The sequence below is a fragment of the Cannabis sativa genome, chromosome 1 (genome assembly GCF_029168945.1).
Source record: "Cannabis sativa cultivar Pink pepper isolate KNU-18-1 chromosome 1, ASM2916894v1, whole genome shotgun sequence".
Lineage (NCBI taxonomy): Eukaryota > Viridiplantae > Streptophyta > Magnoliopsida > Rosales > Cannabaceae > Cannabis > Cannabis sativa.
Window position 1 is genome coordinate 12,858,870 of NC_083601.1, and position 72,089 is coordinate 12,930,958.

At 31.8% G+C, this 72,089-nt stretch overlaps 2 protein-coding genes across 3 annotated transcripts; both read right to left on the bottom strand.

The window, feature by feature from the left end:
• Positions 1-27,092: 27,092 nt before the first annotated feature.
• LOC115705891 (WAT1-related protein At2g39510) lies at positions 27,093-29,438 on the bottom strand. 2 transcript variants are annotated; one of them, XR_009684556.1, is made up of 8 exons: positions 28,935-29,438; positions 28,724-28,786; positions 28,521-28,637; positions 28,188-28,428; positions 27,935-28,096; positions 27,694-27,845; positions 27,330-27,612; positions 27,093-27,252 (listed from the first exon to the last, which is right to left on the bottom strand). XR_009684556.1 is itself a non-coding variant. In XM_030633347.2 (7 exons), exons 1-7 carry the CDS (start codon positions 29,162-29,164, stop codon positions 27,387-27,389), a joined length of 1,191 nt encoding a protein of 396 aa, XP_030489207.2. In that variant the 5' UTR covers positions 29,165-29,415; the 3' UTR covers positions 27,093-27,386. The 2 variants fall into 2 exon arrangements, 1 of the variants encoding a protein (XP_030489207.2); XM_030633347.2 differs by having other exon boundaries at positions 27,093-27,612; positions 28,935-29,415.
• A 13,189-nt stretch (positions 29,439-42,627) lies between these two features.
• On the bottom strand, positions 42,628-44,690 carry LOC115705892 (WAT1-related protein At2g39510). Its single transcript, XM_030633348.2, has 7 exons — positions 44,354-44,690; positions 44,200-44,262; positions 43,997-44,113; positions 43,661-43,898; positions 43,409-43,570; positions 43,158-43,309; positions 42,628-43,044 (listed from the first exon to the last, which is right to left on the bottom strand). The coding sequence occupies exons 1-7, from the start codon at positions 44,551-44,553 to the stop codon at positions 42,837-42,839; spliced, it is 1,140 nt and encodes a 379-aa protein (XP_030489208.2). The 5' UTR covers positions 44,554-44,690; the 3' UTR covers positions 42,628-42,836.
• Positions 44,691-72,089: the final 27,399 nt, after the last annotated feature.

A 72,089-nucleotide genomic window follows, 5' to 3' on the forward strand; every position in this document is an offset into this window, starting at 1 on the left:
TTTGCAAAAAGTCTCGGGATCCCGATTTATAAAAATATTTACAAACGTTTTTACTGTTCAACTTTTACATCAAAATAAAGTCGTCTAACGACAGTTACAAAATCTCAGCCCTGCTGTCCCGAGGATCGTACGCTCCAGGCCTAACCGCCCCGACATGTACAATCTCATAAGCTCGCTCACGGTCCATCAGCAACTGCCTTGCCTTTACCTACACATGAACGTAAACTGTGAGTCGACAGACTCAGTAAGAAAAGCATAATAATATCATACATAAAACTGACTGCCGTGTCCAACACGATACTGAGTCCCGCTACTGCCATGTCCAACATGGTGCGAGCACTCTTGCCATGTCCAACATGGTGCGAGTTTTGAACGTTCAGGGGACGGTACTATTGACAAGTATCCTCCTGATCGGTCGAACCGGTCATACTCCGCTTGGTCATACTCCAGCCTGTACCGACGGGATAGGTCAATAGCACTGAACCACCAACCAAGTGTCAGCCTGATCGGTCGAACCGGTCATACTCCGGCTGCTGGTCATACTCCAGCCTGTACCGACGTGACAGGGTTGGGTGGTTCGAAGCCTAAATACATATCTAATGTAATCTAGCAGGCTTCCTACATGCACGCTAAACATGTAATCTACATATGCATACTGTTATACTAATCTTACCTGTATTCCGATTTCAGGTGTGCCGGTCAACCTGACTGGAACTGAAGCTGAGCGGCGGATTACTGGCTCCTAAACCATAAAAATCACAACGCTATAAGTGACACGCTAAATCACTTCCCGGGGACTAAAACTCGAAACTAAAAGTTTCCCTATCGATAAAAAGCATGGCAATACCCCTAAAAACCCAAAAACGAGGAAAACTAGGGTTCTGAAAAATCCCCAACCGGCAGACCGGTTGCCCAACCGGAATTCCGGTTCTGGGAAAATTCAGGACCCCATCCGGAATTCCGGATGCTCAACCGGAATTCCGGTTCCTCGCAGGCAGCCAACTAAAAATCACATAACTTGACCAATTCAAACCCAATTGATCCCAAACTTTCCAGACCTGTTCTATATGCCCCAAATAACAATTCCAAGGCATCAAACCTACCCAGAAACCACATACACAAAATTTGCCATTGGAGCTCAAGCTTTGAGTTCCAAACTCAAGCTTGAGCAAAACCAACTAAACAAGCAATCCACTAGCTTAATTCACCTTAAACTAGCATAATATTACCTCAGAAAACATTTAGAAACAACAGCAACATCACAGAACAGAATCATAACAATTTCCTTCCAAAATTCATACTTTTTCACATAAAACTAAAAGCTTGAACAATCCTAACTAATCATGCTTCAAACAACCCAAATTAACTTCAATTAGCATGTTTTAAACCACATAAATCAACAACAAAATTACAGCAGCAACATAATCAAAACCATGCATGCATTTCATCCAATTTCATAAAAATCTCAAGAAAACTAAATAGAAAAAGCAAGACAAGATTTACCTTGATTAGAGACACACAACAAGCTGAAAACTACTAGAATTTGAAGAGGAAAAATCACCCTAGGAGCTGCCTCAAGTGGCCGAAAAGAGAGAAAGAGAGTTGAGAGAGTTTCTTTGAGAAAAATGTGATTTTTTTCTAAGTTTGGAAAAGTGAATAAAAGCTTTAACATTTCCTTATATTCAGCCAACAAAACACATAATTAAATAAACATTTAACATTTAATTTATCAAATAAAAAGCTCACATAAGACAAAATATCATTGGGGCAAAAAGACCATTTTGCCCCTCCATACAAAAACCACATAAATCATACATAAGGGGTATTTTTGGGACATTCTAAATTCCCGGCCATTCCCGACATTCCCAATGTCTAAAACCCGTCCCCAAAATGCTAACATACTAAGTTGTGATTTCTACTGAGCCAAACGCCGAGTTCCAAAATACCGGACACCGGAAATGCGAAATATAAAAACTGCTGATGACATAATTATGCATATCTGAATTCCATAAATATCCATAATAAATTATTTAAATAGCTATAAATAATTTCCTGATTAAACATAAACAACTGCTAATTTCCAAATTAACTAAGCGGGCTTTACAACTATCCCCCCCTTAAAAGGATTTCGTCCCCGAAATCTAACCTGAATAACTCTGGATATTGAGCTCGCATATCTGACTCTAGCTCCCAGGTGGCTTCTTCCACCTTACTGTTTCTCCAGAGAACCTTGACCAACGCTATAGTCTTATTCTGAAGGACTTTATCCTTTCTATCCAGGATCTGCACTGGCTGTTCCTCATAAGACATATCTGACTGAAGCTGAAGGCCCTCATAACTGAGTATATGAGAGGGGTCTGAAACGTATTTTCTCAACATTGAGACATGAAATACGTTGTGCACTGCTGATAAAGCTGGAGGCAATGCTAACCGATATGCCACTTGACCTATCTTCTCGAGAATCTCGAAAGGTCCTGTAAATCTAGGGCATAACTTGCCTCTTTTCCCGAAACGTTTAATCCCCTTCATCGGAGATACTCGCAAAAACACATGGTCCCCTACTCGGAACTCAACATCCCTACGTTTCGGATCTGCGTAACTCTTCTGTCTGCTCTGGGAGGCAAGCATTCTAGCTTTAATCTTCTCTATTGCCTCATTGGTCCGTTGAACTGACTCTGGACCTAGGTATTTCCTCTCCCCTGTCTCATCCCAGTGGATAGGGGATCTGCATTTTCTACCGTACAACAGTTCGTAGGGTGCCATCCCTATCGTACTCTGGTAGCTGTTGTTGTATGAAAACTCTATTAACGGTAGATATTTGCTCCATGAACCCTCAAAGTCCATAACACAGGCTCTCAACATATCCTCCAATATCTGAATTGTCCTTTCGGACTGACCATCTGTCTGAGGATGGAATGCTGTACTGAATTTCAGCTTCGTACCCATTGCCCGTTGCAAACTTTGCCAAAATTTGGAGGTGAATTTCGGATCCCTGTCCGAAACTATAGACTTCGGTACCCCGTGAAGTCTTACTATCTCCCTGACGTACAGTTCTGCCAACTGATCCACTGAAAATGTTGTTCTGACCGGCAGAAAATGAGCAGATTTCGTAAATCGGTCCACCACTACCCAGATGGAATCATACATACCCGTGGTCCTAGGTAACCCGACCACAAAATCCATCGTAATATCCTCCCATTTCCATTCTGGTAGGGTTAGAGGCTGCAACAACCCCCGCTCGGGTCTCGATGTTCAGCACTTGATCCGCGACAAGTGAGGCATCTCGATACGAATTCTACCAAATTCTTCTTCATACCGCTCCACCAGAAGTACGGTTTCAAATCTTGGTACATCTTGGTGGTGCCGGGATGCAGAGAATATGGAGTAGAATGAGCCTCCTCAAAGATCTCGTTTCTCAAGTCCACACTGTTCGGGACACAAACCCTGGCTTTATACAAAAGCATTCCACTATCTGACACTGAAAAGTCTTTGGCTTGACCAGCCAATACCTCGTCTCGGATCTTCACTAACTCCGGATCTGTCATCTGAGCAACCTTTATTCTTTCCAACAGATCAGATTGCAGCGTCAAGTTGTGAAGCTGACCTACCACAAACTCGATGCCGGATCTAACCATATCCTCAGCTAGCTGGGGTGAGATCTGAACCATGCTAGCTACTTGCCCGGGACCCTTTCTGCTCAGGGCATCGGCCACAACATTGGCTTTCCCGGGATGGTAGAGGATCTCACAATCATAATCCTTCACTAACTCCAACCAACGCCTTTGTCTCATGTTCAAATCTTTCTGAGTAAAGAAATACTTGAGACTTTTATGGTCGGTATAGATCTCGCACTTCTCCCCATAAAGATAATGCCGCCAAATCTTCAGCGCAAAAACCACTGCGGCCAATTCTAAATCATGAGTCGGGTATCGCTGTTCATAATCCTTTAACTGACGGGAGGCGTAAGCGATAACCCGATCGGCCTGCATCAATACGCACCCCAAACCCTGTTTGGATGCGTCTGATGAACTACAAACTTCTCCTTGTCCGAAGGCAAAGCTAGTACGGAGCGGTAATCAATCTCTGCTTCGGCTCACGAAAACTAGCTTCGCATTTATCCGACTCGGATAAATCGGCGATTCTTCTTTGTAAGCTCGGTTAGGGGCATTGAAATTTTGGAGAACCCCTCCACGAACCTACGGTAGTACCCGGCTAATCCCAAGAAGCTTCGATCTCATCCTTGTCTTCGGTCTCGGCCAATCCCTGACGGATTCAATCTTCCCGGGATCCACCTTGATCCCATCTTGACTTACTATGTGCCCTAGGAAGGACACCTGAGACAACCAGAACTCACATTTCTTGAACTTGGCGTAGAGTCTATGTTCTCGAAGTCGTTGCAGTACCAATTGAAGATGTAACTCATGCTCCTCTTCTGACTGAGAGTACACGAGGATGTCGTCGATAAACACAATCACACAGATATCGAGGAAATCCTTGAATACTCTATTCATCAGGTCCATGAATGCTGCAGGAGCATTGGTTAGTCCAAATGACATAACCAGGAACTCGTAGTGTCCATACCTAGTGCGGAAAGCCGTCTTTGGAATGTCCTCCTCTCGGATCCTCAACTGATGATAACCCGAACGGAGATCAATCTTAGAAAAGACCGTCTTCCCCTGAAGCTGATCGAACAAGTCATCGATCCTAGGTAATGGATATTTATTCTTCACCGTCAGCTTGTTCAACTCTCTGTAGTCGATGCACATCCTCATAGATCCATCCTTCTTCTTGACGAACAAAACCGGGGCTCCCCAGGGTGACACACTGGGCCGAATGAACCCTATGTCAAGCAACCCCTGGAGCTGAATCTTCAATTCCTTAAGTTCAGCTGGAGCCATCCTATACGGGGCTTTAGAAACCGGATCCACCCACAGTGCCAAGTCAATCACGAAGTCAATCTCCCGTGAGGTGGTAACCACGGAAGTTCTTCGGGAAAAACGTCCAAAAATTCCCGAACCACTCGATGTCCTCTGGCCGAGATGGTGTACGGCCGAGTGGTGTCCACCACCACGGCCGAAACCCTAAGCACCCACCGTGCAATAATTCTCTCGGCCCGACATAGCCGAGATCACCGGGATCCGAGATCCCTGAACCGAACCCACAAACACGAACGGTTCTTCACTTTCCCGTTGGAAGACCACCATCTTCCTCTTACAGTCAATGCTCGCCGAATATTTAGATAGGAAGTCCATTCCTAAAATAATATCGAATTCGACTAAGCTCATCTCTATCAGATCAGCGCTTAACTCTCTACCATCTATCCTGATCGGCATAGACCTAATCCACCTATTGGAGATAACCAATTCTCCGCCAGGTAACAGGGTTCCAAACCCTGATTCATATCTATCAAAGGGTCTACCCAACTTACTAAAGACTCTGGCCGCCACATAAGAACGTGTAGCCCCAGAATCAAACAGCACTGAATAAAGCGAGTCGTTAATAAAAATCTGACCTGTAACAACTGATGGGCTGGCATCTGCATCAGCCTGCGTGATAGCGAACACCACGGGCCGGAGTGGGTATCGCCGGAGCTCTCGGTGCCTGCGGCGGAGCCGGGGACATTCCCTCTTGAAGTGCCGGGCATGCCACAATGAAAGCATCCCCGCCCCTTGCACTCTCCCCGATGATGCCTCTTGCGGCTAGGGCACTCGGGGTAGGAGAATCGGGTCTCATTACCACCGGGACGACTCCTCCGTTCGGTTCCCCTGGAACCTCTTGTTCTGACTCGAGCCGCCGGAAGCAGTGGGTGCCCTCTTCCTCTGATCAATGGTCGAACCACTACTCCCCCTGCTAAAGCCTGATGCAGGAGGGGTAGGAGCCCCGCCACCAACCGGAGTACTAACTGAATCTGACATGCACCCCACTGCGCCCTCAGCTCGCAGTGCCTTCTCCACCATCTGAGCATAGGTGGTGCTGTCGTCTGTGGTAATCATCAGGTCATGCCTGATCTTGGGATTCAACCCGTCCAGATACTTCTCCTTTCTGCTGAAGTCGGTCGGCACAATTCCCGAGGCTAACCTCGCCAACCGGTCAAACTGAGTAGTATACTCAGTGACACTCATGTTCTCCCGCTGGGTCAGGTGAACGAACTCTTTCCTCTTGGCGCTTCTGACCGCCTCATTATAGTACTTCGCGTTGAAGAGTTCCCGAAACCTTTCCCAGGTCATGGTGGTGACATCGTGAATCTGAGACACCATGTCCCACCATACCAGGGCATCCTCCTGGAACTGGAATGTGGCGCACACCACTCTGTCATTACCGGTGACACCCATAAAGTTCAAGATTCTGGTGATCACCGTAAGCCACTGCTCGGCTTTCGACACATCTGGACCTCCCAGGAATACCGGAGGTGCTTGCTTCCGGAACCGCTCATACAATGGTTCCAGTCTATGGGCCGCCACCACTATCTCGGCACAGGCGGCGGGGGCGGTGCCCTTTGGAACTACGGGCACGGGAGCTGCGGGAGCACCTGCTGTCTCAACCTACGAATCTCGAGGTCTTGTTCTTCGATCCTGGCTTGCATCTCCGCAAACCGCGGCTCCCACGGGGCTCCACGATCGGGCTGGGAGCACAGGCGGCTGTGGCGGGTTCTCATCACCCCGAGCCACGAGCCCCTGCCTCGGGGACCTCTACCTCGGCCCCTAGCGGGTGGGGGAAACCGAGCTCCCTCTCCCCGATTCGACCCCACCGAGTTGCCACGACTCACGGTAGTCCGCCTGGCGTCCATCTAGTTAGAACCGCCTGCGAAACCAAGAGTTGGCATATCAGGTCGTATTCAAGGCGAGCTTACTAATGCCGCTTAATTTGGAAATTAGAAATGAAACATGCGCCTATTCTACTATCAGGCTACTAACATGCTTCCTAACAGGCTTTTCTTTTTCATAACTGAATAAAATAAACTACTAAAGCAATAAAGGCTTACTGAACCGTGAACCGAGCTAACTGCTGATGATGATTGTACATGTCGTGACGATCTTCGGAAGACAACCTGGCGGCTCTGATACCAAGTTGTAACACCCTAACTATTTTAGGCGTATTACGTGATTTTTAAACGTACTGTGCAGCTCGTTGCTAGTCAACGAGGTTTATGGAAAAACGTGATTAATTAAAATTTTGCTTTTTCATTAAACTTATAAGCCATTTTGCAAAAAGTCTCGGGATCCCGATTTATAAAAATATTTACAAACGTTTTTACTGTTCAACTTTTACATCAAAATAAAGTCGTCTAACGACAGTTACAAAATCTCGCCCTGGCATCCCGAGGATCGTACGCTCCAGGCCTAACCGCCCCGACATGTACAATCTCATAAGCTCGCTCACGGTCCATCAGCAACTGCCTTGCCTTTACCTACACATGAACGTAAACTGTGAGTCGACAGACTCAGTAAGAAAAGCATAATAATATCATACATAAAACTGACTGCCGTGTCCAACACGATACTGAGTCCCGCTACGCCATGTCCAACATGGTGCGAGCACTACCGCCATGTCCAACATGGTGCGAGTTTTGAACGTTCAGGGGACGGTACTATTGACAAGTATCCTCCTGATCGGTCGAACCGGTCATACTCCGGCTGCTGGTCATACTCCAGCCTGTCTACCGAGCGGGATAGGTCAATAGCATCAACCACCAACCAAGTGTCAGCCTGATCGGTCGAACCGGTCATACTCCGGCTGCTGGTCATACTCCAGCCTGTACCGACGTGACAGGGTTGGGTGGTTCGAAGCCTAAATACATATCTAATGTAATCTAGCAGGCTTCCTACATGCACGCTAAACATGTAATCTACATATGCATACTGTTATACTAATCTTACCTGTATTCCAATTTCAGGTGTGCCGGTCAACCTGACTGGAACTGAAGCTGAGCGGCGGATTACTGGCTCCTAAACCATAAAAATCACAACGCTATAAGTGACACGCTAAATCACTTCCCGGGGACTAAAACTCGAAACTAAAAGTTTCCCTATCGATAAAAAGCATGGCAATACCCCTAAAAACCCAAAAACGAGGAAAACTAGGGTTCTGAAAAATCCCCAACCGGCAGACCGGTTGCCCAACCGGAATTCCGGTTCTGGGAAAATTCAGGACCCCATCCGGACTTCCGGATGCTCAACCGGAATTCCGGTTCCTCGCAGGCAGCCAACTAAAAATCACATAACTTGACCAATTCAAACCCAATTGATCCCAAACTTTCCGGACACATGCTCCTATATGCCCCAAATAACAATTCCAAGGCATCAAACCTACCCAGAAACCACATACACAAAATTTGCCATTGGAGCTCAAGCTTTGAGTTCCAAACTCAAGCTTGAGCAAAACCAACTAAACAAGCAATCCACTAGCTTAATTCACCTTAAACTAGCATAATATTACCTCAGAAAACATTTAGAAACAACAGCAACATCACAGAACAGAATCATAACAATTTCCTTCCAAAATTCATACTTTTTCACATAAAACTAAAAGCTTGAACAATCCTAACTAATCATGCTTCAAACAACCCAAATTAACTTCAATTAGCATGTTTTAAACCACATAAATCAACAACAAAATTACAGCAGCAACATAATCAAAACCATGCATGCATTTCATCCAATTTCATAAAAATCTCAAGAAAACTAAATAGAAAAAGCAAGACAAGATTTACCTTGATTAGAGACACACAACAAGCTGAAAACTACTAGAATTTGAAGAGGAAAAATCACCACAGGAGAGCCCTCAAGTGGCCGAAAAGAGAGAAAGAGAGTTGAGAGAGTTTCTTTGAGAAAAATGTGATTTTTTTCTAAGTTTGGAAAAGTGAATAAAAGCTTTAACATTTCCTTATATTCAGCCAACAAAACACATAATTAAATAAACATTTAACATTTAATTTATCAAATAAAAAGCTCACATAAGACAAAATATCATTGGGGCAAAAAGACCATTTTGCCCCTCCATACAAAAACCACATAAATCATACATAAGGGGTATTTTTGGGACATTCTAAATTCCCGGCCATTCCCGACATTCCCAATGTCTAAAACCCGTCCCCAAAATGCTAACATACTAAGTTGTGATTTCTACTGAGCCAAACGCCGAGTTCCAAAATACCGGACACCGGAAATGCGAAATATAAAAACTGCTGATGACATAATTATGCATATCTGAATTCCATAAATATCCATAATAAATTATTTAAATAGCTATAAATAATTTCGTGATTAAACATAAACAACTGCTAATTTCCAAATTAACTAAGCGGGCTTTACACTCAAGCTCTCAATGGAACTCCTCCCTATTAAGAGCGTTAATAACTACCCTCGAATCACTCTCTACTATAATAAACTTAAAGCCTCGATCCATCGCAATACCCAGAGCATTGCAGCAAGCCACTGCTTCTCCACATAACACATCAGAAAACTCTAATCTAGAAGTATGAACCTAGATCACCTTGCCGAGATGATCCCTTGCAACAATAGCAGCACACATGCCCCACTTTAACATTACAATTCAGCTTTAGCTAGTCCTAAGGGAGAGGGCGCCATATATCTGCCAAACTCGGAGACGAGAAAGGGAACAGAGAAGCATGATGATTTGGAAAAGAAGAACGAATATTGTCAACACACTTAATTACATTAATTGGACAATTATTGTGTACCTTATCATTGCAGATCCGCCAGATGGTGTCAACAATAAATGAAGCATAAAGGAAGACCTGTATCGATGCCTTTGTTTCTAAGGTCCCAAATAAATTTGACACAATCCCACATCCGGATGCCCGTACCACAAATAGGCCAAGGAGTGAACCGCCACAAGTAAAAAGTCACATTACAGGATAGAAACAGATGTTCAAGAGATTCATCCTCTGTCCCACAAAGGGGGCATTTAACATCCACAATAGGAAATCTTTTATAGATCTTAGAACGAACTAGGATTGTCTTGGGCAAGATACACCACCACAGAATCTTCTGCCTCTTTGAGATTTTACTATTCCACAACTTTTTCCAGAGCGAAGGAGCGACCTCACAGTGAGGCACCCTATCTAAAGCTTGGGCAAGATAAGTTGGTTTGCTCGTGAAGCTATCATTACTTTCCAAAGTCCAAACACATATTATTACCCTGGCCAGACGGATTACTCCCTTTCAAGATTGCAGAAACAGTCTCCTGGTCGAAAAAACTATTTAACTGGAGGATATTCCAGCTGCCATTATTAGACAGAAGCTCGACAACTTTGTTCATCCCAATAGTGGAGGAATCATTAGAACGTTCTATGAGCGATTCAAGGATCCTCCCACGTGGTAGCTAGTTACCAATATATTAATACAAAATTAATTTGCTGCTGTTAAGATGTTATTGAAAAGCAATAACAATATTGCAAAAAGTTCGAAATAAAAAAGGTCTTTTAAAAATGTAAAAAGCTAGAAAACTAATGCTATATAAAATGAACAAATTTAAAAATGCTATTTTTATATCACCTTTGAAATTTTACTACATGTTGTGTAATTTTCTCAATTTACATAAGCACTCCGAAATATTGGTTATGTGTAATAAAGACAACTCAAACGATGTGCACTCATATTTTTCAATATCAAAAAATGCATTCAATCCACACAAATTATAAGAACTCTAAATTTCAGTCTTATCCAATTGACACAAGTAGTGCATATTACACTCTTAATTATTATTATTGATAATCAATTAATTTTTGTTTTTTCAAACGAGGGAGGAAGGTTCGCATATTAGTGTAGGAAGCTTCGTATTTTATTTTCAATGATCATAATCACATAAATGATTGAGAAGAAATTTTCGAATTGTAGTAGTGGGCCTAGTTGAAGTTTTGTAGTTTGTACTGAGAAGTGTTTGTGATATGGATTCTTTAATGGGTTGTTATCTTAAATATTTGGAATATTTGGGTATTGTTATTGTGCGTTTATAATATACTCTTATATTATATTTCATTCAAATTTATTAATTTTTGTGATGAGTTGTCTAAATATTTTTACTTTTTATTTAAGAATAGTACATGATTTACAGTAACATAAAAAGTATAAGAACACAATCATCTATAAAAATAGATATATCTTAAAGAATATATAAATAAAAATTAAAATTAAAATAGATAAAATAAAGTATATATACTAGACAATTTCCTCTAAAAGTTGTTGGGAACTTTTATATTATTTATTAAATTAAAATATGTGAGATCTAATATTAAATTATACCAATAATAATATATTATTTTTTATAATACCCCTTAGCTTTATTCTAAATATTAAGTGGTTAGATTAGGTATAAACTAAACAAAACGGCTATTCTTGAAATTAAGAGAAGATGTAGAGATATGATATATGGTTGGTTCATCCGTACACTTCTTTGTTAGCCAAGCCAAGCAAAGCCATCCAAATCCAAAATCAAATCATTTCACTAATATTATTGCTACTGCTTCAATTAAATACATTTATTCCTATTTATTTATGCTATGCTAAGAGGGATACACAAGGCTAGTGGTGGGGTCCATGAGTTTTCTTTTCATGACTTTGTTCCCATAAATTTAAGAATTTTAAATATAACCAGTATGAATTTTTAACTTTTATTTATGGTCATTTTTATATAATACTTATGAATTGGTATTATTAGAAATTTTAAATTTTTACAATTAATTTTGCTATTTATTTAAAATAAATCTTTTAATTTCGTATTATATGGTTGTGGTGGTTCTATCTGGCCCATAAAGATTAAAAAAAAATTAAAGTTTAAATTAGAAAGAAGAATAAAAGTAATAATGTAAATATATTTTTTTTATTTAATGTAAAAAAGTGATATTTTTTAATTAATAGTAAAATTAAGTATAAAAACTGTAATTTTTCTTTATTATTGGTTATTGAATTATCTAAAATTTAAAATTAATATTTCTAAAATTGAGGTGTAATTATAGTTATTTTTTAGGAATTATTTCACAAGCACACAAAAACAATAAAAAATTATAAAAATACAATTGTTAGGAATTTTAAATATTTTTACAATTTTTATAATTTTATGTACAAAAAATGTAATTTTTTGATGTATTTTTATGCTATGAGGTTGTTAATTTATTATTATTTGTATGCTATTTTGATGTTATTTTTTATTATTTTTATGTAATTTTTTGTTATTTTTGTATATAACAAAATATCGTAAACATAATTTAATAATATTACATTTCTTCATAGGAAGGAAAGATCTTAAATTTGAATTGAATCTTGCTTCTCAATTTAAAATACAAATGATATATAAACTTGGAAATATTATATAGCGCACGACTCTTAGGGCTCGTTTAGAACGCCGTATTAGATCGTATTGTATTGTATTTTATTATATTGAATTGTATTTTATGTAATATTTTTATATAAAACTATATGTGGTATTAACTTTTATAGATACCTAAATATATAATATTTTAGTATAAATTAAAGTTTAACATAGTATTATATAAAAATATGATATATAACCCAATTCAATATAATACAATACAATACAATACAACCTAGTACGGCGTTCCAAACGAGCCCTTAGTGTACATTTTTATGCAGTATCGTAGTGAATAGAACTATTTTTCATATATGTATTAGAAAAGTTATAATTCCAATATTTAAATAACATTGTTCATAGTGGTGACATCGAGTCTCTTATGTGGGGTTTTTTTTTATTTTGAATAATCTTATGTGGGTTTTCTAATAAAAAAGATTTGTTAAAAGTTATTACGGAATATCGCTAACTAATTATAAGACACCACTTATAGAAAGTGCTAGATATTATTGGTGTCCAATAAGAATGCTCTAATTTAAATAGTAAAAAACCGGATTCTAAAACATCTAGTACCACACAGTTAATATTATGCTTAAATATATTTTTAGCAACCTAAATTACTAATGGTGCGTTTGGAAAGCCACAGTGTAATTGGATTTGTGTGTAATTGGAAGTAATTATACAATTTGACGTGTTTGTCTAACCATGTAATTACACGGTAACTGTGTAATGTGTAATTATTAAAAACTTTCTATATTAAACATTAGTTATTAATTTTTTTTTTATTTTCCCATGTAATTACTAATTATTTTGCCAAATAAAATATTAGAAATTCATATGTAATTACCACCTCATATCCAAACACATCTTACATTTTAAAATATAGTGTAATTACTAAACTGTGTAATTTCTACCTTAGTAATTATTCTACCTAATAATTACATAGTTGTTTTCAAACATACCCAAGAGTTTTATGAAAACATAGAAAGAATTTGTCGTAATTAAATGAATACAGAATCGTATAAAACCACTAAATTCAGTAAATTGTAAGTTGACAACTATAATCGAGGCGTATTATATAATCCAATTACATATAATTGGTATGCCATATCAAAACTGGGACCAAATGTAGCAACAAATCCAAGTTAATGCAACAAGGAAAGAAGGTCAAAAAAATAATTAAATGCTATAGATTGACTACATTCGAAAATTTGAGACAAAATTTCAAAGGGGTCCATGCTTTGTTTGATATTTGATTTGATTGATTGGACTGAAATTAATCAATTCGAGTGGGTTACTTTAAATTACTTGGTCACATTTTGCCACTTTAATTAGTTTAGAACTGCATTTAAAAGCCCTTAGACAAATTGTATAACGCGGAATAATCAATTTTGATAAAGGCATTTTAATAATTAATATATGAATTGTATAGAAGGAGAAAGTACAGTTACAAAACAAACTATACAATATTAAGGTTCATATAATTTAGAATATGAGGTTCCAAACTCCACACCAAATGAATCTGGTGCGAATAGTCTAATCAATTTAGATTGCTTATGATTCTTTGGTTTAATCATGTTTTTCAAACTGTATGTAATTCAAACTAAACCGGACCACCTAGTTATTTATTTATTTATTTATTTATTTTTGTTAAATGTTGTGGAATAGTTCCTTCAAATTAAAGATTTTAAAAGTTATTATCATTTCTAAAAAGTTGTTGATTTGCGGAAGCAGGTCTTGGAAGGCTTTCTTGTCCTTTCGGGAAGAATCTTTAAGAAAGCTAGCATTCCTCCATAAAGGAGTTTCAAATGGCTAGTTGTTCCTCTTGGAAAGGAGTTTCAGATAGTCGACTCCAGCTGGTTCTTTTCTATCTGGAAAGCTCTTTCAGTGGGTGTGTTGGTTCGTGATTCTTGAAACCCTCATATATGCTCCCAAATGCACTCTTACTTATGCTGACGTGGAAATCTTGCTCAAAGGAGAGTTGGTTAAGTTGGTTAAGTTGGTTATTACCTAACTAACTTAACGACCTAACTTCTTGCAGCTACTGACTTTAGGATCTTGATCCTAAGCTTATAAATACCTTATCATTTCAAAAATAACGATTAGATTGAGTTTTGAGATAGAGAAAGAAAAAATTAAGAGGCAGGAGAGAAAGGTACAGTGAAAAGAGAGAGATTGGGTTTGAGTTTTTTGTATGAAGAATCTTTTATAGATGAAGAAGATTCATGGGTAAAAGTGTGAGAGTTGAAACACTTTGAGAGAACACATCAAAGAATCGATCTCAATTGTATTGTACATGTTCTTGCTCAATCAATAAAGAGGATTTAGTGGTGTTATAGAACTAGAGTAGAGCCATAGATCACATTGATTCATCGGACTTGAACTAGTATATATCTTGGTGTTGATTTTATTGGTTCACTGCATTATTTCTGAATTTTAATACTCTGTTCATCCCTATTTTTTCTCCAATTCCTATTTGTATTTTGTTAATCTTGTCATTGCTAATCGTTTGATTATTTAAAGTTTAATTGATTTGATTCACTATTAGTTATAATTTTCGCACAAATACAATATCAATATTTGAAAATACTTTTTATTCATTATAGTTACCGTCCTAGGCAGTGATACACCATAACAAAACGAATGCAAACACAATATGCGGTCAAGGGCAGTTGAAATGATGAAAAACTAAAATATCTAGAGATATTGAGGAAATAGTCACCTAACAAAAGGATTGCCCCCACCTCATCTTGACTAGCAGTAGAGCCATAGATCACATCGATCTATTAAATTTGAACTAGTATATATCTTGGTGTTAATTTTGTTATTATACTTCTTTAATCGTTTCTAAATTTCAATACCATGTTCATCCTTATTTTTCCTCCAATTCCTATTTGTGTTTTGTTAATCTTTTCATTGCAAATTGTTTGATTGTTTAAAGTTTAGATGATTTAATTTTGTATTATTAGTTGTAATTTTCCTAGAAATGCAATATCAATATTTGGAAACGATTTTTATGCATTATAGTTACTGTCTTACCCATCAATGTATTTTATCCTTAAAAGCTTAGTTCTTCGTAAATAATATTTTAGTAAACTAATGTAATTAACGAAATGAGCACTCTATCATTTAACACTGTTAACCAGGTTCAAAGAAAAATATTGTTTCACTTCTAACATATAAAAGCTATAAATTTCAATATCTATGACTAACACCCCCACTCAATTATACTACCGAGTTTTCAACATGTATGGCTAGTCCGTGGGGTAAGATGGTAACGAACAAGTCGAAGAACTCAATGTTGGTTTTGGCACTAAATCAGATATGCAGCGATAGTATTTATTTAGATTATCATCGTACTACACCCAAAGATCTCCATATGTACATATATTAACTCTAAAAAAAAAAGATCAAAGGAAATATTTACCTATTGAAGATCAATGTATCTTTGAATATTTTTTCGTAAGTTGCATCCAAGACGGTGATATTAAACTCACACCATGATCTTTCAAATATACCACTACACACAAGGATTAGTGTGAGCTAATAGGATATAACTATATAATGTGTTCTTATGTTTATCTCAACATATGAGAAATAATTTTTCTTTCTTTGAATAAATAATGATGTGATTCTTAACCATTTTAGGAATCCTAAAGTAAACGTATAGAAAGATTTAAGATTATACTAACATTAATTTAAACCGATAAAATAAAAATAAAAATTTAATTAAATAAGATATTTATTATTTTAAATATTAAAATAATTAAAATAATAATATTTAAATATTTGAACAAATATCAGTAACTGATTCTATTATAGATATTTATTTTGAATTAGATATTTAGGTTCGAATTTAATATTATAGTAAATATCTAATAACCGGTTGAGGGAATTTCTCAACCACTTGAGAGAATATCTCAACTACTTTGAGCGAATATTTAAACCACCATAAATATCTATAACTACTTTTTAAATTAAAATTTAAATAAATATTTATATTTTAAATTAATTAATTAATCAAAAAACAAATAAAGTAGCGCCCATCTTATCTCATAAGCGCCTATCACTGTGTCCTAATACAGTGACTGGCACAACCATTGTATTCACAAGATAATTGTGATGTCTTTGTCTAGACAACACTTTATCTTTTCCCTAATTTATTTAAATAATAATAAATTTAAAATTAATTATTTATTGCAAAATAAATAATTAATATCTTGACAATTCAAAATAAATTTTTCCGAACATCATTATATAGTTTTATCCATCCCCTTGACAATATTGTAAGGTGGTAATCCAGGGACCATGGACCTATAATACTAAGTTCCAATAAGTTAGATTATTTATTGAATCTCATTAACCAAGTAATCTTATTTATTAATTCTATAATTACTCTTTTATAAATATAGAATTAAACTCTTAGTGATTATAATTCAATTCAAGCATATATGAAAATGTTCAACTAATATTTATAATCAATAATGTCTTTATAGGCTTTGCGGGGCATAATCTCCAATAATCAAATTGCAGAATTAGCCTATATCTTAATTAACTTAAAATAGATATAACAGTAAGACTATGATATCCTTTTTATAGTTAATACCAGTCCAATCCAAAGTAAGCCTGTACATTCGATTGAAGTATATTTTACCAATTCCTTAGAAGCATACCATTAGTCTTAGTGTAACCACGTCACTGATTATCACGTTAGTGTAAATCTAGTACACTGGTAAATATTAGGGAGTAAATAAGTCCACAACTTATAATCATAATTATTTTTCACTATGAAGACATAACTATAATTGTGAATGACTATATGTACTTGATTTAATAAAATTTAAACATATAATCATGTAAGCAAAAACATGTGAGTTAAGCAATTGACAAAGTGGAAAGAGATTTCTATTTTTTTACTGATGAATAAATAAGATTATATAGATTAGGTTTTATCTAGGGCATAAAACCCTAATAGAAATATTGATGATATCATATCAAAAATTGGATCCCAAGTCGAAGTGCAATTTTTGGTATCAAAGCATCAAAATACGATCTAACAGTCCAGACCTGATCTCTTAAATCGACGATCCAAATCCCAAGTACAGCTTCAACATTTGGAATGATGACACAACCTATGCACTCTTAAGCACTCCAAAAGTATAGAAGATAAACCAGAAACTTATGAAGAAGCTATAAAGTGCAAGGATGCAAAGAAGTGGAACAAGAAAATGGATGAGGAGATGGACTCTTTGAGGAAAAACAAGACTTAAGTTTATGTTCCAAGACCCAAGGAAAGGGTATTGTGCAATGTAAGTGGCTCTTTAGACAAAAAGAAGGTAGAACCAAAGATGAATCAGTGTGACTCAATGCTAAATTGGTAGTAAAAGGATTCACACAAAAAGAAAGAATTAACTACACATAATTTTTTTCCCCTATAGTGAAGTACAAGACCATAAGGTTAATGTTAGCTTTACCAAACCAATTCAATATGGAGATAGATGTAACAACAACATTATTACATGGTGAACTAGAAGAGGACATCTACATGGAGCATCCTAAGGGTTATGTAGAGAAAGGAAATGGGCACTTAGTTTGCAAGTTTGTTAAGTCCTTATATGGACAAAAGGTTTGATGCATTCATGAAAAAGTAGGGTTTTAGTAAGAGTTATTATGATCCTTGTTTATACTTCTGTGGGAGTGATATCAATGATGTAATCTACCTGTTATTATATGTAGATGACATGCTAATAATCAACAAAGAAAGATCTAAGGTAAACTTGGTTAAAGAGATGTTAAAGTCCAAGTTTGAGATGAAGGACTTAGGAAATGCCACTAAAATCCTTGGAATAATTCTTGCGAGGGATAAAGGCAAGGGATCCCAAAGATGTGTCAGGAAGATTACATTCAGAAGGTGATTGAGAAATGTTAGGAATATTTTACTAGGATCAAGATTTACTAACCAGTATGATGATTAACATCCTAAATATGAATATATCTAAAATAATGAAATTATATACATAAGAGTTTAGAAAACCTTACATTGGTTGCAGCAGGATATAATAACTCCTTCCGCCCAACTCTCTAACCCTTGTTCCTTTTTGTCGCAGAGTATTATCAAGATCTGAGCCTGGATCTCTTTCTCTCCTTCGGGTTTGGTTACCACCATCTTACTCACTATGATTGAGTACTTAACTTGCTATGTGTGGGCATGACACTCTATCACTAAGGGTTCAAATATGGTGAAGAACAATGAAGGAGGTGAAATCACTATAAAAGGAACTCTCTCATTTACTAGTTGTTTGACAGAGAAAACTAGATTTTTGGCAGGTTGAAAATTAATTGTTCAAATGGATGAGATGAGAGCATCATGTTCCTTTTATAGTGTTTTAACTAGGGCTTAAAACTGAATTATATAGATTAAAAAAGAAAAAAATATTGGCCAAAAATAACTCTAACGTCGACCACATAAAATGGACCACTTTTTAGTTATAATTTTGTCACTTTATTTCAACCAGTTATTCTTATTTCAATAATACCATATTTTCCAATTCAATCCTATGAATTCCAAAACTATTTATTTGATAATTATAATTAATTATTAAATGAAAATTTCATTTATATTATTTATTAATTAGACCATACAAAGTCTCTTAATTAATAAATAGACTCCAAAACTTCTTTTCTTCACAATTAAGCCATTGCTTAGTGAAAATTCATAAATAAGACATAGTCTAATTTTAGAATTATAATTGATTAATTAAAATCAATTAATTGAGTCTGCAAGCAGTATTATCTCAACTACTGAGGGGACCATGTGCCTATATAATCGAGCTTTAAATAAGTAGATCTAGAATTTACCAAGTAAATTCTCTAACTTATTAATTCTGCCTTGCACCACTATAGATTTGGAATTGAATAGCAATCTCAATTATATAGAACGCTCTATATGTACCACGATAAAAATACATTATGATTATCCATTGTTACAATTCTAATAGTCAAAGATCTTCTATAGATGATCTACATTGAATAGGGATAAATTTACCGTTCTACCCTTCAATGCATTTTATCTTTAAAACACTTAGCTACCTATAAATGATACTTCAGTAAACTAATATAATTACTGAAATGAGGCCTCAATCATTTATTTCTATTCATACAAGCTCGAAGGAAATTATCGTTTCACTTCTAAATACTTATTGAAGCTATAAATTCCATATCTATGATCATCGCTCCCACTCAATTGAACAACCATGTTCCCAAGATGTAAATATCCACTAGAACCATAGGTTAGCATCCACAAAAAACTTGAAGAACATAAATAATACAACTAAACTGAACCTAATCATATCAGGATTAAGATCCTTAGACTAAGATCAACCATTTATATTGACTTAGAAAGATATAACGGTAAAATTATGATATCTTATCCAAGATTAATATCGGTCTCTTCCAATGTATACTCCATACATTCGATACTGGTAAACTTTGCTAATACCCTGAAAAGGATATAACACTTATCCAAGGTGTAAGTATACCTTATCGCCGATTATCATGTCAGTCTAAATTCAGTGAACTGACAAATAATGAGAATTAGACTTTTGAACATATAATCATGATTATATTCCACTGTGTTGACGACACTATAATCATGAACAAATATACACACATATTTATATATGTTCTGGACTTAATAGAATTTATCAATTAAACAAAGTCATGAAATAAATCATGTTAATCATGCAACATAAAATGCGATATTTGATCTTTATTAATTAATAAATCTGATTATATTGAAATAGGTTTTATTTAGGACACAAAAACCAACAAACTCCCACTTGCACTAATATAAACAAAAAGTGCATTTCAAATAATCTCAACACCTTGATATCCTGATCAAGTGTAGTATGTAGTATTCTCTCCGTAATAGGATCTGACAGGTTGTATTCAATACAAACTTTTCTCCACCATTACATATCTTTAATCACAAAATCCTTGATAATGTGAAATTCTTCTCTGTATGTCTACTACTCTAGGGTTACTGGATTCTTTACTTTTTGGCAAATACTTATGTGTTAGTCAGGAAGTAACACTAGTAGTTTATAAATTATTGGTACAATATCAAATATATATATGTTCTGGGATGGTTAGGTTCGAGCTTAACTATATTATTTGTGTTCTGGACTATATATTATTTATATATATTTTGAACTTAATAAAATTTATACATGAAATAAATCATGTGAGCCATGCAACATATTAATTAGTAAATCTGATTATATTGAAATGGGTTTTATTTAAGGCACAAAACTCAACAAGAAGTTCTAGATAACTTGTAACACCCTAACTAGCATAGGCGTATTACTGTGATTTTTAAACATGCTGTCCAGCTCGTTGCTAATCAACGAGGTTTATGGAAATCGTGATTAATTAATATTTTTACTTTTTAATTAAACTTATAAAATATTTTATACAAAAATACTCGAGATCCCGATTACAAAACACTTTACAAAAGATTACTGACTAATACAAAATACTTGTCGCCTAGCGACTAATTACAAAAAGCACTTCTGTCCCGAGGATCGTACGCTCCAGGCCTAACCGCCCCGACATGTAAAATCTTCATCGGCTCGCTCTCACAGTTCCTCAGCCTTGGCCTTGCCCTTACCTACACACGAACATAGCACTGTGAGTCGACAGACTCAGTAAGAAAAGCATAAATCATAATCATACATAAATCCCGGGTTATAATCAGACTCCCATACCCCTGACCATAACCCTAACTGTCGTGTCCCACACGATACTGAGTCCCGAACGTTCATAAGACGGTACTATTGACAAGTAACAGCCTATACTCAGTACACTGGTCATACTCCAGCTGCTAGTCATAATCTACCCTGTACCGATGTGTTACGCACGCCTCATACTCGGTTCACCGGTCATACTCCACAGCTAGTCATACTCTAGCCTAACCGATGTGATACTCGTCAACAAGATCGTACCACCAACCCTAGTATCAGCCTATACTCGGTATACTGGTCATAATCCAGTTGCTAGTCATACTCTAACCTAACCGATGTGATATGGTCTGATGGTACGAAGCCAACATACATATCTAATGTAATCTAACAGGCTTCCTAACATGCACGCTAAACATGTAATACATATGCATACTGTTATACTAATTATCTTACCTCAATTATGAATTCAGGTGTGCCGGTCAACCTGAGTGGAACGAACTGCACGACGGTTTACAGGCTCCTAAACCATAACAATCACAACACTATTAAGTGATACGCTAAATCACTTCCCGGGGACTTAAACTAGAAACTAAAAGTTTCCCTATCGATAAAAAGCATCGCAATACCCCAAATAACATAAAAATGAGAAAAACTAGGGTTCCTGAAAATTTCCCAACCGGCAGACCGGTTGCACAACCGGAATTCCGGTTCTGGGAATTCCTGAACCCCATCCGAAATTCCGGTTGCACATCCGGAATTCCGGTTACTCGCAGGAAACTTTCAAAAAAAACATAACTTGCTCAAATCAAATCCAATTCAAACAAAACCTTCCAGACCTGTTAATTAGACCCTACTAAACATTTCTAAAGCAACAAAACAAAGCTACATGCATAAAATCAAAATCCACCATTAAAGCTCCAAGCTTTGAGTTCAAAACTCAAACTTGGTTCAAACTAATAAACATGCATCACAACCTGCTAAAATCTACTTAAAAAAGCATATATTAACTGCAGAAAACATCCACAAACCATAACAACAACTGCAGTAACCAAGATCACCTTTTTACTTTGAAAATCATAGTTTGAGTAAAAATTGCATACTTTCTTAAAATCAACTAATCATGCTTTAAAACCTATTCTATTTCACTCATTCAAACATGATTAAACTTCTGAAAACAACACATAAATCCAGCAGCAACAAGAACCAAAAACAAAGCATGCAAACTATCCTTTTTGTCTTAAAACTCAAGAAAACATCAAGAACAAGTTACTAAAATCTTACCAAGGATTTGAGTTCACTAAATCTTGAGAAAATAGCTTGAATTCACAAAGAAAATTCCAATAATCCTTGATGCACAAGGAGGCCGAAAGAGAGAGAAGCTTGAGAGGAAACTTGGGGTTTTCTTTTCTTTTCTAATTTTCTAACTTTTTCCAATTTTGTAAAATAAAGATAAAAAGTTTCAAATAGTCATTTCAGCCAATACATTAATAATAAACCAAGCATTTTCACAACACAAAGTCCACTAAAGGACAAAATAACATTGGGGCAAAAAGACCATTTTGTTCCTCCACACTAAAATAACATAAAGGGCACTAAAGGGGTATTTTGGAAAATTCTAAATTCCCGGCCAATCCCGACACTCCCAATGTCTAAATAAGTTGTGATTTTATTGAGCCAAACACCGAGTTCCATGTTACCGGGCACCGGAAATGCAAAATTATGAAATTCACTATATGACATAAAATGCATTTCAGAATTCAATAATAACAGCATAAATAATTATTTAAATATCTATAAATAATTTTCATAATCAAACATAATTAACTGCTAATTTCCAAATTAAACTAAGCGGTCTTTACATGACTAGTGCTTAGAAGACTAGCCAACCTATTACAAGCAAGTACAAGATTTTTAAGGAAGGATGCTCTAAGACAGAGCAGGAGAAAGAGGAGATGAGTCAGATCTCCTACTCTAATGCAGTTGGTTCGATAATATATCTTATGGTGAGTACCAGACCGAATATTGCATATGCTATACGTGTTCTTAACAAGTATATGGGAAATTCTAGAAAGATACATTGGTTGGCTATGAAATAGATTTTTAGGTACTTAAAGGGGACAACAAATGTTGGACTTGTGTTTAGATAGTCACAAAACCAAACTTTGGTGGAAGGATTTAGTAACTCAAACTATGCAAGGGATAGAGACACAATGAAGTCTACTTCAACTTACTATTTTATGATTGGAGGTAATTGTGTGAGCTGGAAAGTCCAACTACAACCAGTGGTGGCCCTATCAACCACTTAAGCAGAGTATATCTCAGCAACAAAAGCGATAAAAGAGGCAGTGTAGATTAAAGGAGTACTAAAAGAGTTAAACTCACTGAGTAGTGTGCCTATAGTGTACTCTAACAACCAAAGTTGTGTTCAATTTTGCAAAAATCCAACCTTTCATGATATGACAAAGCATATGTTGAGATGAAGTACCACTTTATTAGAGACAAGGTGACACAGGGAGAGGTCACAGTGGAAAAGGTTCCCACTGAACATAACCCTGCAGACATGGAGACCAAAGTGGTAACCCTAGCTAAGTTCAAACATTGCATGAACTTGCTAGAGATAGACAAAGGAAGCTGACCCTAGTGGTCATTCAAGCTAAGACCCTCAAAGCATCATCAACTACCCTTGGTTATTTTCTCAATTGCCTCATTGGTCCGCTGCACTGACTCCAGACCTAAATATTTCCTCTCCCCTGTCTCATCCCAATGGATGGGAGATCTACACTTCCTACCGTATAACAGTTCATAATGAGCCATCCCTATCGTACTCTGATAACCGTTGTTGTAAGAAAATTCTATCAACGGTAGATATTTATTCCAAGAGCCTTCAAAATCCATAACACAGGCCCGTAACATGTCCTCCAATATCTGAATTGTCCTTTCGGCCTGCCCATCTGTCTGAGGATGGAATGTTGTACTGAATTTCAGTTTTGTACCCATTGCTCGTTGCAAACTCTGCCAAAACTTGGAGGTGAAATTCGGATCTCTATCCGAAACTATAGACTTCGGTAGCCCATGAAGTCTTACAATCTCTCTAACGTACAATTCTACCAACTGATCCACTTAATAGGTTGTTCTAACAGGCAGAAAATGAGCAGACTTCGTGAATCGATCCACCACAACCCTGATGGAATCGAATAAACCCGTGGTTCTAGGTAACCCAACCACGAAATCCATCGTGATATCCTCCCACTTCCATTCAGGTAGGGTTAAAGGTTGTAACAACCCTGTTGGTCTCTGATGTTCAGCCTTAATCTGCTGACAGATGAGGCATCTCGATACGAATTCTACCAAGTTCAAACATTGCATGAACTTGCTAGAGATAGACAAAGGAAGCTGACCCTAGTGGTCATTCAAGCTAAGACCCTCAAAGCATCATCAACTACCCTTGGTTATATGAGGGAATTTGGGTAGAATTTGTTAAAATTAGATCCCCTAATATAAAAGTTTCAAAAGCAAATCCTTGGGTATGAAATTACAGTTCTAACACAAGACAAAAAGACAATTACAAAGACATTCTCTACCGAAATCAAGATATAGACAGGTACAAAATAAGTTACAACAAATGTCTGGGGCTCAAACAGTTACAACCTTAGATCATTTCACAGATCTTATTTGTATTTGAAGGATACAATTTTTTTGTTTTCAATTGTGACAGTGCCTTTGAGAGAGAGCCATTGAGAGAGCTTTTCAAGTAGAGAGCCATTGTAAGAAAGAGAGAATACTTTATGTGTTATTTCCTCAGTGTGTATTTGTAAAAACAATGAAAAAGAGAGAGTTAGTAACTTGTAAAAAGAGAGAAAAACAGTGAGAACAAAAAAAGAGAAAGTTATAATCTTTACCTGATATATTGATGAATGAAGATCAAGATACTCTGAGGAGAGCTTGATGGAGAAGTAGCCATTGTTGGGTGAACTCCGAGAATAATTTTCGGATGTTGTCTTTGCACTGAGCAGTTGGAGCTGAACCTTGACTAGTTCTTTGGTGTGTGTGAGCATTGATTTGGCTGTTGGGCTTCTATTGTTAGGGCCTATTTCAAATTGCAACTATGTTAGTTTTTTAAAATGTCATTTTTGTTGTGGATGCATAACAAAAAGTAAAAAATTGAAAAATACCACCATTTGCATCTTGTATTAATTTTGTGTCTTTGAAATTGTACTGGGAAAGCTACAAATTTTCCAATAGGTACAAACTTTTGTTGCGTTCAACTTTCACTAATATGAAAATTTCTGATAACTCTTCAGCTTATAACGTAGACATATTACAAGTCAAAGTTTGCTCATGCATTTCTTACATGAAAATAAGAACTGGGTTTTCATACAATATGTGTTAATTATGCAAACTTAGCTTAACCTTAGGGGTGTTTTATATCTTTATATATTAAAAGTGCCTATCTAACGGCATTTCTTGGTTTAACATTCTTGGTTTAACAGAATATACTTAAAAATAAAAGAATATTCTGTTAAATTTAACGATTAGGTTTGATCTCCCGTTAAAAAATAAACCCAATAATTAAACCCAAAAAATTAAACAATCTTTTAAATAAACAATCTTTTAAATATTAATAATCTCTTTTTAAATTAAAAAAATCATCTTAACCACATATCTCTCTAACAAACTTATCTTGGGAGAATATTAATAATTTTTTTATTTATTTTTTTTTTAAAAAAAATATAGATAAAATATCTAGAAAAGATAATATAAAAGAAGATTGATTGTGTTGGCTTAAAGATTTTTGGGCTTGGACTTAAAAAAATAATAATAAGAAAAGATGAAATGGGCTGTAATTAGTATTTACCTTATATGTTTGTGCTTATTTTTAGTTTTATTTTTAATTTTACCACCAAGAGGAGAAGATTGAAAAATATTAGAATATGAAAATATTATTGGTGCTTATTAGTAATTTGCAAAGAATGTGAAAGTCTATAAATATATAGTTGTGTAGCTATTATTAGATATGGAATGAGATAATAAAACTTTTTTCAATTAGAAGATTAATGTACATTTTACTATTAATAACATACATTATTATAACACAACTATGTTTTATTTACTAAATATACTGACACATATTTTATTTTTATAAAACAAATCGTTCAAATAATTATACTATTTTAATTATTAATTAAAATAAAAAACTAAAATATTAAATAAAACTAACACTACGTGGCTTGGCACGTAACAATCACCTAGTATATATACTAGGTGAATGTACGTGCCGAGCCACGTATTGCTAGTTTTATTTAAGATTTTGGTATTTTTAAGATTTTGAATGTATTTTATTTTTAAAGATTACAAATTTTTTGTTTGAAAAAATTAAATATTTATATTTGAAATATTATTTAATAATGTATTAAAAATAATATTAGTGTAATTATAAAATTGTAAATAAATTTATTATTGGAGTAGTAGATTATTCTATTTAGTTCTTTTTTTAACATAGCATTGTAATGTAAGTTTATATTTATAAATATTCTGTAAAGTGTTAATATTATATGAACATCTCCATTTATAAAGCTAAAAAGTGGGTCAATGACAGAAGTGGTATATCTGCAATCACACAAAGATAGAAGTGGTATATTCTCCCAAAATAGGTTTGTTAGAGAGATATGTGGGTAAAATGATTTTTTTTATTTAAAAAAAGATTATTAATATTTAAAAGATGGTTTAATTTTTTGGGTTTAATTATTGGGTTTATTTGTTAACGGGAGATCAAACCTAATCGTTAAATTTAACAGAATATTCTTTTTATTTTTAAGAATATTCTGTTAAACCAAGAATTGCCGTTAGATAGGCACTTTTAATATATAAAGATATCCGTGAATGAATCATGATTTTTGTTAATTATGCAAACTTAGCTAAACCTTAGGGGTTTTATATGTATCAATGTATATTTAACCAAAGAGTTTGATTATGGTCAATATTTCACTCGAAATCGAACAATATTTGAAAGAAAACAGACTTGTGTAACAAAAAAGTTACTATTTTTCTTCTCAATTGTTGATTCTAGAACTGTGACAAGGTGAAATAACTTATGTACATCTTTTATTATCAATGAAGAAAGAGTCCAATGAGCATTTGTTTATTTCTAAAATGGCTTTGCTTGAATTGAACTAGCTTCTCTAAACTAAACCACTTAAAATTTGAGACATTGTTATAATCTCCGAACAACATTTAATAAAAAAAAAAGTACTGGTCTATGACTATAAAAGCTAGAAACTCAAATTTTAAATCAAATTAACAATTCTATCTTTTGTTCCTTCAGACAACTTCTTCTCCTGATTTTTTTGTTGTGTCATCAGTGGCCACAACAGAAAGTTCTTGATTTCTAGTCTTTGTAGTTTCGATTTTCACAATTATTTGTTCATCTGTTGTTGTTGTTGTTGTTGGTAAATCTTTTTCAGTGATTTCAGATGGAGGCTTATCCTTGCTCTTACCCCACAGAACCATGTAAAGGCCCACTACAATAATAACAGCTCCAATAACCCTGCAAAAAAAAAGTGTCAAAAATCATTTCTATGATTTGTGACAACATACTTGTACATGTTGTAGAGATTAAAGAAAGTACCTTCCCAAGTACATTAGCTCTGACAAAATGAAAGAGCTCAATATTGCAACAATTACAAGACCAACAGGATTAAAAGCAGTCACAAAAACAGGTCCCTTTTGAATCATGACTAATCCTTGAATATAGTAAGCAAAACCAGAACGAAATACACCCTGCAGTAGTAACCAATTGTTATTTATTATAAGTAAATATCAGTTAAAAAAGAGTGAAAAATAAAGAGAAGAGTGAGTGAGTTTCTAACACTGTAAAGTGATGCTAATATCATGGATTGTGATCTTAAAGACCAGGCTGCAGGGTTGCCCCATTCCATTCCTAAGGCCACAAATGTGCCTTGCCCTGCTCCCATCAAGCACATTAGAGATGTTAGGGAAAGCTCAGCAGGGTATGACTTCAGTGTGATTGCCTGTAAAAGCAAAATTTGTGTCTCAATATTTGAAATGAAATGAAAGAAAAAGTTTCAACTCTCTTAAAAATGTCAAGAAAGTGGAACTTACTTGTAGTATTATGAAACTAGACCAACATACACATCCTGCTATAATCATTAGAGCACCTTTAACAGAGTTTTGATTATTTGCAGCATTTACAGAATGATGAAGATGGTTAGCTTGTTTTGCCCATGGTAAATTCAACACTGGTCCATTATACATGGTCATGAACATTGCTCCCCCAACAGCTACTATGGTTCCCATTATCTTTGCTTGGCTATGTACTTTTTTAATATTAACCTTCTCAAGCCTACAAACAACCAGTTAAGACATTATTAATGAATTGTCCCCAAATGCTACTAATTCACAAGTTTGATACTTTTTTATTTCTTTGTCTTTTACCTACAAATCCAAGCCATTATAAATGCAAATGCAGGAAGAACATTGCACATGGCAGTTGCAAAAGTTGCTGTTGTGTACTTCATCCCAGTGTAGTACAAATTCTGGTCGAGTACAGGCCTGAAAAAGAGCCATGAACAAAAACAATTAATAACTAGTTTAGCTAATAACAATAATAATAATAAATTCTATGTAATGGTCTTTACTCCAAGAAGGCCAGCAACATAATCTTGAAAAAGATAGAGAAAGTCATCTTGGGCCTTGTTTTCCTGTTACAACATTGAGATGGTATTGATATGTTAGTATATTGTATTATACATACTCTCTGGCTCTCCAACACAATGACATATAATAAAGACTTAATAAAAAGAAAAGACAGATGTGAGATGTATATATAAATGTGTGTGTATTGTATACCTCTCTAACACGATTGCAAAAGGTGCAGTTATAACAGCTGCTATAATATGTCTATACACTACTAAAACATGTTGGCTCATCCCTTGGTTTAGAGCAGCTTTAGAGATTATTGACATTCCTGCATACCCAAATTGCTGCAGAATCAAAGCCACAAATGGTTTTGCTTGTTTGAGCATTTGAGCTGAGGACTTATTATTATTATTATTATTATTATTATTATCAGTTGACATTTTTTTTTGTTTTGAAAATTAACTCTTAAGACCCTCTCTATTTTTCTCCTTAAAAAAGAAAATGAACTATATGATGTTTCATTTGACACACTTATATAGTTTTTAAGTTTTAACCACTTCTGTCACTTTCCTTTTCTTTACATATTATATGTTTTAGAGAAAGAAAATTGTCTTACGATTACATTTTTTTCATTGAGGTGTAGGAATTCCACTATATGAAACCAAAATACCTTTATGAAAAAACGTAATCCTTTTCATCAATAATCATCTGACACCATCAACTTTATAATAATAATAATAAAAACTAGAACTGTTGCTTACTAAGAAGGAAGCACAAATGGCACCAAGCTAGTTCTATACGTATCAACCAAATTAGTGGGGGTTTTCCTTAAACGTAGTTATATCAAAATAAGTGACACTATAATATTAATTAATCATTAATGAAGTTTTGAGGGTAATTAGTGATGTGAATAAAGAGTGGATCAAATAATTCCATCTTTATTAGAATTGAGCATATTCTAATATTCGTTTAGGCATATCTTGGTTTCTTGTCATCATTTTCATTATTTGAATTCCTACACTACAAAGCACTACTAAAAGGTGGCAATAGGGAACATTGTCTTGATAGATACCTCAATTATAAGAGAACTCAACCAGAGATTAAATGAGGTTATCCAATCATGGACAACTTAACTATTGCTTAGATATTATTTATTTCATACTAAGGACATCTCTCACTAGAAAAAAAAAAAAAATATCTTCTTTGCTTAGTGGAACCTCTCCATTGTAGATGGGGAGCATAATGGGGAATACAAGACACAATTGTGTTGATTTTTACAGTGTTTGTTTGCTTTATTAATGGCTTACACAGATATTTGAGGAATTATAATTATGGCACGTATACTATATAATATTCAAAAAATGTAGAAATGTAACACAATAAATTAAGAATAATCGGAATCAATATTTTTAATATGTTGTTTATTAAATTTTTTTGGAAATATAATATTAGTGATTTTTATTGTTTACTAACGGAATATATAAATTGACTAAATTATCATTTTGAGTTAAATTATAGTATATATTAATTATTTTGTAAGGCATATTTTAAAGAACAAAATTATTTAATATTAAAAAATAAAATAAAAATAAATAAAATCTATTACTTTTAATAGCATTTCTTACAAAATTAGTGTAGGAAGTATTCCATTCTTTTATCCTTTATTTAATAAAATTTTCTATTTCTTAATTTTAATAATATAAGTAAACAAATATAAGAGAGTGATTACTTTACCATTAATTCCTATTACTTAATATTAAATTCTTTAAAATTAATTAATCAATTTTCGTATTAGGTAAATTAAAACATGTAAAACAACACAGAACTATTAATAAAGTTAATAATATATTGCGGTTCATGTCTTTTTTCATTAAGTTTTGTGTGGCCTTAATTTATTGGAAAAGTTTCATAAATATCATTAATTTAATACCTTTTATTTATGTTTTATTTACAATTTTATAATTTGAAGTTTTTTTTACAAAAATACGGTTGTAAAATTTTAAAATTATAAAAATATACTTTTTCCAGCATAAAGTAAGAAACCAATCAAAAAAATTGACAAAAAATCAACCTTACGACAACTATAAATAAACTATAAATAAACTATATAAAACAACTAGAAAAACAATATTATGACAACTATAATAGAACTATAAAACAAAACAAAAATGTTTATTATTTTTACTAAAGAGAATTTTTGTAAATAAAAAGTTCAATGCGTAAAAATAAAAATTTTTCCCGCATTAACATATTTTGGTAATTTTTTTCAAATTTTTACGGTTTATTATTTAATTTTTTTTGAGATATATATATATATATATATATATATAAAGTGTATAGGGGAATTACTTTATATATACTATTTCTTAATTATTCTTAAAAAAAAATTACAGTTTGGGTTATTCCGATAGTTGTTCGAATAATTTCTATATAGGTTGTTATGTGGATTTTGATTGTGATTTATATTATGTCGTTAGTTGTTATGTAAATTTTAGTAAGAAGGAAAAAAAAAACACTAATTTAAAGTGTAAAATGAAAAAACCTCTTCTATATATATATATTTATACATAGTAAGACTCATGCATTCGATTCACATGTTAGGTAATTGCAAGGGGATACGTTACACATGATGTTGTCATGAATTGAGCTTATAGTGTCAATCAAAGAGTTGCAGATCATGACAAAACAATATATAGAATCATCACAATCACATCAAATGTATGTACAGAGAGATTATGTTATTGGGGTTGTTGGCTCAATTTCCGCAATGGTCTACACTTTTTATATGGACACAACAAGTGTAAGCCTTTTCACCTTAATTTTTTGTAGTGGCAAGACCACACTTTCGACATGTTTTTAAGAATTTCAAATATTTTTCAATACTCAAAATATAGGTTTCGTTTGGTATCAAATTAATTAACTACAATGTTTGGGGCAATGTTTGCCACATAAGTTTGTATTAATTATTACAACACTTAATTTTAATAAAGCCCGTAGTGTTTTATAAAATACATAAAACAAATGGATGTTTAAAGGTTGTTTGTATCTTAATATTTATGAACTTAGATTGTATTATAGTAAAAATTAGAGTTGGGATTAAGGTTAGTGTTTGAGTTAAAACTAGAGTTGGGTCTGAGGTCTACATAGGGTTAGGCTTGGGATTAGGTCTGGGTTCCAAGTCGGCGCCAAGGGCTAGGATACGGGATCAAGGCCAGGGGTCTAGGGTCCAAGGTTAGGTCCTAGGTCAAGGTTCTAGGTTAAGGTTGGGGCTTGGGTTAGGTGTCTAAGTGAGGGTTCGAGGCTAGTTCTGGGGTCCACGGTCCAGGGTTCGAGGCCAAGACCAACAGGGTCTAGGGTCAAGAGCCATGTCTAGGGTTACGACCATGACCATTTGCGGAGCTAGGGACTAGAGTTAAGTTTGAGGTTGAGTCCCAAGTTTAAGGGTTTATGTTTGGGTTTGGGGTTATAGTCGAGGTTTAGGGTCAAGTAGTGGATTTGGGGACCAAGTCAGGATTTGGTGTTGGAATTGGGGTTCAAGGTCGGGGCAGAGGTCAGCAAGTTTTGGGGTCATGGGCGATGTCTTTAGTCCCTACCAGGACCATGGTCGGGCTAGGGGCTGGAGTCGGGTTATGGGTTAAGTCCTAGGTTTAGGGTCCGAGTTTCGGATTACAGTTAGAGTCAAGGTTCAGGTTCAAGAACAGGGTTCAGGGTCAGGGTTGGGATTGGGGTCGGGTTCAAGTGTCCAGGCCAGGGCCAAGATCTAAGGTGAAGGTCGAGGTTGGAGTCTGGGTTGTGGCCAAGGTGAGGTCTGAGGTTTGAGGTACATGGGTAGGTTAAACATAGAATACATTGTGAAAGTCTATCACATCAGAGGTCTACCTATCAAAACCCTGAACAAACACCATCTTTAAGGGGACGATCAAGCACCGTGAGGAATTTCCTAAAAGTCAATATTTTCCAATTAATAACAGAGATCGTGAATTATATTGTCATAGAACCTTCTCCCACTCATTATTTCAGGATGAAAGGTTTCTATACTAAAATTATCTCACATTTTAACTATTAAAAGCAATTACACTGTAATGACCGCGTATTAGACTTGGAAATTAGCAAACAATTACTAGCTTAATAGAATATAATTACTACTTTATGATTATGTGCACATTAGTAAAAAATAAAATATATTGTCAAAAATAGGCATTAGAGGAAATTATTTCTCAATTACAGAGATTTTATTAAATTCTAGATGTGTCGTGCATGTTATTTATAAATTATAATATTTTTTATATTTAATACCCGATAATAGTGGAATTCAATGATTTAACCATTAGTGTCACTTAAATACAATTTAGTATTTCAAAATTAGCGAGGCATGATTTATGGACTTTTAGAATGTCGGGGGTTATCTAGGGAATTTTCTTTGACCATTTTATCCCAAGGTTAAGAGGTTACTTAAAGATGAAGAATGGGATATTTTAGTAAATTTGTCATAAGTTTTCTTATTCGAAATTTCTAGAATTTAAGATTAAAGTATGCTGAATTATGTTAAGAACAAATCAAAAAAGGGTTTATTAATAGATAATATTAGTATAAAACAAAAAAATAAATAATTAGAGACTCTCTCTCTCTCTCTCTCTCTCTCTCTCTCTCTCTCTCTCTCTCTCTCTCTCTCTCTCTCTCTCTCTCTCTCTCTCTCTCTCTCTCTCTCTCTCCTAATAACCCCAAGACAAGACATAAATTTCTAGCTAATTTCATCCATTTTCAGCAAGGTTTAAAAGAGGAAAGTGTTAGCTAATCCAAGGTAATCCCTAGCTCTCTTTTCTTTTTTTGATTTTGTTAAGAAAATCTTGGTTTTGGTTGGTGATTCCAAGAGTTGGGTTCTGTTAGGGTTCGGGAATGATAGGAGCTATTTCGGGAGCTTGAATTAAGTTTGTTTGTGATTATTTTATCTATTGGTGGTTGTTGTAATTGGTGTTGAGCAAGTTTGAGTTTTGAAACTCAAAGCTTCCTCAACAATGGTGATTTTAAATTCAAAGGTTTGATGTTACATTTTTTTATGAGTTATGTTCACTAATTAGGTGTTCTGGAAAGTTTAATTAGATTTAGGATAGAATTGAGAAAGAAAAACTGAAGCATTGGATTTCTGCATTGAAAATGGCTTACCGTTTCCCTCGGCAGGACCCCAAGAAACAGTGAACCATTTGGGGATCTGGGTGACCGGTTGGGGTGATTTTTGGTTACCCCAATTTTTGAATTTTCTCAATATTTAGGATATTTTCATGTTTTATTGATAGAAAAATTTTTAGTTTTAAGTTTAAGTCCCCAAAAGTGTTTTATCGAGACACTTACCAGTTCTACGTGATTATGACTTAGGACCACTAATTGTCGAGTAATAATTTTCACTCAAGTTGGCCGACGCACCTAATTGTGGTGTTAAGGTGAGATTAGTATAACACACGCACATATGCACATGTTTAGCATACATGTTTATGTTTTCTAATTAGATAATATATTATGTAAGAGTAGTATTAATGTACATAGAGTTGCACTTAGATATCAATGTGATATATGTTTGGCAATTTATTAAAGTACGAATTGATGCTACTACACCAGTACGACTAGAGTGTTGAGTATAGGTTGGTATTATGGTTAATTGTACTTGTAGTGTGGATTAGTACAACTAGAGTGCTGAATAATTACGTGCTTGATTTTTAGAGTCTATTTATTTTTATTTATTTTGTTAATTAATTCAATATGATTTAAATGGAAAAATGATAATAAATAGATTTGATTGGATAGAAAAATATATTTATATTTTTTTTATTATTAATTAAAGATTTAAATGGTGAAAATAATAAATTCTCTTTCTTCACATAAAAAAAGAACCCTCTAAAAATTTCATTTAGTGTGACGTCAATATATTATATATATATATATATATATATATATATTTTAAGGACTTCAATATATAATTTTATACAAAAATAAAATAAAATAAAAGAATACACAAACACAAAAACAAAGTCAAAAATGTCACTTCAAAATAAAAAAGGAAAAGTCAGAATTGTAAAGATAAATAATTCAGTGTATCTCCAACCTACAAAACCAAATATAATTAATTGATGTGTCATTTTTTTATTCGCCAATTAACACCCATATGGGCCATATCCATGAGATCTTTTTTGGTGGTGCTATGAAAGAAACACCCTATATAAAACTAAGCTTGTGGGGATGTTGCTTGAATGTGAGTTTTTAATACTTACTAGAAAGTTATTTGTACTTATACACATATCCTATCTTTCAAAAAAAATTGCTATAAAACATGATAGAGATTGTTGCTGCTACTGTTATTTCGTTACTCATTATTATTTTTCCAAGGGGTTATATATTCCAATAGATACTAGTACAAATGGAAGATCTTATTTTCATATATTAAAAAAAAAATATCATTGGTTGGTGAATATCATTCAGCCCAAAATCATATTTAGATTTTTGTGGGAAATCTTAATCATATTTGATCATTCTAAATACAATAAAAATATGCATTACTATTGCTATTGTATTACTTTGCTACACTCTATTCTTTCTTTATTTTGTTAATTATTCTACTTAAAATGCACTATACCAATTTTGTTATGCTTATTTATTTATTCAATGTTTCATTAGCTATTTCTTCTTATATGAATTTCTTTTTTATTTATTTGTTATCTTTTTCTAGGAAGCTTTATTCAAGCAAGAGACATTTAAGAGTTTTTACATCAAATATTTATCCATACTACTCACCCTTGATCTGAGTCTTCTTAAGGGGATGGGCTATATTGACCCTTTTAATTTAAAGAAACTATAGGGGAGATCTTGATACGCTTCTATTTTCTTAGAACAACAGTATCATCACCTTCAGATTTGGTGGAGCAGTTAAATTTTTTATCTTCATGATCATGGTTTCATTATTTTAGTTCATATGCCTTTTTAATAATCACAACTTTCATACTTCCCACAAGATTGATAGTTTATGATAGGGGTGTTCATCAAACCGCTCAAACCGTCCGCACCGCACCACACCGCAAAAAAATGCGGTTTGAAATTCTTTGTGGTGCGGTCGCGGTTTCAATTTTTTCTAAACCGCGCGGTGCGGTGCGATTTGCGGTTTTGAATTATTAATATGCGGTTCAAACCGCACCGCACCGTATATTATAAAAATACTAATTTTTATATTTATTTAAGTCCAATATGTGAAGGCCCAACCTAAGCCCACTAATTATTGTATTGTTGAAACTTAAAACTTTCTTTTCATGTTTATTTTTAAGTCTTATGGTATTTTTGACAAGTGTTGCTCAAGATTCGTTGTATTTGTGATAGTTTAATTATTTAGTGATAGTCCAAATCGCAAAACCCTCATAAACCGCAACGCACCATTTTTTACGGTGCAGGTTTTGCGGTTTTTTAGTTTTGCGGTGCGGGTGCGGTTTGGGAAATTAAAAAAAAAAAACTGCATGTGTGGGTTGGTTTGAAAAAATAGTCAGAAACTGCACTAGGGATGGCAATTATACCCGCGGGTTCGGGTACCCTTTCGGGGACGGGGGCGGGTATGTGTTTAAAGATTCATACCCGAGTTAGAAACGGGGCGGGAGTGGGGGAATAGATACCCGACCCGAACCCGTCCCGATATAATATATGTATATATTTAAATTTTAAAATCATAACTACTACAATTAAAATAACTTCATGCTTTAGGCTTTTTATTGATTATACATTTTTTTTTTACTATACACACTATTCCACTTAAGTTTATTGTTTTACTAAGTTTTTTTGATTATTTTTTTTAATTCTCTTTAAAACATCATTTTTTTTTAAAAAAAAAATATATATGTAATGGGTACCCGATGGGGATCCTTCCCCCCGTCGGGTAATACCCACCCCGCCCCTGCTTTAATTTAAACGGGTATGGGAGTGAATTTAAGAAGCGGGTATGGGGGTGGGGGAGCAATCCCCGCACCCGCCCCGCCCCGTTTACATCCCTAAACTGCACCATCCGCACTGTGAACACTCCTAATTTATGATTAACTAAATATTTTATTGGGTCCTCTTGAGAAATATATGTATGATAGTGATACTTAATTGTAATGCTTGATTAGGAATAATTCTTGTTTGGGATAGTTTTGCTAATATGATTATATTTCTTAACCTGCTTTTAGCAAAATCGGATGCTTGTCTTAAATTATACAAATGAAGAAACTGATGATAAGCTCTATGACGCTCACAGTATTTTTATCTCGGCTCTTTTTAAATTTTATTAAGCATTTGGAACTATACTTAAGAGATAAAATTTGATACGTAATAGTTAGGCCTCCATCCACAAGTTTCGTTACATGTTTTGCGTATTTATCTCCCTACTTTATATGTATTTAAGGGTATATATATATATATATCTTTATATATTAAAAGTGTCTATCTAACGGCATTTCTTGGTTTAACAGAATATACTTAAAAATAAAAGAATATTCTGTTAAATTTAACGATTAAGTTTGATCTCCCGTTAACAAATAAACCCAATAATTAAACCAAAAAATTAAACAATCTTTTAAATATTAATAATCTCTTTTTAAATTAAAAAAATCATCTTAACCACATATCTCTCTAACAAACCTATCTCGGAGAATATTAATAATTTTTTTCATTTATTTTTTAAAAAAGAAAAATCTTTATATATTAAAGTTAACCTCACGTTATCTAATGTTTTCTCTGGATAAGCATAGGAAGCAGAAATACCACTTCTATCTTTGTGTGATTGCAGATATACCACTTCTGTCATTGACCCACTTTTTAGCTTTATAAATGGAGATGTTCATATAATATTAACACTTTACAGAATATTTATAGATATAAACTTACATTACAATGCTATGTTAAAAGAAGAACTAAATAGAATAATCTACTACTCCAATAATAAATTTATTTACAATTTTATAATTACACTAATATTATTTGTAATACATTATTAATATAAATATTTAATTTTTTCAAACAAAAAATTTGTAATCTTTAAAAATAAAATAAATTCAAAATCTTAAAAAAACCAAAATCTTAAATGAAACTAGCAATACGTGGCTCGGCACGTACATTCACCTAGTGTATATATATAAATATATATATATATATATTTGTGGAGATATGTTGTTCTAGGGATGTTATAAATTGAACGCAATATATTAGTAATTTTGATTTAATAAATTTGTAGAAATCTTGATAATCTAAATTGTGCAACCCTATTATTCATTAATTGGATATATGTACAAATAATTTCAGATAATAACTAATTATATTTTTTCTTTAATTATTTATTGTATTATTTTTAAATCAAGTAGAAAAGACTTAGCATAAAACTAAGTATACGTGTCTCCTACGTAGCTTTCTTATAGTAAATATATATATATATATATTTATATATATATTGTTGGATACTTTTGGAATGAACCCTCTAAAAGGGGTCCATCGAGTGTAACTGACTATTTAACTCTTATTTTGAACATGTTAAATTTTTCTGAATCTCTTAAAATTTTACAGGATGTCATTAACTACAACGTAGATGACCATAAAAAAATTACACTAAAAAATTTTCATAGGAAGTGCATAGATAGACTCTTTTTAAAGGGGTGCATTGTAAAAACTTTCTATATTACTTTATGTAAATGATGTAATAAAAAAGTTGAAAAAATATGAAAAGAAAAAAATTAGTATAAAGTAGCTAGTTACTCTAAGGAGGTAACTGGTTACCTTAAATTGTTTTTATCATATTTTGTAATTTTTTGAAGGAAAAAAAAAACATGTTTATAAAAATCATACAATATTATGATTTTTATCATGTCGGGCCTAAAGTTTACATGACCAACTTATTATTTTTTATGGGTTGGCAGGACAAATCCCCAATTTTGATAAACTCTAAAAAATATACATTGTCGACCCAACCCACTTGATTTTTTTGTTCGCAAGAAACCCACGATTTACAAGTCTACTAGACTACTACTACATATTATTCTTGGCCAATATAAATAAAATATTAGTAATATTCATAATTTTATATTATAGAATAACATAATCTAAGAAGAAATAGAAAACTCTATATCTCAAACTTAAATACCAAATACTACTACATAGATTCCCAATCTCACAATAACCAATCAAAATCTTGTAGAGGTTCTTATACTGTTAGTTAGTACAATATCTCTCATTCTTAATTAATTATATTTAAAAAATAATTTTAAATATTTAAATTTATTTTTAACATATGAATTCAATAATTATTTAAAAGTAGTAACAAAATTAAATGATTATTTTTTTTTATATATAAATCTTAATTTAAATGTAATGAATTAAAAGTTAATTCAATTAATTAATCATACTTTATAACAAATTTATTAGTTATATATTGTTATATCTAAACTTATTTACTTATTTTGTTTTGTAATAATTTAATTAGATATACTTTTTTATAAATAAATTTAAAATTAGGTTAAATTTTATATATTCAAAAAAATATAATTAAATAATTGCATTAGATTTAATTTTTTTATTATTTAAATTAACAATTAGATAAGAATAATTCTAATACAACACTCTAAGTAAATATGCATTAGATGGTACTAAATAATACTTAGTAATATATGTATACAAATTGTGGGAGTTCTACTACCTCCAACTTTGAGCTTCAGCAATAGGTTGTAAACTGCACTTTTGAATATTGATATCCAAAATTGTTTGATAGTTATGAAAGTTTGGTAGCAATTTTCAGTGGTGTTTTGACTTTTAATCACGGTTATTTTTGGAATAAACCTATCAATTCAAAAGCACAAATAAAATTGTTAAAAAAAAAAAAAGACAAGGAGAAGTTTTCTTATTAATTTCTGTTTAAAAAAATAAAACGAAAAATTAACTCAAATTGAATGGCACCAATTAAATTCCATTTGCTAATAAGGAAAAGAAAATGGCACCAAGAAAAAGAAAACTCGTCAACCAAATAATACGTACACTGTTTTGGTATTAAGATATTTGAGCAAAAGAAGAGTACTATAGAATAGATAGTGACATGTTTTAATTTTATCTCTTACCAAACAAACAACCAAAGCAACATGCCACTACCAACAAAGGCACCAAGTGGTGATTTGCTGTGGAACATAATTATATTTTTCTTTTATTAATTTTATATGCTTTTTAAAGAAATAGAAAATAATAATAATCATAATAATAGGCAGTGGATGCGATTTGGTTTCTTTTGTATAGACAGAAACATTATCACTAATAACATATCAATCCCAATCTTAATCACATATTGACTCTTGTCTTGTCTTAACCTAATTTAAATTTTACCAACACGTCATACAAACAAGGAATAATATATTAGTATGATTAATATTATTAGTGATTTGTGTACTATTAACATATCATAATTGGATATCTACGATGTGACAACTAATTAATAGAGAAGAAAATGAGAGGCTAATAATTGAAACACTACTGTTTACTCACATATAAAACCACTTTGCATTTTTATTGGATATCTACATATATATCAGTTAACAACATTAACTTATATTAATATATATATTTATATACATTTATAGTGCATATATATACCATCCATATTAAGATACGTGTTTGTATGCAAAAAAATTTACCTGTTACTTTCACTTCATCGAGAGAGAGAGAAGAGTTTTGTTGGAGTGATTTGAGTGGGAAACCACGTAAGTATTATAATATAGATCTACTTAATTACTTGTTTGATAATTTTGTTAATAAATATAACACTAACCAAATATGGCATCCTTCTCACACTTCACGACTGCATGTAAACAACGTCATATTTTGTCTTTGTCTTTTGCCTATACTTATATAATGCCTTGTTCTGTTTGCCAATGCTGCATATCACTAATTATAGGATTACGGAAATTAAGTTCAATACTTTAACTAAGGTATATAATGGTCTAACTTCTAAGTATTCCAAATTTTAGCAGTATAAGTACTCAATATATTTGTAGGGATATGATTTTGTCCTGTTATTGTACTTTTACGGAATATTAATGTATTTCGTAATGTACGACAGCCGTTGGATGAGGGAGTTATTTGATCTAAGAGTATAATTAGAGTTAAAAAGTGGTAACGTATCCTGAGACCTACCTAATGTACCCTAAGACCTATCTAATATAACACGGAATACATTCGTGAAAGTACATCACGGGACAAAATCGTGTCCCTATATTTGTAATACTGTAATATTCTTTTAATTTTGTCATTTTTTAGTATAAGACTCTATTTTAAATTTATTAAAATAAGATTTCAAAGTAATTGATACTACATTCAAATTCAATGATCTAGAATTTAAGTCTTATATAAGTATTCTATTTAAGGCAATAATAGAGTGTAATGATAAAACTATAAGAAAATTACTGTTTTACAAACATTGAATATTTATGTCGTTAATTTTTTTAAAAAAATTATACCACTTACAAATTCAAAATTTTCATTATTATTTATATCGATATTTATTCTTTTATAAAATAAAACATTATTTAATCATTTATTTTTGTGGTGCATGTATGCTACTACACCCAATAACTATATATGAAACGAGTCAGCCATGACTAACAAGATATGATCATTAATATAATAATGTATGGCTATAATATAATCTATTAAAATAAAAATTTTAAGAGCTAAATCCTCTCAATTATCGTTTTACTTATACTTAATTTTTATAAAATTTAAATTTTGGTGGTAAAATATTCTAAATTACTGAATCATTAGCAAATTTAAGGTGTCATTAGGCTAATTACCACCATGAATTACTTATGTGTATACATGACACTTTTATATTAATACACCTAATATTATTATTTTAAAATTATATAAAATTATAAAAATAAAAAATAAAATATTTAAAAAAAATAAAAAAAAATATATTATATATATAAATTTTAAAATAATTTTTTATATTTATTAAATAATAATATTAGTAGGTGTATCAATATAAACAATCTATGTTACACTTAACTGTGAAAATTATATGACATCTTAAATTTACTAATAGGTTAATAATTTAAAAGGTTTTATGACTAAAATTTAAGTTTATATGATTAAGTGGAAGTGAAATGATAGTTTGAGAGGCTCAGCATCGGCAAAAAAACTCTTTACAATAAAGAATTCTAATATTTTGCTCTATGCGAAATGAATTAGAGGATTGAAAGTGGTTTTAGTGTTTTGTTCCCTAATTGATTCAAATATTAGATTCAAGAATTAAAGCATGTAAAAGTAAAAAGATAGTACAAGGGTATGAGAGTTATGGTGTGTTATATGGTTTGATGATATTTTACATGTTTAAGGAGTGATGATGTGTTAGATGGTTTGACATTTCCTTTTTAGTTTTTATTGATGTTGCATTGGAGCTATTGCTCATAATCGCAAACATTTAGGAAGTACATGTTGATTTGGCTTTGATTATGATCATTCAGGGGACAGAGATTAGTAAATGTAGTATGTTGTCATTTGGTAATGTACTTTGGTGTGGTGTTTCGTTTAATATTCTCACCTACATTCTTTTTGTTACTTAATTCATTTGTTTTCATTTTCTTTAGTTTTTGTTTCAATTTAATTGTTACTGTTTGGTATTGTCGCCTGAGTCCCCCTGGGTCGGGGACTTGGGTCGGGGACTCGGGGTTGTGGTCCGGGTTCAGGCCAGGAGCCGAGGCTGGAGTTGGGGTCGGTAAGGCTGAAAGTTGGCCTTTGAATTGGGGTTGGGGTCCGAAGTGGGTTAAATTTTAATTAACAAAAAGAATATATTTTTGAAAAATATTTTTACTTTCCCAAATAAAGTAACAAAAAAAAAATATTTAAATAATAATTAGTGAAGGCATACTAAATATTTAGTTTGTTATTCATGCTTGAGTTTGTAAAAGTTTCAAACAAAACATGGAAGTGGTAATAACAGTTAAGGATGAAACACTAATTAATTACTTAGTACTTATTGAAATTTGATAACTCTGAAGCTTTTAAGTAAACTTAATACAAGATTTTGGCTAGGAAATCAAAATTGACAATCACTTGGATATATATAATGTTATGTTAAACAGCTTCTTCTCCACTTTTTCCTCGAACTGTATCAATCGAAACAAGCTCTTTACAATTCACATCCATAACAGGATCAATGTGTTGAGTTTCTGGCAATAAATCTTTGCTACTAATAATAAATTGATCAGCTGGGGGCTTGTCTTCACTTTTACCCCAAAGAACCATGTATAAGCCTAGGACAATGATAAGTGCTCCAATAACTCTACAAAACAATAAATAATACATACATAAAGTCTGAATTAATACTTGTAAAGTTATTGTCATATTTTTTCAAATTGAGATAATAACTGAAGGGAAATCTAGTGTATGCATTACCTGCCCAAGTACATTATCTCTGATAATATGAAGGAGCTCATTATTGCAACTATAATCATGCCTAGAGGATTAAAAGCTGTCACAAAAACTGGCCCCTTAACCTTCATGACTATACCCTGAATATAGTATGTGAACCCTGAACAAACAACACCCTGCATTGAAATTTGAAACATTTTTTCTTTTACTCATTAGTACATTTGTGTGGTTTTTTTTAGCTGATAAACATATTTAGATGAAGAAAGAATTCTAACACTGTAAAGAGAAGCTAATAACAAGGGACGCGAGCCTAAGGACCAGGCTGAAGGGTTGCCCCATTCTAATGCTAGTGCGACGACAGTGCTCTCGATTGCACCGGCCAAGCATATAAAAACTGTTAGGGAGAGCTCAGCAGGGTATGATGCCAATGTCATTGCCTACAAAAATCAAATGGTTTAGTATCTAACAAAAAAAAAAGTGTAGAAGTGAAGTATGGACAGGTAGTTGAGGGTGAAATTCTCTCTTACTTGAAGGATAATGAAGACTGACCAGGTTACACAACCTGATGCGATCATTACAGCGCCTTTAACCGAGGCTTCATTGTTAGTAGCTTGTGTAGAATCATGATGAATTGTTGGTTTTGTCCATGGAAGATTCAACATTGGTCCATTGTACATAGTCATAAACATAGCTCCTCCAACAGTCACTATGGTTCCCAATACCTTTGCTTGGCTATGAATTTTACCAAGATTGACCTTCTCAAGCCTATGAATGGTTAAAATGTTCAAAGATTAATTGATTAAAATTACAACCTTAAACGGGCATGGTTATGTGTATGCTAGTATGATGATGTATAATGTTACCTGACAATCCAAGCCAATAAGAACACAAATGCAGGAAGAACATTGCTCATGGCGGCTGAAACAGTAGCCGTTGTGAACTTCAATCCAGTGTAGCAAAGGTTCTGGTCTATCACAGGCCTAATTGAAAGAATAGACTTAGATTAGTTGATAATCCATATAAAAGAAATTAGTAAGAGTATGGTTAAAGTTTTAAGGATAATAACTCTAGTAAGCCAAGTAACATGATCTTGGTGAAGACAGATTTGGTCATTTTTGGCCTTGTTTTCCTGTAAAAACATTAAGAGTGTCAAGTGTCAACCTGTGAAATGTAAAAAGTCCAACTTAGTGAAAATTACTAAGATGAGAAATAATAGAAACCTCTCCAACACAAGGGCAAAAGGAGCAACAACAATAGTAGCAACAGCATGCCGGTATGCTACCAACACATGTGGGCTTATGCCTTGGTTTAAAGCGTACTTGAAAATTATGGACATCCCTGCAAAGCCGAATTGGAGTACAATGATACCAATAAATGGTTTTGCTGATTTGAGCATTTCAACAAATGATTTTGTTGACATTATTCTCTACTTACTTAAACTCTCTTACTTTCTATTTGTTCTGCTATAAAAGGCCAATAAACAAAATGAGCTCTCACTCATTTATATAGGGAATTATTTCATGCCTTAAGGTACATTCATGACTCATGTTTAGGTAGAGAAGTGAAAAAAATGAAGAGGGTTAGTTCCTACAAAGTTGAGCTGGCATAAATTCTAAATAATTTTTGTTTATGTGGATTCCATAGCCACCTCAGTGGGATTCCACAATTTCCATCATCTTTTGCAACTTGTATAAGTGTGTTATGATCTTAGCAATTTTTTTATTTTTATTTTTATTTTTATTATTACGCATATCATAACATGTCAATATCTCTCTCCTACACACATAACATATTCTTAACTTGGTGGTTAGCTTGGTGTGGTCTTCTCAAACATAGTTATATCTATCAAGTTTTTATGGACATGTTTAGCAGAGAAAGTGATACATTATAAAGTGTCTAATTAAGAATGTTTACTAACTTCTTAATTATTAAGATTACAAAAGCATTTTATTTTATAATATTAAGGTATACAATAATTAAAAGTAAAGTAAATTATTTTAATATAAGATTTAGAGTAACTTATTGATTAATTAGAACACATGATTATAATTATATGACTTCACTGAAGTGACAACCATATATTCTGCTGAATTCTCTTTAATGAGAATTCTGTAATAGCATCTCTTATTGTCAATCTTTGAATCTAACCAACATATGGGATATGCCAATGGAACAAGTAGGCAAGATTTGAAAGAGGCTTAAATCTCAACTATTTTTCCAGTCATTCCATGTTTTGTTATTTGACAAAGCCTTCTTTAATCCCTAATATATATCTTCTTTCTTTCTTTTTTCAGTTAATTCATATATATCTTTACCTATTTAGATAATTAGTGGACATGTGTGAGTAGAATTTTTATGTATTTCACCCATTGATGAGCACAATCTGTCAATCAAACCACCTTGCCAAGATGAGATAATATTACTCAATGAACAATCCCATCAGACAAACTATTCCTAAATGAATCACATGAAGAAAGGTGCCTTCTCCTCTGTTATGATATATATATATATATATATATATATATATCTGTGTGTGTATGATATATATATATATATATAGATGCCATTGTTCTGATTCTCATCCATTTCTCAACTATAAGGTATAATCACCTCAAATAAAGTCAAGTTTTCAAATCATATCTCACTAAAGCCACCTGAAGATCAATCAAATTTGTTTTTTCTTTTCTATTATGTTCAAAAAAAAAAAAAAAAAAAAAAAAGTTAGTTGTATTATTATTCTAAAAAAAAAAATTGTATTATTGTAGTAAAACTAAAACTATAATTTATATTATTTGTTTCTTTTGATTGAAAAGATTTTTATCATGCTGAAAAAAGTTTTTATTATTATATTTAGATTAAAGCTCTAAATACAAAAGTAGGGTATCCCATATTTTAATTAATCTATTTTTTTTTTCAAATGTTTTGAGCTTGTACTCAACAAACTCCATGTCACACAGCAATGAACAAAGAAATTTTAAATATTATTAAGAAAATTAACATATTTTTTTCTTTTTGAAATAACTTTTCTTTTTTTTTTTTTTTGTGTGTGTGTTTGGTACAACAAAATGTTTGAATTTTTAAAGTAGAATAAGGCCCTTTCAATATGAGAAGATTCCATTTTGCTTCATATAGTAGTTATCAAAACAAGGATAAAAGGTCTAAAACTTAAAAGGGATCAAGGTGACATCACTTTTTAATTTTATATCTTTTATAGGATACCAAAATGCCTTTGGCACCAAGTAGGAATAGAATTTTTATTTTATTTTAATTATTTTTATTATTATTTTTTTGTACAAAGGATTCCACTTGTAATTGCTTATGAGCACATATTTTGATTTTCAGTGCTGTTCCAACATCGGCCATTAGAGAAATTAGCAAGGTCGACTTTTGCTCTTCTTTTTCTTAAAATCATTCTTCAAATCCGATCCCAAATCAACCATCAAACAATGCACTTAACACAACTGTAACTATATAGAAATATTCTTTCAAAAGAAAAAAATTAATAGCAATAAATCTATTTACTTATGGATATATTATATATATATATATATAAATATATAAATCAAATTAATTGAGTTTTACAAATAGTGTTGTGCACACACAATCATGTGTATAATTTTAGCCATATATTTATATGTATCTTTATATAAAATGTGTGGCTATTTAACCGTTTTTATTGGTTTAACAGAATATTTTAAGAATATAAAATATTTCGTTAAATTTCACTACAACAAATTAATTTATTAGAGGTGATAACGCCCCTAATGTATTTTAGAGGCGACATGTCGCCCCTAATAAGTCATCCCTAAAAATACCATTAGGGTGACAAAAAGTCGCCTGACAATTGGAGCGACATTGTCGCCCCTTGAATTTAACGGTGTTAGTAGGGTTAGTTTTATAAATATATATAATTGGGGTGTGCATAAATCATCCAATCCAATGACAATCGACCGATTCAATTACAATTGACCGTCAAACATTGGATATCAAATTGTCATCGAATCGGATTGGATTTTATTTTTTAATATCCAATTGGATCGGATCGGATATTGGATGGGGTGTCCAAAAATCCAATACATCCAACATTCAATCGAACTAATTAGTATTTTCGTTTAGTTTGGATGAGTAATTAGATTTTATATTGTTATACGTAAAATATATATATATGTATACATAAAAATTAATATTAAAATTTTACTCTTTTTTTCTTATATTGGATAGATCCAATCCAATCCAATCCAATACTTACTGGACCTAAAATATTGGATGGATCCAATCAGATCCAAAAAATACTAGGTCTAAAATATTAAATAAACCTAAATTAAACCAATAAATATATATATGAAATATATCCAACGGATAGAACCAATCCAATCCAACATCCAATGAATATTGGATCGATTGGATGACTGAAATTAATTGGATCGGATCGGATGGTAAAATCTAACATCCAATATATAATTAAATCGAATCTGGATAGACCTAAAAACATTGGATGTGATCCAATAAACAACCCTATAATATAAATATTAATATTATTTATTTTAGATCAATTTAATATATATAAATATAAATATTATTTATTTTAGGTTAATTGAAGTTATATCAATTTTAAATTAATTTAAATATATATAAATATTAATACATTATTTATAACATTATTATTTTTTTTATTTTTACTTTTAATATTAAAAGTATATTTAATTTTAATATTCTTTAACTTTATATTTATTTTCCTTAAATTTTTAAAAATTCAAATATTTTTTAAAAAAATAAACAAAATTTTAAAAAATAATTAGTTGGGACTTTTTCATTTTTACACTTCAAAATAATTTTTTTTGCATTATGACAAAATTCTACATAGAAACTCCTATTGCAACTAGCGCTTCAACTTAAATTGCAACAAAAAATCTTAAAGAAATCCCTTCTCCTATACCATTCGTTAAAGAAAAAACAAAAAGAAAAAGTCTCTTCTTTCATATTCCCTTTTCACCTCACAATACCATCATATCTCCGTCTCTGTCCTCGGCGGCCAGGGCCGGCCCTGAATTGAAATGGGCTATAGGTAACAAATTTTTTTGGACCCTTACTATAAAGATAAATAGTATTTTTAAAAATTATTAAAATAAACATGTATATTTTTTAAAAGGCAATTTTTTAATTTGGGCCCCTAAAATGAGTGGGCCCTAGGCGCGGGCCTAGCCCGCCTATGCCCAGGGCCGGCCCTGTCGGTGGCGTGGCTGCTGTAATCTCAACGGCATGACTCTTCTAAACCTTGAAGACGCGATCGCTCTATTCCTGATCTCCCTCTCCTCTTGTTTTCGTTGCCATCCGTTGCATAAAGAAAAGTATCACTAAGCTTTGGGCTTGAAGTTTTAATCTTTTACCTTTGAATTCGCTATCAGTTTTTTTTTCTTTTCAATTTACTCTGAATTATATGTATATGTAACTGTCGGGGGCTGAATTGGGATCTTGCTTTGTGCTTTGAAAGCCGCGGTGGATAAATAAATACTAAAAAGCATCTTAAAGTGTCAATTATAAAAGGCCATACCTATGCAGGATTGAATTAGATTGGACTAAAAAGAATTGGATTGGACTGGACTGGACAAGATTGGATTATGCTAAAAGTAATCCTGTGTTTAGTTTAAGAATAGACTAGACTATTTTTATTAATTTTCTTTTAAAAAAACACTTAAACTAAAATAAAAAAATATATAATAATAAATAAATAAATATGAATAATTTACAGTAAAAGAATAAAAATAATTAAATTATAAAATAATAAATTGTATATAATTAAGTATATATTATAAACATATAATAAAATAATTTATCATATTTTTTATTTAATAAATAATTAAAATAGTAAAATCAAAAATACTTTTTTTAACTGAGTAAAATAAAAATACTTAAATAATGTAAAATTGTTTACGTTAAACACTAATTTAATATAAATATTAATTCTTTTATAAATTTTTTATAATTTAAAATTAATATATAATTTTATTGTCGTATTATTTCTCTTATAATCAATTTAATTAACTATTGTTTAATTAATAATAATTTAAATTTTGAAAGCTTATGTATAATAATTTAAAATTATACACTTTCACTGATTTTAATGAATAAGTTTTTGATAAAAAAAATCTATACATAAATGTGTGATAATTCTTTCATTTAAATTCTTATTAAATTTAAAATATATTAATAAAATAAAAATTAAAAAAACCTTCACCTGCATGGGATTATTTATCCCACTCTTCTAGATGGAATAAATAATCCAAGATAGATGAGATTAGCTAGATTAGTTATTCAGACTTTCAACAAAATATTGGACTGGACAAATTAGCTTGTCTAATCTAGTCTAATCCTGTGTACCAAACGGGTCCTAAGGTGTTAGCTAGTGATGCATCAAATACTAATACTATATTCATCAAACCACTTAAACTGTCTGCACCACACCACACCGCAAAAAAAAATGCGGTTTGAAATTTTTTGCAGTGCGGTTGCGTTTTGAATTTTTTAAATCGCATGGTGCGGTGCGGTTTGCAGTTTTGAATTATTAATATGCAGTTCAAATTGCACTGCACCACACATTATAAAAATACTAATTTTTATATTTATTTAGGTTCAATATTTGAATGTCCAACCCAAAGCCTACTAATTATTGTATTATTGAACCTTAATTTTTTTTTTATATTTATTTCTAAGTCTTATGGTAGTTTTGACAAGTGTTACTCAAGTTTTATTGTATTTGTGATAGTTTAATTATTGGTGATTGTCCAAACTGCAGAAACCGCAAAAATTGCACCGCACTATTTTTTTGCGGTGCGATTTTTGTAATTTTTTAGTTTCGCATGCAGTTTGCGAATTAGAAAATATCACATGTGGCAAATTGATTTGAAAAATAGTTAAAAATTGTATCACTTGTACCGCAAATACTTCTAATTTATAGCATTGTTATTAGGTACTCTACGATGATCAACACTATACTAATATAATGTATTGCAATTAATTAACTGGTTTTCATATTATTTATTATATTTAATTATGAGATGTAATATTAATTTATAACATAACAATACATCACCTCTTATTATCGTTACGCATTTCTGGTAATACTAATCCTAGTAATATGTTAAGTAAAATATGACTTCTCTATTTGTTTATTATCATTTGAAGAACTATATTTTATCAACTGCATATATTTCGAGAAACTAATACATTAACCCGTACAGTGACAGATATGATGAATAATTTTATTAATTTAATTATAATTTTTTTTTCTCGAACTTTGACATGTACCAAATTATGTTCTTTGAATTTTTTTTCGTTAAAAATTCTTCCTAAACTATTGAGATTGTTAGATTTAAAGAGAATTTTTAACGGCAAAAAAAATTCAGTAACATAATTTGGAACATGTTAAAGTTGAGACAAAAAAAATCATAATTAGCTATTTTATTAAACTTTATATCCACTGGTGATTCGACAATCCATATCATGATGGTCAATAATCTGCTAATCATTTCAAGTGCTCCACTAAAACATAAAAGGAAAATAGCAATGACGTAATTATAATTTTGAGTAAATGGGGCATAGTGCTATATATATTGTGGTCGGACTTTTCGACATAGTACAAAATCCGCAAGAGCTTGGAAGGAACAGGTATAAAACGGTACCAAAAAAGAAAAAACAAATTTAAATTTGGCATGCTACAAAAAAAAAAGTATAAGTTTGAGAAACAAAAAATATATAAATTTAATCACGGTGCAATATTACGAAAATACAGCATGGAAGCACTAATATGTTATATTATTTAAGGTAAATGCCATTTTAAACTCTGTGTTTTGTAAAAGTTACAGATTGGACCTTATGTTTTATTAAATGACAAAATAGACCTTGTATTTTCTAAAATAGTAAAAATAGAACCCTGAGCTTAATTTTTGACAACTTTTTTTTTAATACAACCAACTTGAAGACAATGCTTAATACGAACAGATACAAAAAATGTAAACAATTTTATCATAGCACTTTTAGATCAGATTATAATTAAACTTTATTTTGACAAAAAATCAATTCAGGATCCTATTTGTACTATTTTAGAAAATACAGGGTCCATTTTGTCATTTAACCAAACACAGGGTCTAATTGGTAACTTTTGCAAAACAGAGGGTCCAAAATAGTATTTACCCTATTATTTATAAATAATATAATATATAAATTAAATATGTGTAACAAACTAATATGCAATATATATGACATTATACATTAGGTGTCATGATTTTATAATATTTAAAGGAGTTATTTATTACTACGAGTAACTTTCACTATTATTATCTATCTTAAGAGTGTAAAAAGGTATTACACATCTTAATTTAAAATTCTTAATATTATAGGAGTTATGGTGTGTGCATGAATTACATTTGAATCTATAACATTGATGGGGTTATGAGTTTGAATTTCAAATGGATCCTAAACACTATATAAAGAGGTCTAAGGTGCTCATATTGAGAAGAAAAGTTTTCTATCAAAAAAACACATTGTTAGAAAACCATAATACTTAATAATTCCCAAAGTTATTTTCATGAGAGTTCTCTTAATACTTAGAGATAGGGGGAAATAAGCTTTTGGACAAAAGTGTAATACATTGTTCAAGTTATAGTGATCTCCGTTCAGCAAAAAAAAGTCATAATGATCCCCACTAATCTACACTCAAGCTTGTGAGTGAGTGTACATACATATATTCTTCTCTTGCTATATATATGTATTATATTACATGTGTTGTATTCTTCTTTTTCTATCTTTCATATATATATATGTAATATATATATATAGTGTATATATATGTATTGTAATATATATTTAATTAATTTCTTATTTTAGTCCTTGTATTATTTCACAATATAGAGGTATAATGCATCTTGATTTTCTTTCATTGTAATAAACATTACTACAAAAGACACTACTCACGTCGGTCAACACTTCTGTTCATTGCGTTGACCGATGTGAATAGTATAGGGGAATGTTGGGGCGTTGTTTTCAAACTAAAGCAAAAAATTATTAATTAGCGTCAGTTACTAAATCGTCGCTAATACTATACCCGATGCTAATAGCGAATTTTCTAAAAAAAAGTTATTTTTGTGTCAGTTTAAAATTGAAACTAACCTTCCTAGCTTCATTCCTAAACTGATGGTAAAAGGATTTGACTCTATGATACACTAACACTAATGTTCTATACCCTAACCTGTTGGAAATATTTTATCTGGATCTAGATTTACTACCAAGTATGTTTCATTAACAACCTAATATGAATTCTAAAGCAATGAAATAAGCACATAAGAGTTTAAGAAAACTTTACATTGGGTGCAGCGGAATATAATGACTCCTTCCATTCAGATCTCTAGCCCTTGATTCCTTTCTGTAGCAGAGCATTATCAAGATCTAAATCTGGATCTCTTTCTCTCCTTCTTTGGTGCTGATTTTCCATAGTCTTACATACTATGATTGAGGTACCACTTGATGTGTGTGGGCACTACTCTATCATTCAAGGGAATTTCGAAATTAGAAGAGAAGAAAAGAGAGAGAAGGCGCGGCTTGGCTTTTCTCTGAAGGAAACAATGTGCAAAGTTATTAGTTTTCTGAAGCCAATACTTTCTATTTGTAGAATGCCATCTAAGTTTAGGTTAGAATTGTGTGGCATTAAAATAATGGAAAAAATAAAATGGTAAACCTCTTGCATAGTGGGCGGCCCATATAAGGAAATTGGGCCTCACTTTGCAACTTTCCCATTTTGTTATTTTTATTCCCATTTTCTCAAAAATGCCAATTTTCTAATTTAACCATTTAAATGTCAATTCTAATTATTTAATAACTTAAAAATAATTATAAAATAATATTTCCATTTAATATATTTATTAATTTAGACATATAAAGTATATTAATTAATAAATAAACCTAGAATCTCTTTTCTTTACAATTTCACCCTTGCTTAGTGAAAATTCATAAAGTAGACATAGTCTAACTTTTAGAATTATAATTGATTAATTAAAATCAATTAACTGAGTCTTACAAGCAGTATGGTCTCAACTAGTATGGGGACCATGGGTCTATATAACCGAGCTTCCAATAAGTCGAACCGAATTCACCAAGTAAATTCCCTAACTTATGAATTCCTTATTGAATCCACTCTTAGAACTTGGAATTGCACTCTTAGTCATATAGAACGCTCTATATGTTCCACGATATAGATACGTCATTAGTTATCTATTGTTATAATCCTAATTTGATCAATGATCCTCTATATAGATGATTTACACTGTAAAGGGATTAAATTACCATAACACCCTACAATGTATTTTATCCTTAAAACACTTAACCCTGGATAAATGATATTTCAGCTAAGTGAAATGAGTACTCCACCATTTATTTTCGTTTGGTTAAGCTCGAAGGAAATCATCCTTTACTTTCTATTCGCTAGATAGAAGCTATAGATTCCCATATTTATGTTAGTGCTCCCACTCAATTGCACTACTGTGTTCCCAAAATGTACGTATCACCCTGACCCAAAAGTAGGCTTAACTAACAAATCAAAGAACACGAATAACACTCTTGAGATTGAACCTAATCATATCAGGATTAAGATCATTTGATCTGAGATCAACAGGTGATTGAATTGAATAGATATTACGGTAAATTCTAATATATCTAATCAAAGTTCAATATCGGTCCCTTCCGATGTATACTCCATACATCCGATACTGGTAAACTTTGCCAATGTCCTGGAAATGACATAACACTTTTCCAAGGTGTAAGAATACATATCGTTGATTATACCATATCAGTCTAAATCCAGTCTGACAAATCAGGGAATAAACTTTCGAACATATAATTAAGATTATATTCCACTGTGCTGACAACACTATAATCATTAACAAATTCATATGTTCTGGACTTAAATAGAATTCATACATTATATATATATAATCATGAAATGAATCATGTGAACCGTGCAACATAAAATGTTATTTATGATCTTTATTAATAAGTAAATCTGATTATACTGAAATGGATTTTATTTAGGGCACAAAACCCAACATAACCCCCATATCGATTTACACGTACACTTCACTTCGTCTTCAACCACCGAAGCCTCTCCTCCGCTCTGGCGATTACCAATTATCCTCACTTCGTCTTTGATCTATCCAACCCCAACGAGATTCGACGAAAACCCTATCAGTAAGTTTTTCCCCCTTTCTCTTCTCTTCTTTCATGGGTTTCGATGAAAAACCCCATTTCATGGGTTTCTTGTTTCTCTCTTAGATCTCTCTTCTTTTGGTCCTACACCGATATGTCAACGGTGCCTCTGGTGCGTCTGTTGGTACAACTGATAGAGTGAGTTTCTATAGCTTTGATTGTTGTTCTTAATTAAGAATAAAAAAAGTGAAGATAAAACTCAGTGTATTATTTGAATGTGAGAATAGAAAATGGAAGATATATTTGCACTTCCAATGTTTACTCATACTTTGAATGTGAGAGTCTAATTTCAGCTATTCAATGAGATTATTAAGATTTTTGGCTTTGATAACTTCATTGCAGATTGGAACTCATTTGGGTTATTGGTATCCGGCGAAAATTATGGAATGGGTGATTTAGTTAGTGGAATGAGCTTGCCTTGCACTCTAATTGTTTATTGACATTGTGAGGAGAGTTTATTACAAGAAAAGAGTAACACATTATTTGTGCTTAAAATAATTTGGTTTCAATGGAAGATCGGTTAGAAAAGTGTTGAAAAGGTGCTTTAAAGTGCCACATTTAGCTCTGAGGTTCTTTAACTGGATGAAAATCAAGTGGATGAGTGAGAGCATAATGTTCCTTTTATAGTATTTTAACTAGGATTTATGGCTGAATTATATGGATTAATAAAAAAAATAAAATATTGAGCAAAACTCACTTTTAAGGTCGACCATGCAAATGACCATTCTCTAGTTATAATTTTGTCACTTTATTTCAATCAATATTCTTCTTTTAATAATACCATATTTTCTAATTCAATCCTATAAATGCCAAAAATTATTTATTTAATAATTATAATTAATTATCAAATACAATTATCATTTATAATATTTATTAATTAGACCATGCAAGTCTCTTAATTAATAAATTGACCTCAAACTTCTTTTCTTCACAATTAAGCCATTGCTTAGTAAAAATTCATAAATAAGACAAAGTCTAATTTTAAAATTAAAATTAATTAATTAAAATAAATTGACTGAGTCTGCAAGCAGGATTATCTTAACTAGTGAGGAAACCATGGGCCTATATAACCGAGCTTTCAATAAGTAGATCTAGAATTCACCAAATAAATTCTCTAACTTATTAATTTCGTCTTGCGCCACTATAAATTTGGAATTGAATAGCACTCTCAATTATATAGAACGCTCTATATGTACCACGATATAGATACGTTATGATTATCCATTGTTACAATTTTAATAGTCAAAGATACTCTACAGATGATCTACACTGAATAGGGACAAATTTACCGTTCTACCTTTTAATGTATTTTATCCTTAAAATACTTAACTACCTATAAATGATATTTTAGTAAATTAATATAATTACTGAAATGAGATCTCAATCATTTATCTCTATTCAGCCAAGCTCGAAGGAAAGTATCGTTTCACTTCTGAATACTTATAGAAACTATAGATTCTAGATCTATGATCAACGCTCCCACTCAATTGAACTACCCGTTCCCAAGATGTAAATATCCGCCAGAACAATTTGTTAGCTTCCACGAACACCTCTAAGAACATAAATAATACAACTAAGTTAAACCTAATCATATCAGGATTAAGATCCATAGACCTAAGATCAACCATTGATATTGACTTAGAAAGATATAACGGTAAGTTTATGATATCTTATCTAAGATCAATATCGGTCCCTTCCAATGTATACTATATACATCCGATACTAGTAAACTTTGCCACTACCCTGGAAAGGACATAACACTTATTCAAGGTGTAAGTTTACCTTATCGCCAATTATCATGCTAGAATAAATCCAGTGAACTGACAAATTATGAGAATTAAATTTTTGAACATATAATCATGATTATGTTTCACTATGTTGACGACACTATAATCATGAACAAATATATATATATGTTCTAGACTTAGTAGAATTTATACATTAAGTATAATCATGAAATAAATCATGTGAAACATGCAACATAAAACGATTTTTGATCTTTTATTAACTAGTAAATCTGATTATATTGAAATGAGTTTTATTTAGAACACAATACCTAACAAACCAATTTGGGCCAGTTATAAATAAGAATAACTTTTAAATTGTAATTAGTTATATATTTTCTAAATCTCGTTTTAACAAAGTATATATCTATATACGAATAATTACATCTTAATAAAATATATGCATATATTTTGTAAATCTATTTACGTAAAATTAATAACTTTATTCTAAATTGTAATACATGTATAAATATTATTGTTGACGTTAAAAACTCGTCAAATAAACAATAAGGATAAAAAAATGGTATGTTGAGATCTTGATTGAAAAATGCATGAAATAAAAATCTTTCAATTTTTTCTCTTCAAAAGTCTTAATGTTTTATCCACCAGAAAGTCCCCTTACAATGAATTCAAAGGTCCTATTTATAGTGAGCCTTTAACATTTTACTTCGCCAGATTTTAAAATCATGGAATGTTAAGTCATTTTCACACCTGATAGTGTGGTTCTCTAGGCGGTCTGATGTACTTGACATTTTACACTAAAAATGCCCCTTTCATTTTGTACCGTGAGTGAAATAAATTTTGTCCCTATTATCTATACTCATTGTGTTATTGTTATTCTATCTGACATTTTCTCGCTTAGACTGTATGTGTTAGGAGGAAAAAGAAGATCGACGGGAGTATAGGAGGTTAGACGCAGAGAGTGGGCACGGGCAGGGACGCAGGTGGCGACAGGCGAGGGCGCGCAGGCGCACTAGCGCTGCAGGCGGGCGAGTACGGGCAGGGCGCTGATGACTCCAAATATTACACTTAATAATCTTTGGAGGTCAACAACTATATTTACTCTAAAATAATTCTATTATGATATAGTACTAATAATTATTTATTGTTATTATTGTAACATTGATATTTGGTATTTTTTTTCAGTGTATCTATATTTAGTTATAACCTCTCAATTAGAATATAATTTGCTTGATCTCAAGTATATTCTTGAATAGAGGTTCTACTGTATAATCAAACAACAATGTGTACATTATGATTTAAAATGACATAGTTCCTAACTTTTTATTTCAAACGTCCATAAAAAATTACATTCACCTTGTAGTATGACTTGAATTTTTTAGAATATCCTCCATACATAAAGTCTTAATTAACAAAAACTCATTTATTGAAACATCCATTTCTTTTACTCATCCATCAGGGAGACATGTCATAGTCTACTGCATAAGGATAAATTATAAACTTTTATTACATATTAATTAAATATAATTCTAAAATAATTTTAATTAATAAATATTTTTTTATAATTAAAATACTAATTATAACTTCACAATAAAAAAAATAAAAAATAAGTATACAATGCAATTTCCGCTATTATAAATGATGAAAAATTCCTTTCTACCGAGTTTAGCTCTTTTCTAAAACTTTTCCACTTTCGTATTGGATGTTATAGCTTCCACTGCATTTCTCAGCTTGCTTGTCTACAAAATGGACCTGTAGGCATAGAATTTTTTTTTCATCTAATGAAATTTAGCAGCTACAGTGACACAAAGAGATGAACATATTATAATGTAAATACTGAACACTATTACAATTCGCAGATCCTTAAAATTGATTCAAGGTAGAATATAATCTTCACATATAACCTTCTACGATAAAATATGTGAATGAATGCAGCAAATAATGTGAATTTATTAATTGTATTCAAGATTCTAAGTTTGTGAAGGAGAAAATGTAGGCTATTTCATTTATATATTAGGTTGATACTGACCAAAATAAAAGATCAATGTCATAACCAACTCACAATTACAATTTAAACATTGTTCCATAAGCAGTAATGAAACACTCTATAGCTTCCCTTGCACCAACAAATCTCTAATATAGTACCGGAATCAGATAGAGGAATAACTTAAATGACTAGGCATGTGATTTTCTCTCACACGGTTTGCGGTTTGAGAGTGTTAACGCAGATTTTCGTTAACTAAAAATTTGAGCCTAAATGATAATTTGCACAGAAAAATAAAAACAATAAAGGAAAAAGTATGAACACAAAGGATTTTTTACGTGGTTTTGCAGTTAAAATTTTGCATAGTCCACGAGTCAATCTTATAAGATTTCTGATGATTTTTCAGGGCCTTTTTTCTTGTGATCTTTTTTTGTCCCTTTTTTTTGTCCACCCAACTGTTATACTTAGTTTGTATATTATACGCTAAGTGTTTTCACAGTCAATATGCATCGCTTTCGTCTTCTCAGGTGTAACGAAGTTGATGTCTCGCCTTATGCTTCCAACGTCGTATAGTTTCTCGTTAATACATGAGACAACAGTTTGTATATCTTTATCTTGCATAAGACTTTATAGTCAGCGAGTTGCAAGTATATTCTGTCATTTCTATATTTAATGAGTTGTTCCATCAGAAGTGATTACTGTTTCACGCATCGATCCATATTCCCCTTAACTTGACACATGTCCTCTACTGAAATGGTAGTCGAATTTCAGGTATAACAGAGAGTATCTCCTAAGTTACATAGAAAATTTCTATCTAACAAGCCTAGCAAAGAAACAATATCATAAAGGACAGAATTGTCAATCAATTGTGACACTCTATGTATTTTGTGAACGAGCTCTTACTATAATAATGAGCAGGTGAGATTAAGCTTTTATGTATGTATATATCTTACCTAATATAAAAAATATCTATGTAGCGTTATTTTATTGTAACTTAATAGTATGTTGTGTATTTAACAGGATATACTTAAACAAAAAGTTAACTTTAACAGACACCCTATATACAAGTAAACCAATTCTATTTAAAAAGATTACACAGACCAACGCAACTATTCTGAAGATACCCATTCGCACAAGCACTCATTCATTCACAAGCCATAAATCATAAATGAAACAAACAGATAATCATCTTCTCAATAGTTTTTTATATAAAAAAAAACTTCGTGTAGTGCCACCATTTCAGATCAAATTGTTTATTATTTACTGGAAACCGCAGTCATTGTGGTCTCTTCAAGTATTTCTTTATCACTCTCTTGTTCTAAATTTAATAGCAATAGTGTTATAAAATCAACCTAAATTTTATATATATATATATACTAGTATATTGTTACGTGCGATGCACGTATGCTATGTTTTATATTAAGTATTATATTATGAGTTTGGAAGGAAATAAATGAATCAAAAATAAATAATATTTAATTTAGAGAGATTTGAATAATAAATTTAAATTAAATTTTTATGTCCAGTATAATGGAGTTTAAATTAAACTACAAATGTTAGTAAAAATATATTGGAAACAATAATAATAAGGTTATAATATATGTTGCATTTGTTCCTGTTCTTAAAATAATAGCAGCAAGAACATCTTTGACCTGGAAAAACAAATATTACAAAATTAAGAATAACTAACGAAGGAACATTCTCACTACCAAGAAGAAATCTTAGATATATATTACAAATATTACAAAATTAAGAATAACTAACACTTGAAGGAACATTCTCACTACCAAGGAGAAATCTTAGATATGGAGTCAAAAACAGAGCAAAATCAAAATTAATGTGTACAAGTATTCCTAAGAAGCTACCACTGTCAACCTACAAGAAGTCATGAATTAACAACTGATGATTGCATTCTGTTCCTCGAACACCCCTATTGTCAGAGCAGATTGTCCTATATAAGGAGCGATCTTTGCCTGAAATGAAAAGAAAAAGTAATTATATTCTGACCTTTAGCTTGGACACTCTTGTAAAATAACAGAACTGCAATCGATGAGAAAGAAATATAAAAATAGGTGAAATTGAGAGAGAGGCTTTTATTGTGTTTGCCTGGTGATGAATGGGTTAATCGTAAAGATTGTTTAATTTTTTGGGTTTAATTATTGGAGTTATTTTTTGAAATTTGAATGAAGCAGTGTAAAAAAATTTCAAAAATAGAGAGATATGTAAGTTAATCGTAAATAAATCAAAAAGTACTCATTCAGCAACGACTCGTAACTGCAAACAATTCTTTACAAAAATACTTATCCAAACTTTTTTCTTGCATAACTTTGTAGGAGTCCAACGTTCGTAACTTAAATATAAATTAACAATAATTTTGGTTGTATGATTTATAAATCATAGCCTTGAAAAGTAAATATCAAAAGAAAATGCAGGCATTTGAAGGAAGTAAGATATAAAACTTCGAAAAAAAATAGCTCAGACCCCAGCTCTACCTTCCAGTATTTTATGGTTTTGTCATTTGTCGAAAGAAGAAACAAAGCACCATTAGCTGCCTGGCACCATCTGATCTTGTTAATCTTCTCCTCAATTTCCAAACTCTTGAGATAGTCAAACTGATTTTGAACAAACAAAAAACAAAGGAGAAATCATCATACTTCATATTGTAGCGAGAAGGAAAAATATAACATGCAACAAAGAGTTAACAACATATTATTCAACTATAGAAAAAAAAAATACCTCTGGTTCATGACTTTGAAACTCAGTTTTATAACGGAACTCAGGATGTCTACCGATTGCATAGTCGGTCCTCTCTAGATCTCTCCGATCCGCAGCATGCTACATAATATAGATTGGTAATGGCAATGAATATTAAACCATTGTAACAAACAAAACACAGGAGAAACTGCAAAACTTACATGTAAACAAAAAGGTAGAAAGCTAACTAACTTACATCCCGAACATCTGTTCTTTCAAACAAAACAACACGGCCTCCACGGTCTGTGGCCAGATGGTCACCAGTTCTATCAAATTCAATGGCAGATATAATATCAACTGCAAATACCAAAAAAAAAAAATAAGTGAGCAGACTTAGAATCCACAAAAACATAAAGCAACTGTCTTTAAACTCATCTTTCGAGTAAACCTGTACAATTTCACCTTTTTCTTTCAATGCCACTCTAGCTATGAAACATACTACGATGTTTGACATTATGTACAGTGAGAATCTACATGACATACAGGACCAAGTAACTTCATTTTGAAGGGAATAAAAACACAGTGGTGAAGTGAACTGAAACCTAGAGAGATAAAACATTAACTCAAAGCTAGCCTTGTCAGTGCCTAAGGTAGTGTTCTAATATGTCATTACCCACTTAAGTTCTTCATTAGTGTTCCTTAAACAGTACTCAATCCCAACCCAATATACTAACATATATTTTTACTATAACATATATAAATTTATATATATACATACATAGATATAGATATAGCTATACATGTCAGTGTAAAGCAACTTTTTCTTCTGAGCAAACCAAATCAACAACACACAAAATCCCTTTTATCAAAATTCAATTCTCATATTGATGTATCTTTTTCATTCTATATATACACAAACTTACACACCACGCTAAGAAAAACAAAAGAAAAAAAAATCAGATTGGTCAGAGACAAATGCCATGAAACCAATGAAACAAATGATAATCGAAAACCCAATCACCAAATGCCTAATTTGAATAGAAACCCAAAACCAAAATAAATATATATATCAGAATCGAAAAACGAAAAGCAAAGAAACAAAACAAACAAAATTTTACCTTCCTGAACTTTTTCGCCAGCCGTACGTTCCCCAAACACCTGGGAGAACTTCCAATCGAGTGGCGCCGATGCTGCAATCGATGAGAAAGAAATATGAAAATAGGTGAAATTGAGAGAGAGGCTTTTATTGTGTTTGCCTGGTGATGAATGGGTTAATCGTAAAGATTGTTTAATTTTTTGGGTTTAATTATTGGGGTTATTTTTTGAAATTTGAATGAAAATTTCAAAAATAGAGAGATATGTAAGTTAATCGTAAATATTATTTAATTTTTTGGTTTAATTATTGGGTTTATTTTTTGAATTTCAATGAAGCCGTGATATGTGGGTAAGATATTTTTTTTAATTTAAAAAAAGATTGTTTAATTTTTTGGGTTTAATTATTGGGTTTATTTATTTGTTAGCGTTTCTGTTAAGTTAATCGTGTAAGGCTAAATAAAAAAAGAAATCGTTAAACCAAGAATTGCCGTTAGATAGGCACTTTTAATATATAAAGATATATATATATGTATGAGTACACTCTTAATGGATATTACCCATGAATGAGTAATATTAAAAAATTGACTTTTTATAATTAATTTTTCTATTTAATTAGAATAATTTCTCATTTTTACATTATATGGGCTAGGATTGTTCCATCAACTAAAAAAATAATAAAAAAAGTTTTTCGGCAAAAAAGTTAAATTTGACTTAAATATTTTTCATATAAATATATTTTTGATATAGTGTAAAAAAATATATATTTTTTGATATTTTAATAATGAAGTGTATTTATAATTTTATAGAGTACAAATAGAATTATTTAAAAACAAAAATCATAGAATCATAAAAATACCCGTAAGTTAAGGTGCGATTGCAGAAGCATTCTTCTAAAAGATCACTCCATTGGTCTCCCACATTGCCTCAAATTAGGAATACTACATGTCATTTACATTAAGAAGAGAGAAGAAGAAGTTTTGCAATTTGAATATAGAGAGAGGATAATAGTTGGTTGACTCTTTCTTACCTTACATATGCTTTATATTAGGTTTCTAATTAGGGATTCATTTCTTGGTTGGGCTGATCTAATCTCTTTGGGCCTAATTGTTGGTTCATTATGTGAGTTTTTCTCACTTCTTGTTGGGCCAAATCATTGTGAGTGAAAGAAGAGTTTGAGATAAGTTAAAAACTACCTATTTTTATTACATATTAACTAAATATAATTCTAAAATAATTTTAATTGATAAATACTCTCTTTTATAATCCAAATACCAAATATAATCTCACATAACTTATTAAAATTAGAGTTTCTAATACACATAATGAGAATATGATCTATAAAAATGGGTATAAATTAAAAAATAATCAAATGAAGGTAAAAATTAAAATAAGAAATAAAAGTGGGTATAGAATGCAATTTCCTCGAAAAATTTTGTGGAGCTCTTGTTGGACTTGGCTCTTGGGCTATTGGATTATTGGGCCTAAAATAAAGATTGGAAGTTGTAAGTTTTTAATAATACAATTTTTGTTGTGGACGCATATACACAACAAATTGGCATCTTCTTCTATCTACAAGAAGTGCAACCTGGACATATATTCTACCTCCAATTAATGATATTCTTAATATAAGAGTAATACAATAATAATAATAATAATAATAATAATAATAATAATAATAATAATAATAATAAATACTAATAACAATAGTAATTAATTTGTTAAAAATAATAATAATAATAATAATAATAATAATATTGTACCTGCTAATTAATGAAATTCTTTATATAATAGAGAAGAGTTTTGTGTAACTCTTGTTTAACTTGACTATTGGGCTCTTGGATTTCAATAAATGGGTCAGTTGAAAAATACCTCTTTTATTAATCAATTAACTAAGGTGCCGTTTGGTAATACTTTTATTTTTTAATTTTTTAATCACAAAATAAAAGTAAAATTTTTGTTTTTAAAAAATTTATTTTTAAAAAATAAAAATGTGTTTTGTAATCACTTTTATTTTTTAATTTTAAAAACAAAAAATAAAAGTGTGTTCTGTAAAGTTCATTTTTATTTTTATTTTTTGATTTTATTTAAGTCGGGTCAAGATCCGGGGGTGGATTCGGGTTTGGGTCAGAAGCCGGGTTCAGCGCCAAGGCCGTGAGGAGGGGATTTGGGTCCGGGTCTGGTTGTAATCCAAAGGATTGATTAAGAAAAAAAAAACTGTTTAAAAAAATGTTGAAAGTGATTTTTTTTGTTTTTAAAATTTTGATTTCTATTTATAAAATTGAAAAGTAAAAACAGATTTATAGAACATGTTTTTGAAAAATATTTTCACTTTTTCACTTTTAAAAACAGAAAACTGATTAAAAAAGTGTTACCAAACGCCACCTAAATTTATCTTTAATTTTTATTTAATTGAAACATACCTCTTTTTATATGTATTGTACCCAAAATACTCTGACATAAGGGAGTCATATGGAGGATATCTTGAAATGACAGGGGTAAAATTGATACAATATTTTAAAAAAGAGGTAAATATAATAAACTTAAAAAAAAGGTAAAAATTAAAAAAAATTAAAAAAAAAAAAAAACAATGTAAAAAGGATATATAATCTAATTTCCTCTTCAATGAGCTTCTGTCATTGGCCTTCTAATATTGAGCTATTGGTAACATATCCCAAATACAGTTACCTTTAACTCTTTCTCTTTTGGAGACAAAATTCAAAGACATGAAAGAAAAAACATCATAACTTAAATAAACATATTTGTATTATTTTTCATATCTAGAAAAGAAAGAAATTTATAAGAATGAACTTAGTATTTTATAATTAATACATTTATATAGTTTATAATACATTTGATGTTGTATATAAGAATGAACTTAAAGAACATGACATATATATATATATATATCTTTATATATTAAAAGTGCCTATCTAACGGCATTTCTTGGTTTAACATTCTTGGTTTAATAGAATATACTTAAAAATAAAAGAATATTCTGTTAAATTTAACGATTAGGTTTGATCTCCCGTTAAAAAATAAACCCAATAATTAAACCAAAAAATAAACAATCTTTTAAATATTAATAATCTCTTTTTAAATTAAAAAAATCATCTTAGCCACATATCTCTAACAAACCCTATCTTGGGAGAATATTAATAATAAAATAATAATAAAAAAAATAATAATAAAAAAAGATAAAATGGGCTGTAATTAGTATTTACCTTATATATTTGTGCTTATTATTAGTTTTATTTTTAATTTTACCACCAAGAGGAGAAGCTTGAAAAATATTAGAATATGAAAATATTATTGGTGCTTATTAGTAATTTGCAAAGAATGTGAAAATCTATAAATATATAGTTGTGTAGCTATTATTAGATATGAAATGAGATAATAGAACTTTTTTTCAATTAGAAGATTAATGTACATTTTACTATTAATAACATACATTATTATAACACAACTATATTTTACTTACTAAATATACTGACACATATTTTATTTTTATGAAACAAATCGTTCAAATAATTATACTATTTTAATTATTAATTCAAATAAAAAACTAAAATATTAAATAAAACTAACACTACGTGGCTTGACACGTAACAATTACCTAGTATATATATATATATGAGGATTAGTTTTCATTTACGGATAATGTTGAGATTACAATTTTTTACCTGAATATGTTTTTAGTTGGAAAAAATGATAAATTTTTAGGTAAAAATTGTTTCGTATATATAGAAGAATTTAAAATAAGAATAAAAAGTGTAAAAATGCCTACATGTATACATTTATTTCATGTCGATTGTATTGCCAATTAACTTTGTAGGAATCCACTTCTTTCTGTTTGTTGATCTCAGTTATTTTATTTAATTTAGTTGTAAGTTATAACAATTAATATTAATTATTTAAATTAAAATTATTCTATTTAATTTCATTGTAACTTGTAATAATTATTACATTATATTTGAAAATTATCTGTGCTATTGAGAATATTAAATATGTTATGATTTTTTTGCTTCTTAAATCTTTTCTTTGGCAGAATAAACCAAAAAGTTCAGTCAATGAAAAAATAATAATTATTCTCGTGGATAAAAATTATAGTTTTCAAAGAGTAAGATTTGGCCATAATTATTAATTAATTTTTATACAAATAAATACTAAATTTTATTTTGTGTTTTTACTTGTAGATAAGGCAAAGAATATGAAAAGAAGAAAAGCTTATAAAATTTTATTAAAAGAAATGAAAGAAAAAAATTATAGAAGAAAAAGAGAAAGATATGCCGAAAAAAAAAAGTTACAACAAGTAATGCAGCTTCTAATCAACATCAAATATTAAAAACGAATGTTATGAAGCTCTCAATAATATAATGAGAATTAAGAAAACTACTAATGTCATGAGTAATATTTGTGAATTTTCCACACAACTATCAATAATGGATAGAGGAAATTAATTATTATATAAATATGAAGTATTTGAGTTTATTTACTGAATTTGTATTTGTTAGTAGCATTTTTTTAAAAAATTATTTAGAAGATAAGAGTATAGAAATGCGAAAAAAGAGAATTGTACAAAACTTTAGCAACAGATAAGAAAGAAGAAATTCATAGAAGACAACAGAAAATGACATATCTTATCTTCAAGAAGAACATGTATCATACTGTCTTTATTTAAACTTAATTGATAAAAATAAAATATTTGATTCACCTACAAATTTTGACGGAGTTACATGTCTCTAACACATCTCTACATGCACTACTATATTATATACATGGATATTTGAAAACAAAGTAATGAGAAAAAAAATAATAATTAAGCTACTGAAGTAATTATTCATACAATATAATAAATTAGAACCAAATTAAAAAAAAAAAAGTTCAAAAAGTAAACTAAAAAATGAAAAAGTTGTGCTTGGCAAGTATATGCTTAGAAGATCCTCCTACCACCATCCCTACAGCTACAAAAAGGGGCACTATAATGACCAAGCTCATCACCTTTCCAACACTTAAAGAAACTTCAGGTTTTTTGTTTGTTTGTTTCTTTAATCTATTATTCTCATTTGCGATCATCTTCAGTTTATGATTTTGGGTAAGTTTAAGGTTCCAATGGAATTTGAAGTGGCTGCTGCTGATGTTTATGGCTGTCGTTTTGACACCCCAACCACCAAAACGACAATGGAAGGAATCAATATAGAGAAATGGAAGGTTAAATGAAGAGAGTTCTTCAACAAAAGTAAGGGCAACTACAAACCTTTGGCAATGTCTATAAGACTTAGTACTTTACATTACAAGTCTTCTTGTTTTTAATTTTTGGTTCCATTTTATGGATAAAATGAGTATTTAGAAGTTATAAATTGAGTACACTCTTCTTCACTCATTACAATGGGTTTTTTTTTTTTCATCTTCTTCTTTTGAATGTTCGTTGTAATGTCTAACATTATCTAGTATAGTTTCATTGTTGAATATCAAAGAAAAAGAAATCTATATGATATGATATAATATGATATTTACTTTGTTTTTTTTTTTTTTATCTGGTTAATTTTCGTATATATTTATGGAAGCATTACATAAAAAAGAAAAGGGAGTTGAGAATTAATAATTGTGCTCTTTAAAAAATATATCAACTTTGTTTGTAGATTTTGATAAGGAAAAAACAAACTGAGAGAGAAACTACAAGGAGAAAAATAAGAAAATATTTCTTAATAATCTCAATATAACGTTTTTCTTTTTATTATAAGCATTTCGATTCATATTAATTAATGTGTTGTTTTATTTCTCTTTAAAACTTAAATTGGATAAAATGAAAATAATCTTTTTTTTTTGCCGGGTAGAAAATCTGAATTACAAACTAAGCCTACAAATTAATATAAAATAAATATAAAGAAGAAAGTATAAGCTGAAATGACATAACTAGGAAACATTGTTGTTGGTGAGATGCGTGAGCGTGGAAAGATATTAATTAGTGCTCTAAATATTAGCTTAGCTTTTTAATATGCTATGAGTTCGGAAGGTGTGAGTATGACTAGACACAAAAAAAAAAATATAGATGTGGACACGATTAGGGCTAGTACAAACAGTTTGGAGGCTTTGGACAAGAAATTAAAACTAGACCTTTATTAGAAAAAATTATCAATCGCAAAAATTTTAGAATCATTTGTATTAGAACCACAAGATTTTAGTATTTTTTTGTAAGTGCTAATTGTATATTTACTCTTAGGAACATTTAATATGTATACTATACATTGGGCACCGAGTTAATCTTCCCTCGTACGGAGTCAGAATGTTTTCCGCGATGTACGTTGTGACAATTTTTTTTAGAGGTAATTGTAACTAGAAAAAAGGAAAACAAGTAAACGGTTATTACAATTACAACAAAGAAAGAGGAGATAAGCTCTCTAAACTAATTCTCAATCTTGTCGTAATGCATCTCCAGCAATATAATGAGCTGAAACATTGAGATTTCTAGAAACATGGTACAAAGTTATATTAAGAAAAGTAGATAAAGAGTCGATAATCTTTGAAATGAACCTTAAGGCTGCTGAACGATCTTTCCATTTGTGCTTAACCTTCAATATCAGCTAGAGGCAATTTGTCTCTGTGTGTGATTGGGATCTTGATTAAGGAGCACCATCTGAGAGCATAAAAAAAGACCTGAACTTCAGCGTAGAAAAGAGAGGCAGAAATTAACCACCAGAGCAGATAAAAATTCTACTATCATGTTTCCTTCCTAATCAGTAACAATCGCTCCTAACCCTGTGTAATGCCTTCGGTTATCTAAGACAGCATCTACATTTAATTTATATGGTATTGGGAGGATCGAAGTACCATTTGTAATGTTGGTAGCTGAAGCATTTCGTACTGTAGAATGTGAACTTATCTATGCAATCTAATAGGACTCAATCAGTTAAAGAAATCACAAGACTTGCAAAAGTTAGGCAAGCCTTGAAAAGAGATGTTATTTATAGAAGGAGAGGTAGAGTTTGTTACAAAGGAAAACAAGAAACAGAGAAAAGAAAATAGCCAAAACAAGTGGCATAGCAAACGGTTACAACAGTAAAAGAGAAACAGTGCTAACTAACACACTAACGAACTCTAACTATTGCTAACATCCCCCCTCCAGCGAAATGGTGATGAACACACTTTGAGCTTGTCTTGAGGTAAAGGAATCGATCTGTGACAGACTTTTGGTAAGAATATCTGCCGTTTGATCAATAGAAGGCACATATCAAACTTTCAGTGTTTTGGCCAACAGTTGATCCTTGATGAAGTGTTGATCAATTTCTAGATGTTTCGATCGAGCATGAAATACAGGGTTAGCAGCAAGAGAGGCAACACCCTGATTATTAACCCAGATTATAGGACAGCAAGGTAAGGGTACTTGAAGTTCTTTAACTAAGTATGTGAGCCAATTCACTTCGGCAGCAATGTTTGTGAGTGCCCTGAACTCATTCTCAGTGCTAGAACGAGCAACAACTTATTGCTTCTTTGCTGACCACGATATCAAATTGCCCCTAGAAATATTGCATAACCACCAGTGGATCTCCTATCATCAGGGTAGCTAGCCTAATCAGCATCCGAGTATGCTTGGAGGTCCATTCTAGCAGCTGGTTTGATAAAGATTCCCTCATGAATAGTACCCTTAAGATACCTGAATAATCGTGTACATGCATCCCAATGTGTAGATGTAGGAGCATGGATAAATTGACTCAGCTTATTGACAATGAAGGCCACATCGGGTCTTGTAAGAGTGAGGTATTGGAGAGCCCCTAAAGTACTTCGGTAGAGTGATGGGTCATGAAAGGGATCACCAACTGAAAGAGATAATTTGTGAGTAGAGCTTGTTTGACTCGGGCAAGGTTTGGCTCCATCCATTTTAAGTCGACTTAGAAGAGTTGTAATGTATTTAGATTGTGACAAATGCATACCAGCTTTGGTTCTTACCACTTCCACACCCAAGAAATAATGAACAGAGCTTAGATTCCTGACATCAAACTCAGTATTAAGTTCAATGATTAGTGTAGAGATGTGATGACTATTAGGGCCTGTTATGAAGATATCATCCACATAAACAAGTAGAAGAATTAAGGAGTCACCACTGCCTGAAATAAACAGAGAGTTGTCTGATCTGGATGTATGAAATCCTTTGCTGCAGAGAGTAAGTTTCAGTTTTTCATTCCATGCCCGAGGGGCTTGCTTGAGGCCATATAGAGCCTTGTTTAATCTACACACATGTGTAGGATATTGGGGATCCACAAATCCTAGGGGATGAGTCATAAAAACAGTCTCTTTAAGTGTCCTATTTAGAAAGGCATTGGAGATATCGAGCTGAGTAATTGGCCAATCATTGGAGACTGCTAGTGTCAACAAGACTCGAACTGTTGCAGGCTTTACAACCGGGCTGAAGGTTTCTATGTAATCAATCCCAGGAGTTTGAGAGTAGCCCTTTGCTACTAACCTAGATTTTAGCTTGTCGATGGAACCATCAGCTTTGAGTTTTATACGATGAACCCACTTGTTGTCACAAGATTCATATTAGATGTGTAAGGTACTAATGTCCATGTGTTGTTTTTCTTGAGTGCATAATTTTCTTGCTGCATTGACTTGTACCAGAGAGGATCAGAAAGTGCCTGCTGAAGTGTGGTGGGTTCCTTTGGTAAAATAGATTCAGGGAGAGGGTGTAAAGTGGAAGTGTAGGCTTTTGGTTTGTGAATACCGGCTTTGGATCTGGTTATCATACTATGTTGATTCATGGTTAGTGGAATCTGGTTGTGAGATGTTTTTGGTGTAGGAATGGGGAGATCTGGGGTAGTATGCTGGTTTTCTGGTGTAGAAGTGGTAGGAATTTGGACAAGATTTTGGTTTTTCTGAGGTTAAATTTTGTGAGTTTGGAGCAGTAAAGTCAAGATTAGATGGGGGAATAGGTGGGGTGGCATTTGCTAAGTTTGATTGTTGCATAATATGGGCAGTGGTAGTTGCAGCAGATCTTGTTGCAGCAGTGTGACCAGCATCAGGGACAACATCAGAACTCGAGGCTCGAGTAGGTGGTCTGGAATCATGAGCATGAATTTCCTCAGCATCACGGACAACATGAGAGATGTGGTCAGTGGGAAACATAGGTGTATTAAAAGATGCAGAGGGAAAATAAGGTAATAATTGATTATGTACCTGATATGGGGAGATTGTTTGAGAGGCTGGAAAGTCTTCCTCATTGAAAGTAACATTTCGTGCTATATACATTCGGCCAGCTTGATTTTCACACAAGTATCCTTTGTGATGCAAAGAGTAGCCAACAAAGATACACTTCTCAGATCTTAAGGAGAGTTTATGAGAATTGTATAGCCTTAAATGTGGATAGCATGCACATCCAAAAAGCTTGAGCATTTTGTAATCAAGTATGTTGTGAAACAGACATTCATTTGGAGAAATGTCTCCAATGATCTTGGTTGGAAGTCTGTTAATTACATAGACAACATTTTGAAAGGTAAGCCACCAGTAATGCATAGACAAACCACTTTGTGCAAGCAATGTGAATCCTGTTTCTGTAATATGTCGGTGCTTTCTTTCAGCACGACCGTTTTGCTCATGATCATGGGAGCAAGGATGTTGGAAATAGACTCCATGTTGGGATAGAAAAGATGCTAAGGATCTATACTCCCCTCTGCAGTCTGATTGGACAGATTTGATAGGTAAACCAAATTGTTTTTCGACAAACACTTTAAATTGGAGAAATGTGTTGTATGATTGAGACTTAAGTGATAATGGAAATATCCATGTGAATCTACCGAAGTCATCAATGAAATGTATGTAGTACCTATGTCCTTCTTTAGAAGGAGTGTGGGAAGGTCCCCACACATCAGTGTGAACCAATTCAAGTGGTTGGGAGGCCCTAGAATCAGAGAGGGAATATGGGAGTTTGTGACTTTTACCCCTTTTACAAGCCTCACAGAATTTGAGGTCTTTTATATTAGTTGGTATTTGTAATGTGGCCAAGATTTTGGCAAGAACATTAGGGGCAAGGTGACCTAACTTTGAATGCCACAGATTAATATTAGATTTTTCAGTGAGATAAAGAACTGAACTAGTGTTATTGGAGTTAAAAGAAGTTGTATTTTTATTAATAGGTAAACTATTACATGAGGAAGATGTTGTTGGAGCAGTACTTTTATTACAAGACTCAGTAAT

Coding starts and splice junctions, on each gene's coding strand:
- LOC115705892 (XM_030633348.2), bottom strand. CDS start 44,553: ATGTCAACAAAATCATTTGTTGAAATGCTCAAATCAGCAAAACCATTT. Junction 44,263..44,353: donor TTTGCCCTTGTGTTGGAGAG/GTTTCTATTATT, acceptor ATGTTTTTACAG/GAAAACAAGGCCAAAAATGA. Junction 44,114..44,199: donor ATGTTACTTGGCTTACTAGA/GTTATTATCCTT, acceptor TCTTTCAATTAG/GCCTGTGATAGACCAGAACC.
- LOC115705891 (XM_030633347.2), bottom strand. CDS start 29,164: ATGTCAACTGATAATAATAATAATAATAATAATAATAATAAGTCCTCA. Junction 28,787..28,934: donor TTTGCAATCGTGTTAGAGAG/GTATACAATACA, acceptor ATGTTGTAACAG/GAAAACAAGGCCCAAGATGA. Junction 27,846..27,934: donor TATTAGCATCACTTTACAGT/GTTAGAAACTCA, acceptor TTACTACTGCAG/GGTGTATTTCGTTCTGGTTT.